Below are 72,089 nucleotides of genomic sequence, written 5' to 3'. Positions count from 1 at the left end.
TTGTGTGTTGATCTTGTATTGTGCAAATGTGCTGGACTCTTGTTAGTTTAAGAGGTTTGTTGAGGAAAATTCTTTGAGATTCTATGTGTAGATGATCATGTCATCTGTCAATAGGAACAGTTTTATTTCTTTTTTTCCATCTCTATGCCTTTTAATTCTTTTTCTTGCCATGTTGTACTTGCTAGAACTTCCAGTATTATGTTGGCTATGAGTAGTGAGTTTGGACATCTTTGCCTTGCTCCTTCTTAGGGAAGGGCATTTGGTTCTTCACTATTAACTACGGTGTTAGCTGTAATTCTTTGGGAAAATGCTTTTTGTCAAGTTCAGAAAGTTCCTTTCTAGTATTAGTGTCTTGCAAATTTTCATCATGAGTGGATCGTGGATTTTGTCAAAGACTTTCTTGGTGTCAGTTGATATGCTCATAAAACCTTCTTGTTTTTTAGCCTAGTGATATGTTGATTGATTTTTGCATATCGAATTGGCTTTGCATAGCTGAAATAAATCCTAATTGATCATAACATGTAATTCTTTTCATTGTTGGATTAAATTTGCTAGTATTTTGATGATTTTTATGTCTAAGTTCATAAGAGATACGGATCCATCTTTCCTTCCTTCCTTCCTTCCTTCCTTCCTCCCTCCCTGCCTTCCTCCCTCCTTTTCTCCCTCTCTGACTTCCTTCCCTTCCTCCCTTCCCTTGCTCTCTTTCTGTCTTTCCTCTCTTCTTTCTTCTGTCTTTGTCTAATTTTGGTATCAGGGTGATACTTGCCTTACACAAAGAGTGGGGAAGGGTTTTCTCTTCTATTTTTCTGGAAGACATTGTGTAAAATTGGTTTTAATTCTTCTTTAAATGTTTGGTAGAATTCGCCAGTGAAACTGTCTGGGCCTGGAAACTTTCTCACAGGTGTTTTAGCTATAAATTAAATTTCTTTAATGGTTATATGATTATTCAGGTGATCTATTTTATCTCGGTTGCATTTTGGTAGTTTGTGCTTTTCAAGGAATTAGTCTGATTTTCTATATTCTTGAATGTATGCGCATAAACTTGTTCATAGTAGTCCCTTACTTTCTCTTAAATGACTACAACAGATATAGTGATATTCCATCTTGTTCTGACACTGGAGAGTTGCATATTCTCTCCACTGTTATCAGCCTTCTTACAGGTTTTTCAATTACTTATTATATTTTTTTAATGATCCAGCTTTTGTTTCACTGATTTTCTCTATTGTTTTCCTGTATTAACTTCTTTGATTTTTGCTCTTATTATTTCCTCTCTTTCTGCTTGTTTGGATTTAATTTAGATTTTCTTTTTCTACCTTCTTCTTAAGTAAGAACTTAAGATCACTTAAGATCATTAATTTGAGATCTTTTCTCTTTTAAACATAAGCAGTTCATGCTTAAATTTCCTTCTCAGTACTGCTTTTGCTGTATTCCACAAAATTTAATGCATGATATTTTCATTTTTCTTCTTCTTCTCTGTATTTTAAATTTTTACTTGAAAGTTTTTATTGCCCCATGGATTATTTAGAATTGTGATGTTTAATATACAAGTTTGGGAATATTTTTATTGACTTTCTATTACCGATTTCTTAGTTGATATTTTGTGATCAGAGAACATACTCTGTGTGTGTCTTTTTCTCTTTTCAGCTCCATCAATTTTGCTTCAGTGTTTTGACACTCTGTTGTTTGGTGCATGCACAGTTAGGTCTTCTTCGTGTATTAATCCTTTTATCATTAAGTGATATTCCTTTGTCCCTGTGTTTTTCTGTGCTTGGACGTCTACTTTATCTGATATTAATATAGCCATGGCTACTTTTTTAAAATGAATGTTTGCATAATCATTTTACATAATTTTTTTAACCTACCTATGTCATTGCTTTTCAGTTGAGTTTCCTGTAGGCAATATACAGTTAAGTTGTGGTTTTTTTAACCCACTATTCCAATCTCTGTTTAGTGGATTTAGACCATTTCATTTGAAATAATTATTAAAATATTAGGGCTAAAGTCTTTCATTTTACTGTCTTTTTTTTCTGTTTGTTCTCTCTGTTTCTTATTCCTGTTTCTCTTTAACTTTTTTTTTTTCTCAGACAGTCTCACTCTGTCACCTAGGCTGGAGTGCAGTGGCACTGTCTCAGCTCACTGCAACCTCTCCCCAACCAGGTTCAAGTGATTCTCGTGTCTCAGCCTCCCGAGTAGCTGGGATTATAGGTGCCTACCACCACGCCTGGCTAATTATTGTATTTTAAAAAATTAGAGATGGGATTTCACCATTTTGGCCAGGCTGGTCTGGAACTCTTGAACTCAGGTGATCTGCCCCCCTTACCTCCCAGAGTGCTGGGATTACAGGTGTGAGCCACCACACCCAGCCACACCCAGCCAACATTTTCTTTATTTTAATGAGATATATAAATATATATGTGATTTTTTAGCATATTGCTCTGGATAGTTTTCTTAGTGGTTTCTCTAGGCATTACAGTATTTATACATAAATTGTGACAGTCTACTGTCACACAAAGTGTTACCATTTCAGGTGAACTGTAGACAACTTGCTTCTTAGTTTCTTTTATCTTGCCCAGTTTTTAAGTTTAACTGTCTAAGTATTTCCTCTACATACATTAACCACCACATCAGATAGTGTTATATATTTTGTTTCACCCATGAAATATGATTTAGAAACTCACAAGGAAGATCGTCTATTTACTCCTGGTTTTGTCCATTCTGTTATTCTTTCCTTACTGATTTCCAATTCTTCTGTTGTCATTTCCTTTCTGTTTAGAGAATTTCCTTTAGCCATTCCTTAAGGGTCAGTCTGCTAGCCACAAATTCTCTTATTTTACCTTCATCTGAACGTGTCTTTATTTCCTCGTCATTCCTGAAGGATACTTTCACCAAACATACAACTCACAATGAACAGTTTTTTTCTTCCAGTACTTGAAAAATTGTTTCTACTTCCTTCTGGTATCATGGTTCCAGATGACTATTTGCAAGATATTGTTTCTTTGCCTTTCATTTAATTATGATATGCTTTGGCATGGGTTTTCTTGGGTTTATCTTATTTAGGGTTCACTTAGGTAATTTAGTCTATAAGCTTAGTTCTTTTGCCATGTTTAGATAGTCTTCACCAATTATTTCTTTTTTTTTTTGTCTCTCTTTTTTTTTTTTTTTTTTGAGATGGAGTCTCTCTGTCACCAGGCTGGAGTGCAGTGGCGCAATCGGTTCACTGCAACCTCTGCCTCCCAAGTTCAAGTGATCCTGCTGCCTCAGCCTCCCAAGTAGCTAGGTCTACAGGCACATACCACCATGCCCGGCTAATTTCTGTATTTTTTGTAGAGACAGGGTTATCACCATGTTGGCCAGGTTGGTCTTGAACTCTTGACCTCAGGTAATCTGCCTGCCTTGGCCTCCCAAAGTGCTGGGATTACAGGCATGAGCCATTGTGCCTGGCCCATTATTTCTTTGCAAATTTATTCAGCCCTATTCTCTTTGTCTGCTTACAAATGTTAGATCTTTTGTTATAGTCTCACAGGTCCTGAAAACTCTGTTTTTGTTTTGTTTTGTTTTGTTTTGTTTTTTTAAGTCTTTTTCTCTCTGTTGTTCAGATTGAGTAATTTTTGTTGCTTTATCTCCAGGTTCATTGATTTTTTTCTTCTGTCATATTCATTCTGCCATTGCACCCATCCAATAAGTCTCTTCTTTTCAACTGTTGTACTTTTCAATTCTATAGTTTTCATTTGGTTCCTTTTTATATCTTTTATTTCTTTAGTGAGACTTCATTTATTTTTTCATTTGCAAAGTATATTTGTCATTTCTCTTTTGAATGATTTTTGTATGAGGGCTACTTTAAAATTTTTGTGAGATAGTTCCAACTTTGATTCACCCTGGTATTGGCATCTGTTGATTGTCTTTTCTCATTCCATTTGAAATTTCCTGGTTCTTGGTATGACAAGTGAGTTTTGATTGTATCCTAAACATTTTGATATTATATGAGGAGACTTTAGATTCTACTTAAATCTCCTCTTCTAGCAGTCACCCTGTTTAAGTTTAGCGCATAGGTCCTGTTCCTGCTTCTGTGGGCTGTGGTTCTTTTGTGTCTTCTTTGTTTATTTGTTTGTTTTTGTTTTGAGACTGAGTTTTGCTCTTGTTGCCCAGGCTGGAGTGCAATGGCATGATCTTGGTTCACTGCAACCTCTACCTCCCAGGTGCAAGCGATTCTCCTGCCTCAGCCTCCCAAGTAGCTGGGACTACAGGCACCCACCACCACGCCCAGCTAAGTTTTTGTATTTTTAGTAAAGAAGGGGTTTCACCGTCTTTGCCAGGATGGTCTCGATTTCCTGACCTCAGGTAATCCGCTCACCTGAGCCTCCCAAAGTGCTGGGATTACAGGCGTGAAGCACTATGCCCAGCATGTGGGCTGTGGTTCTAATGACGATAGAGTTTTCAAAGCTCCTGCAGTGCTGTTCTTGTCCGTGTCCTTCCCTTCGTCCAAGCTGGTGTAGTGCACTTCCCCGGGACTCTGGGTGTCAGCAGGAGATACCAGCACATGGTCCGAGAGTGCTTTGCTCATTTGCTCTCGGCCATCTGGTGCCAGCTTTCATTGTCCAAACTAGTGTAAGTGCACTTCCCCGGGACTCTGGGTGTCAGCAAGAGATACCAGCACATGGGACAAGAGCACCTTCCTCACTTGCTCTCAGCCATCTGGTGCCAGCTTTTGTCATCCGTGCAGGTGAAAGGGAACCTGAGGCATCAGATTCCGCAGGGCAGCGTGCCCCTTGCCCACTGTTCTTTGGGCTGCCAAAAAGATCTCTGCCTGTCCCACTGTGGGAGGAAAGCCCCTGTCTGGGCTGCCTGTGCTCTGGGGTGAGGGGACTGTGATCACATGGGCCTGTGTCACCTTCTACCACTGGGTGAAAGAGGTATGAACAGGCAAATTAAAAATGCAAAGTCAAGATGTGTTCAGAAAATGAAATTTTCTTGTCTCTCTCTCTGCTAAGAGGAATCAATTTTATATTTTAGCTTCGTTTTCGTTCTTTAGTCACTTTCAGTTTTAAAATGCTGTCTTGTTCAGAGAGCTTTTCTGCCAGATCTAATCACTGTCCCCTTATTCTTGATGCTCCTGAGGGAGTCTTCTCCCGCTCTTGGTTCTTCCCCTCCTTCCTCCTGGTGTATGAAAGGCCCATTGCTCATTAGCAGAGGGCAGGGAAGGCCGGTGGGCTCCTGCAATCAGGCATGTGTCTGTGGTCTCCTTCCTCAGCCTGAGATCCCCAGATTCAGCAGCATCCAAGGCTGGCTCCTCTGTGTGGGTCACTGGGTGGCCCTGGGACTCCCTCGTTTCTCCTACAGGTTCCATCCTGCACAGAATTTCCCCAGCCCCAGCTCCCTCCAGCCCCTACCCCTCTTTGCTTCTGTGTGTGACCTATTGTGGGCTGGCACATGGACCATGTTCCCAGGCCTTTTCTACCTCAGCCTTTGGCGCATATGATTACGGAAGTCTTTGCCCTGTCATGGGGACCTGCACAGATACTTTCCTTGGCAACTGGTATCCTCAGCTCCGCTGCTGCTCATCTCTCTCCTGACTTTCTCCCGTGCCCTGGCAGAACTTTTTGCCAAATAATTCACATCCAAGAAGCAAACCCTAGCCACTCTTCCCATAATCTTGTGTCTCCCTAAACATCATTCTGCCTCCTTCGCAAATACCTCAGGTTCACTTTATTTCCTTTCTGCTCTTCCTGATTGTTCTTATATCTTCTCCCTCCCGTCTCTCTCCCTCCCTCCCTCAATGATTAGACATTGTCAGGTAAAGGTCAAGACTGGTAGATCAGTTGGAGTCACTGCCACATTGCCTCAAAAGCTGCACCTGAGGCCTCCACCAGTACTGAGTGACCATCCTGCTCCCACAGCCTCTTCAGTTTTACATTTAAAAGTGCATTTCTTGCCATCTCAACTTCCTCCCTGTTGAGGAAAGATAGCCCTCCTGGGTCTCTCAGGCCACTGCCCGTCACTCTGATTTCCACAAATGCCAAGCCGTGATCATGCTTTATCTGAGCCTTTTCTCAGGGCTGTTCGCAGCAGGCAACCTTGAGGGATGGGGTAATGCCTCTCTCTGGACAAAGAGGAGGTCTGTTCGCTGCTTGCTATTAAAGTGATGGATTTCTCATGTTCATATTCTTCTCATACAACTTACTTCATGTGCCAGTGTCATCTGGATGCTCCGGACCAGCTCCATAGGAACCTGGGGGACAAGAAAAACGAACACAAACACGCAAATGCTAAAATGAAGCAGAAACTCATAGTCATTTGGGTGAGGTCAGAGGAATACTTTCCTGCCCCTGAACGATCCATATTAACATTTTCCTATACAGTACCAGATGCTTAGGTAATTGCTTGCCCTCTCCCCTGCTCTTTTTTGCTTTGACTTTGTATTTTTAGCTCAGAAGCCTCCCGCTGACGAGAACAATATGGCACTAAGGAGATTAAAACTTTGACGTGATAAATACTTGGGACTTGAGACCTGTTCTCAGAAGGTACATTATCTCCATTCAAATTGTCCAGGAAGTCTTGTGCAATGATACACATTTTAGCATCTCTTTCAATGCCTGCCCTTATGTCTGATAATATGAAGAAAGCTATATCTAACATAACAAGCTGCTTCCTCTTCTATCCCTGGCTCCTCCCAAGGGACATGAAGAGATGCTAGAAAAATACAAGGGGGGAAAGAACCTTGGCTCTGAGTCAGAACAGGAAAAAAAACAAACAAACATGGAGAGGAAGAAACCCTGAAAATAAGCCTAAGGACCTCAGCACCCACTATAAAAAAAAAAAAAAGAGTCTGGAGAGGGGACTGGACTGCAGCTTTCTTAACACTAGGCTCCAAATGGCACATTCACTTCTGCTGCTAAGTCACTACTGGTCACCTATCTGCACTGGCAGCGGGTGGGGGAGGGTGGTGGTGGGGGTGGGAATGTTGAGCTGTGTGCCCAGGAAGCAGAGAAAATGGGGTTTTGTTGGACAGCTGGCAGGCTCTGCCATGGTGGAGGAGGAGGAGATATCTGAATCAAGTCTTATTATTTTTCTCTTTCTGAGTCACTTGATCTTTTTTAGAAGATGCCCAAATTATCTTCTCTTTATTTTTGAAGTCTAATTGCTTTACCAGGGTATGGCTGAGTGATGACTTTTCTATATCATTTTCCTCCCTAACATGGTGCACTTTTTAAATCTGCAGATTTGATTCTTCTCTCATTTCAAGAAAAATTTTTGAATCATCATCCTAAATACTTATATGTTACATTTGTTTAGTCCTCTTCTATAGGCACAGAAATCCATTTTTTAAAACAAATACACTTACAAGATTTACTGTTATCACAAGGTCACATTCCTGTAGAATATAGAAATATGTGTAGCTTTCAGTTTACTAAGTCTGCATTTTTTGTTTTTAAAGAGAAGAGGTCTTGCTCTGTCACCCAGCCTGGAGAGCAGTAATGTGATCATAGCTCACTACAGTCTCTAACTCCTGAGCTCAAGCAATCCTCCCATCCCAGCTTCCTGAGTGGCTGGAACTATAGGGGTATAACACCATTGCCCAGGCTGGTCTCAAGCTCCTGGCTTCAAGCATTCCTTCTGCCTTGACCTCCCAAAGTGCTGGGATTGCAGGTATGACCAATACACCCAGCCAAGTCTGTGTTTTCCAAATTGCAGCCTGTGACTCATGATGGGGTCATGAAATCTATTTAGCGGATTGTAATCTGCTGGATTGGTTTCCTATTGTTGCATAACAAATTATGACAAAATGAGCAGCTTATAACAACACATATTTATTATCTCACAGTTTCTGTAGGTCAGGAATCTGCAAACAGCTTTGCTGGGTCCTTTGTTCAGGGTTTCATAGGGCTGCAATCAAGATGCCATCTAGGCTCCATTCTTATCTGGAGGCTCAACTGGGGAAGAATCCACTTCCAAGCTCATTCAGGCCTTTGACAGAATTTATTTCCTTGTGGCTGTATAACTGAGGGCTCCTGCCTTTTTTTGACTGTTGGTGGGAACCCACCCTTGGTCCTAGAGGCTGCCCACAGTTGCTGGAGGCCATCCACAGTTCTTTACCACATGGGCTTCCTCAATGTGGCACTCCATTCACTGAGCCAGCAAGGAGGCTCTCTCACTCCAGTCTGATGACATAATATAGTCCTGGGAGTGGCATATGATCACCTTTGCTGGTCCTATTAACCCACAGGAGCATAAGTCACTGGTCCTGCCCAGAGTTGAGGGGAGGGGAGTATCCAAAGGTGTCAACACCAGTAGGTACAGTTCATTGAGGATCATCTTAGGGTCTTGTCACCCCATCTGTATTTAGAAAATAGAATAGGATTATGTAGAAGATACCAGAACGTATCCCTTGTAATAAGAGTATGTATTTCTAAACAAAAATTGTATTTAGTAATGTAAATTGTGTGTGTGTGTGTGTGTGTGTGTGTGTGTGATGAAAAATGTATTTCTTACCAAATGGTCTAGAGCAAAATAGTCTGAGAGCCCCTGACCTGGGAGGTTTTCTTGCAAACACTGAAGATAAGACTGCTTTTGAATTGTACACCGCCCTGGTGCTACCTGGCTTGCTGCCTCTGTTCAGTGTGCTTTCATGGCAACCAAGACGCAAATGTTCTCCAGCCTGCTCTACTGTATTTCCGCCGGTAGTTGTAGTAGCCATCACAGTTCTTGAATTATCAAAAAACTTAAATCAATGTCATAACTTCCTCTAAAGTTTTTTTACCAGCTCCTCCCATGAGCTCCCACGCCATGCTGGGTCTGCACACCGTAGGGACCGCCTTCTTGCTTGTGCCTTTTCCCTGCTCCCCAGCTGTGTACAAGGTCTGGTCCTGTTGTGTGCTCAGGTTTACGAGTTTCCCCTGCCCTTGGCGGCCCTGCTTCAAGCATATTGAAGTTTGGCATTAGAGATGTTCTCTTATTAACACCAAGATTGCCATTTCTGTTCTTAGTCTCCATGTTATTTTCTTATGGTTTAAGAGAAAAGAGGGGTCTGAGAAGTCCTTACTTTGCCATCTTTAAGTCCTGCTCACCCGAGGCAGCTCTGAGGCTTTGAAATAAGTCCCATTATCCTCCCACTACCTCTGAAGCCTCCCTGCGGCCACTCTCACAGGCAGTGAGGCCTGGATATGGCACGTCCTCAATGTCTTCCCTGCCTTCTTGGGTGGTGGCCACTTCAGGATGGGGAGCTCAGCTGGGAATGGGCACAACCTTGACTGCCCTACGAAGACTCCTATTTCTTCTGCAGTTTGGTTACAGTTTGTGTCAGAGATGTTTATTGCTGTGGTTTTGGAGTCGGTTTCCTGTGGCCTGCCATGGGGGGCCTTCGTTTCCACCTGAGTTGGCCCTTATGGCTCAATCCCTCCAGAGCTGTAGCTGACATCTCACCTCCTTCCTGAGATCTAGCCTCCTCCCCCGACCCCCACCATCTCTCCTACTTTTGGGGATTTTTGTTTGTTTTGTTTTTGAGACAGGGTTTGCTCTGTCACCCAGGTGAGAGTGCAGTGGTGTGATCATAGCTCACTGCAGCCTCGACCTCCTGGCCTTAAGCAGTCCTCCTGCCTCAGCCTCCCAAGTAGCTGGGACTACAAGCATGTGTCACCACGCCTGGCTAATTTTTAAATTTTTTATAGAGATGGGGGTCTCACTGTGTTGCCCAGGCTGATCTCAAACTCCTAGGCTCCAATGATGTTCTAGCCCCAGCCTTCCAAATGTTGAGATTACAGATGTGAGCCACTGCGCCTGGCCAAAGGGATTGTGTGGTTTTTGTTTCTCATTTTTCTTCCCTTCTGTTAGGTTTCTGTCTATTCGTGAGAATTATTAGATCTTTGTGATTTTAATAATTTTGCCTTTATTTTCCCCCCACCTTGAAGAAATGAAAGTGGTGAGCTCAGAAGATCCCAATTACCTCTCCCTATACCTGTCCCTGCAGTCAGAATGAAGGGCGTCTCCTTCCTAAGGTTTTCTTTGTGTCTTCCCTCATCTTCCTCTCTGTCTCAACAACGTGTGTTGGCAACAATCAATGTCATTACTTCCTCTAAAGTTTTAAATATCAGTGAAAATTCTCAAGATTTTGTTCACCCACTTCTTTCCCCTTATTTGGGGGCGTGTTCTGAGGCTAGGTACTTCTGCAAACCAAGTCAGGCTGTTCCGCTTCTTTCTTTCTGTGAGCACCGCTCTGCAGCGATCATGGCCATAAAGTCTCCTCTCTCATCATTGGCCGAGGGATGAGAGCTCATGTGTGTGCACATGCGTATGTGTGCTTCTCGTTTCTTTTCTCTGTTGTTCATTTTGTCAGACGTTGTAGAGATAACCCTACAACCATCTCTCAGCTTTCTTTTCCTGGAAGTTGTAGATGTGATTTTCTAGATTTTATATATATTTAATATATGTTATATATTATATATGTTATATATTTAATATATACTTTATATATATGTTATATGTATTAAATATATATCTTTATATATATATATATATTTTTTTTTTTTTTTTGAGACAGAGTTTTGCTCCTGTCACCCACGCTGGAGTGCAATAGCACGATGTGGGCTCACTGTAACCTCCAGCTCCTGGGTTCAAGTGATTCTCCTGCCTCAACCTCCCAAGTAGCTGGGATTACAGGCACGTGCCACCATGGTCGGCTAATTTTTGTATTTTTAATAGAGATGAGGTTTCACCATGTTGGTCAGGCTGGGCTCAAACTCCTGACCTCAGGTGATCCACCTGCCTCAGCCTTCCAAAGTGCTGGGATTACAGGCATAAGCCACCGCACCCAGCCGATGGTATAATATTTTTAAGGAGTTTTCTTTTCTAAAAGTGCCACAGACCCATCCTTGCCTGTGGAAGTGTTTCAGCACACCACCACATGCATGACCTAAAATTAGCTATGCCCCAGAAGACCCTCTTTCATGCCCAAGTTGGAAACTGTGCAACACTAGGTGTGATGCGGTCTTTCCTGATTTCTTCTCCTTTCTCTCTCTCTCTCCCATCATCCGTGCTTCAGCCTTTACCCTTTTCCTAAAAGGGAAATGGAAAAGCTCAATTATGCAAATAAATGCAGCACAGACTGATGCTACAGCCAAATTCAATTAGCATTACTTCAGGGGAACAAAATCAGTTTTAGGTGAAAAACAAACAAACGAAAGTTCCAGGAAGAGAAAGAGCTACTTAACAAACGAGCAAAGAAATTGTTTGTGGCACAATCATTTTAATCTTGTGAGCACCTGTCTCCGCAGCGTGCTGTCCAAATAAGGTCAGATTTGATTTGCTTCTTGAGGTGACCCACACTGTTCATTTTAAACATCTCAATGCAGTGGCCATCAGGAACAGCTGCAGCTTTGCTGGTGGGGTCTTAGCAAGAAAGGGCCTTCATGCTCACAAACCCACCATTTCAAGAAAGAAAAAGATAAAACACAAACAAAATCACAGCTGTAAGAGAGCTACATTTGTGGAATGATAAGAAAACCGCTTTTCTGGCACTTAGCCACTGCAGGGCTCTGAGGGATGAGGTGAACAAACTGAACAGGAATCCAATGTTTTCCCAGGTGACAAGAGTGTAAGGCTGCTATAGGCAAGGAGATTGCATGAGTTCCAATGATTAAGCTAAGCTTTCATTTTGATTTGTGCAAAATCAGTAAAAATTAATAAGCACAGGATGTTCTCATGAAGCTGATATTGAAACATAAAAGTAGGTGTGCTGCATACTTCACACCACAGCAAACCCTCCCTTTTTGAGTTATTAGGTTTTGGGGACATGGGGTGGGTGGTGCTCTGAGACACTCAGTGATCGCTTTCAGAAACCAGATTCTAATGAGTATTTTTAACTAGTATCTAGTATTCCCTCTGCAAATATTTTTGCCGTATAATAAATAAGTCACCGTTCAAGTGACAGATAACTAGCTATACAGATGACAGGACGCCATATGGTGGTTACAAGACAGAATTTAAAATCTTAAAGGACAAAACACTCATATTCATTTGCAGCAATTAACTAGGGGACCGAGACCATCTGCTGTGACTCATTAGTTCCCCAAGGACACTTACACAATGGTAAGTTTCACATTGGTTTATCTTGGTTCCCATAGTTCAAGCAAGAAAATAATACTTTCCATAGTTTCTGATTCCGTAGTAATGTTACAGCAATGTTTTTACCACTCTTCTGTGTGGTCATTCAGTAACTTAGCCTTCTTTTGTAATGTATAGATCCACCCATCCCCAGGGTTTAGTTTTCTCTGGTATCCAAATGGCAGAGGGGAAACAGAGTCTGGAGAAGGAGGCCAGGCACAGTGGCTCATGCCTGTAATCCCAGCACTTTGGGAGGCCAAGGTGGGCGGATCACCTGAGGCCAGGAGGCCAGTTACCAGCCTGGCCAACATGATGAAACCCCACCTCTACTAAAAATACAAAAGTAGCCGGGCATGGTGGTGCACACCTGCAATCCCAGCTACTCAGGAGACTGAGGTAGGAGAATCACTTGAACCCGGGAGGCGGAGGTTGTGGTGAGACAAGATTGTGCCGTTGTACTCCAGCCTGGGCAACAAGAGCAAAACTCTGTCAAAATTTAAAAAAAAAAAAAAAAAAAGGAAATTCTGACACATGCTACAACAACATGGATGAAACCCGAGGACATTATGTTCAATGAAATAAGCTAGTTACAAAAAGATAAATACTGTATGAATCCACTTATATGCGGTACCAAGAGTAGCCAAATTCAGAGAGATAGAAAGTAGAATGGTGATTGCCAAGGGCTGGGAGAAGAGGGAATGAGGAGTTATTGTTTAATGGGTACAGAGTTTCAGATTTGCAAGACAAAAAGAGTTCTGATGACTGATGAATGTACTTATTGAACTGTATGCTTAAAAATGGTTAAGGGGGGGCTGGGCGAGGTGGCTCATGCCTGTAATCCCACCACTTTGGGAGACCAAGTTGGGCGGATCACCTGAGGTCAGGAGTTCGAGATCAGCCTGGCCAACATATCAAAAAATAAAAAAAATTAGCCAGGCGTGGTCGTGGGCACCTGTAATCCCAGTTACTTGGGAGGCTGAGGCAGGAGAATCACTTGAACCCAGGAGGTGGAGGTTGCAGTGAGCCGAGATTGTGCCACTGCACTCCAGCCTGGGCAACAGAGTAAGACTCTGTCTCCAAAAAAAAAAAAAAGTTAAAGTGGTAAAATTTATGTTATGTGTATTTTACCATAATTAAAAAAAATTTTAAATGGCAGATGTAATCACAAAGCAAAACCTAATGTATATGTAATATGTGAAAAACAGATCTAAAATAAACTAACTGAAACACTAAAATAATAGATGGGGCTGGGTGTGGTGGCTATGCTTGTAATCCCAGCACTTTGGGAAGCTGAGGCAGGCCCTTCACTTGAGGTCAGGAGTTCGGGGCAAGCCTGGGTAACATGGCTCATCTCTACTGAAAATACAAAAATTAGCCGGGCATGGTGGCATGCCTGTAATCCCAGCTACTCCAGAGACTGAGGCAGGAGAATCACTTGAACCCGGGAGGTGGAGCTTTCAGTGAGCAGGAATCACACCACTGCACTCCAGCCTGGGCAACAGAATGAGACTCCATCTCAAAACAAAAAACAAAAAAACTAAGAAACCTAAAATCAGCTAAAATATATAAAAGAATATTAGAATACCTAGTAAATAAAATAGATAATTTTCTAGGAAAAATAAATGGAAATTATTTAGAAAATATTAACAATTCGAGTATCAAAAAATAATGAGAGAATGGTTTCAAAAGACTACCCCCATGGGGAGAAAAGAGCACAGATGGTTTTACAAATAAAGTCTACCGATCTTTAAGGTTGAGGTAAACCAAAGATATTTAAGTGGTTTCCAAAGCACAGGGGGAAATGGGAAACATAAAATTTTTATGTAGTCAGCATAATGCTAACACCAAATTCTGAAGTGGATAGTCCTAAGAAATAATCTCATAAGCAATCTGAAGTAAAATTACTAATGCAGAAATTCAAAGTAAAATATTAGGAAATGGAATCCAGCAGCATTTTATATCATGATCAATTGTCTTCCTAAGTAGAATACAAGGATGGCTCAATACTAAAAATCTATCAATAAAATTGATCATATTTATAGATAAAATTAGAAAAACATGATCATCTCCATAGATATTGAAATAAGATTTGATCAAATTTTGAAATCTATTCCTTAAAACTTCTTAATAAAATGGAAAAATATTTTCTTAATTGATGTAAAATCCAATATTATATTTAATGGAGAAATATTGAAAGGTTACCCATAAGGTAGAAATATGACAAGGATATACACTATTGTTTAGCATTGTTCTGGAGACACTAGCTGATAAAATCAGAGGAAGGAAGGGAGAGAGGAAGGTAAAAGAAGAAAACAGAGAAGGAAGAATGGAAGGAAATTGAGAAGGTGGTGCAAATATTCTTTTAGTGCTGGAGACACAGTGTATATCAAGGAATCTGAAGGGAATGAACTAGAAAAACACTGCTGAAGAAATTAAGACATTTCAGTAAGGTGGTGGAAATACAATTCATATACAAATATCAAAAGCCTTCCTGTAAAAATATAAATATACCCCAGACAACTTAAAAATTTAGGTGTAAAAAATTAAAATACAGAAAATTCAGGGAAAATGATTGCATTTTAATTTTATAATATCAGTGAGAAAGACTTTCCGATTACAATACAAAGCCTAGAAGTCTAAAAATAAGACATTCTTTTTCATAAAATTCAAAAAAAGGCTGAGCATACAGTTTAAAAGATAAATATAATGAGGGGAAATACTCAATGCATGTGACAAAGTATTACTTCCTTAATGTAAGGATAACCTCCAAAAGAGAAATGAAAAGGAAAACCACAGTGAGATCCATCACCTCATCCATTTTATTTTGAAATGTTTAAAAAACTGTTCACCCTATTGGTGAAAGTATGGAGAAACAAGTCATTTCAAATATTTGTTATAGTTTCTGTGGAGAGCAATTTGGTAATGTCTGTCAAATATTAACATGGATGTGCTTTAAGACCCAGAAATTTTGTAATATCTATGCTTTCAGGAGCACAGAGACGAATATACAGGGGCTCTTAAGGCAGCATTATTCATGAAGCAAAAATGGGTCACAAAATAATGCTCATCAGTAGAGGAACTTTGAGTAACTTATTGTTGATCTACCAGTGAAAAACTATCCATCTTCATCTATTTATTATTGCTATTATTGTTACTCTATTATTATATAATCTTTTCAATCATCTATCTGTCTATCCAATAATAACAATAATAGTAACAGGCAGCACTTACCATTTCCTTTCTGCAGAGGTAGAAGCTTTCTTGGGAGGTCATTTAGGCTGTGTTCTAGGAGTTGCTCTTAGAAGCCTAACAATTTTTAAATCCCTACATTAAATCATTTTCTGTTTAAAATACCTGGAGCAGTTTCTCTTTGCTGCCCTGAACCTTGAATGATACAACTTTTAAGGGAAAACAAAAGGTCATTTCTATTGAGTGCTACAATTTATGAAAGAAAGACGCTCATATACTGGAATCCACTCACTATCTCTGGAAGGATGCAGCAGAAAAGAGGTTGCTACTTGAGGGGACGGAAGGGCCTGGACCTCCACTGCAGGTAGTAATATTTTCCTTTCACATGGACCCTTTTTTATTTTTAATTTTATAGCAGGTACATTACCTATTTAAACAGCTAAATTTGGTAAGGTGACATATGTAACCGAGCAAACATTTTACAGAAAGTAAAAAGCAAAGAAAATGAACATAATATGAAACAGGTAAACAAATAATCTATTATGAAAAAAAGCGTAACCTAAGAAAGCAAACTGTGATCATCATCAGCATCATCCCTGGGAATGTGCTGCTCTACAGGAGAAAACTATTTTTTTTTTGAGATGGAGTCTCGCTCTGTTGCCCAGGGTGGAGTGCGGTGGCACGATCTTGGCTCACTGCAACCTCTGCCTCCTGGGTTCAAGAGATTCTCCTGCCTCAGCTTCCCAAGCAGCTGGGATTATAGGTGACCACCACCATGCCCTGCTAATTTTTGTATTTTTAGTAGAGACGGGATTTCTGCCATGTTGGCCAGGCTGGTCTTGAACTTCTGACCTCAGGTGATCTGCCTGTCTCAGCCTCCCAAAGTGCTGGGATTACAGGCATGAGCCACTGTGCCCAGCTACAGGAGAACTGCTGAACTTGAATTGGAAATAGAAGTATTAATTTATGATGTATTTTTTTCCCTAAGAAACAAAAATAACTCAGCTTAGGTCCTGTTTCTGTCTGCTGATAAATCGAGAACCACTGACCAGCCCTGAAGCTAGGAGCGGCGCCTGCCCCAGACTGTGGTTTCTGTGGCCACTGCTCACTTGAATGAACAAGGGCTCCTTGGAAAGATGGCTGATTCCTGGTCAGCGGCAGAAATGACCTGAAACATCTGGTCACCCACATAGCAAAGAAGTAAGGTTGCGTCCGAAGGCCTCAGGAGCCAACCTAAAAACTTCCCACTGATCAACAGTGGAACAGTTTGATGCTCAATAACCACAGTTCATTGAAGCACATCAAGTATGTTTAAACATATTGGTTCATAATAATACTAAATACATAATCATATTAAATACACACAACTCCTTTCCCTCCCAAGGAAAAAAAAATAAAGAATGTACATTGGCTCCTTGGTCACATTTGGAGGATGCTAATGAGGGGAAAATAAAATTTTCCAGCTCTCTTCTCATCTTTCCTTTACAAATTGAAGTAGATAAGGAAAAGTTAGTATTCCGGGAAATAAATGAAGATAAAGGCTGATACAATTATAATACCACTATTTTGCAATTTCTACTGAATTAACAGATATAAGCTCTGTGCATCACTGGCTGCTGACATCACAAAAAGAGACAGCCTGGCTGGGCGTGGGTGGCTCATGCCTGTAATCCCAGCACTTTGGGAGGCTGAAGTGACAGGATTCCTTGAGCCTAGGACTTTGAGACCAGCCTGAGCAATGTAGTGAGATCTCGTCTCTACTAGAAATAAAAAAATTAGCTGGCTGTGATGCACGCCTGTAGTTCCAGCTACTCGAGAGGCTGAGGTGGGAGGATCACTTGAGCCTCAGAGTTTGAGGCCGCAGTGAGCTACAATTGCACCAGTGCACTCCAGCCTGGGCAACAGAGCCAGATCCTGTCTCAATTAAAAAAAAAAAACAAAAAAAAAAAAAAAACAGAGAGACTGCCAGACAATAAAAGTCTTCTGAAAGAGAACAGCGTCTGTGAGGTAGACTTCCCAAATAACCACACTTGAATCCAATCAAGTTCTTAGTAACAATACTAATCCAGCAGAAATATGAGGAAAGGGAGATGTTAAAAATGATTAAGAGACAAATCTCCCTTGTTAATACTAAAGTAAATATTAATGCAAATCCTTAATAAGATATTAATAAATAGTGCATTATAAAATCATAAACTTCAGACAAGTTAAAGGTCATCTCAGTCACCACGAAGATGGTGCAATATCAGGAAATCAACCAGTATAATTAATCATATTAAAAATCAACAAGAAAAACTGTATGATCACTTAAAAATTCATGCTTAGGCCATGTGTGGTGGCTCATGCCTGTAATCCCGGCACTTTGGGAGGCCGAGGAGGGCAGATCACCTGAGGTCAGGGGTTCAGGACCAGTCTGGCCAACATGATGAAACACTGTCTCTACTAGAAATACAAAAATTAGCCAGACGTGGTGTCACATGCCTGTAATCCAAGTTACTCGGGAGGCTGAAGCAGGAGAATCTCTTGAACCCAGGAGGTGGTGGTTGCAGTGAACCGAGATCATGCCACTGCACTCCAGCCTGGGCAACAGAGTGAGACTCTGTCTCAAAACAAAACAAAACAAAAACACCCTCATGCTTGATTAAAGCCATAAGTATAATAAAAATAAAAATATTTCAATTATTCAATAAGACGTGTGTGTGTGTGTGTGTGCATCACTTAATGATAAAATATGCCATTAAAATCAGGTACATGTGGTTGTGTGTTATCTCCATTACTTAGTTGTATTCTCATTATTAAATTGTTTTGCCTGTTGTTAGACAAAAGAAAGAAGGTATAAATATAGGACAGAAGGAGGCAAAAGTATTATTTTTAGATGACATATGCCTGGAAAATCTAAAAGAATAAAAATTTTATCATAAGGAAAAAAGAATTCAGTGAGATGGCTGGAGAATCATCATCATCATCATCACAACAGCTCACTCTCTCCAGGCTTTGTGCTGAGCGTGTCTCACACATGAGCTAGTTTCATTCTCATAACCATCCTGAGAGGCACACAGTACCGTTATCCCCATTGTAAAGATGAGGGAACCAAGGCACAAAGAAGCTAGTAATTTGTACAAGTCAAAAGCTGGTAAGTGGTAGAGCCAATATCCAGAAGCAATGGTGCTCAGAATTTCATATAATAACCACTTTTTTAAATTTCCCATGGATAATAACGACCTAATTAAAAATACGTAGAAATACGTGTAGCAAGAAGTGAAGACCTGTATGATTAAAACTTTAAAAGACAAAAATATAAAAGGAAAAAATAAAAAAGATGAACAGCAGAATTGCTGAATTCCTGGTGAACTCTCACCTTCTTGGTTGTCTAGACCAGCCGTTTCCAAATCCATGGGGGCAGCCATCAGATCTGCCATTTGGATTCAGGGTTTATGCCCCCTTGTCACAAGGGGGTGGCGGGGGCATCTGAGAAATAAGCAGAAGTTCCATAATGAGAGCGGCCCCCACACTCAATTATTACTCATGGACTTCTGCCCACATCCAGTTAAGTGAATTTATAGGTGTTATTATTAAGTTGAAAATCTCTTAATTGAGAAGTATCGTAATTATACAGGGAACAACCGAGAAAGTCTTTGGCATTCATGGTAATTTGTAGGTCATCTCATAATAAAATATTTAAACCAGAGTTTTTATCTTAAACATTACAACCAAAATGTGCTAATGCTGCTAAACATTTCTATAAATAGAAATGTCTTAGTAATTTGTTGCCTGGAAGATATTTTCAAAAAATGAACAGACGGCCAGAGGCAGTGGCTCACGCCTGTAATCCCAGCACTTTGGGAGGCTGAGGCGGGGGAATCACGAGGTCAGGATATCGAGACGAGCCTGGCTAACACAGCGAAACCCCATCTCTACTAAAAATACAAAAAATTAGCCGGGTGTGGTGGTGGGCATCTGTAGTCCCAGCTACTCTGGAGGCTGAGGCAGGAGAATAGCGTGAACCCGGGAGGCGGAGCTTGCAGTGAGTCGAGATCGCGACACTGCACTCCAGCCTGGGCGACAGAGGGAGACCTCGTCTCAACAACAACAACAAAAAATAATAATAAAAAAAGAACAGACAAAAATCTACTCTTTCAAGGCAAATTTTAGATTCTAACAAGGAGAAAAAAAAAACCTTTTTTGAAAGAGAGATGAGAAAATTCTGTGTCATTGTGAAATTTCTTATAACACACTTAAAAATTGAGGAACAGAGTTTTTTTTTTTTTTATGTTTTGTAATCTTCCAAATGAAGAACCCACTTCATAAAACATAAAAAGTAAGACCCCTTCGAATCGATTTGCAAGGCCTCCTGAACTGTATCAGGAAAGATGAGCCTGACTCCCTTCAGATCTCTGCAAAGCCGGCAGGTGGACCTGGACTCTGGGATGCACAGCTGGCAAGGGCAGCACAGCCACAGGCTTCTGTCTGGATTCTCGTGTTTCAAAGAACCTTTTGCAACAATGAAGGAGATAGAAACCAGGCATCAAAATAAATGGAATCTAGAGTCAGAACTTCACAAAAGAAGTTGTATCAAAAGATTCAAGCTCAATTTTTCAAAAATAACAATATACGTCCAATCACATTGCTGTATTAGAATATTTTCTAGTGAAAGTAAAATAGGTTTTTATGTCTTAGATACAATGCAAGTATTTTTAAATAATGCTTATTGCATCTCCAATTTATCCCTTTTAGTTTCTATTTTTGCATATGTTATAATGAACACAGGGTTATAATGTAAAGGTATACTTAAAATATTTTAAGGATAAATATATATAAACCCATGATAAATATAAACAAACATACTGGGTGCATACTAGCCTATTTAAAAACTGTTTAGGGCACATGTTAGAATCTGGAGACATCTGTATTGACTTTCCTTACAAATAATCTCCGTTGGCTGCACAGCAGCCAGAAGATTGACTGTTCGTAAGTCTTCCCCTGCTGAGACTTTTAAGTGTTACTTGTTGGTTCCGTTCATAAAAACAAAGCAGGCGTTTTGCTCACACACACACGCATACACACAAACACCCACGCAGTCAACATAATCTTTGCTGAGACATTTGCATTTGATAATACAAAAAAACAAACTAATTGAATCTCAGTTTTCCCAGATAAGACTCTTCTTTTCAATTCTGCATTTATGGGTTATAAAATCAATTTCTTGATAGTTTATTTTTCTGAAAATAATTGGATTCCTATACATGGCCATCTGACATTAAATATTATTATTGTTGTTGCTGACGTTTTGCCTCTTTGCCTTTGCAGTAGGCCACTAAAGAAGTAGTTCCTTGAAAAACTGAATTTCTGTTGTCTCTGTCAGAAGAAATCATTCACTAGCAGAAGAACAGCAAGAGATCAATCACATAATCTGTAAGTACTTTCCGGAAAGAAACAGTTTAATTTATGGTTCTCAACCTCAGTGACACATTGCAATCACCAGGGATCTTTAGAAAGTCCTGATCCCCTGCTTTCCCCCCAATCCCAGGGGTCTGAGGTCATTGGTTTGGACATCGGGGGTTTTCAAAGCTCCCCCAGTTAAATAAATGGGAACAATAGCCTGAGAACCTGTTGACACAACTGTAATCATAGTCGCAAAGGTATTGATGGCTGAAGGGGAAACTCCATCTGTCTGTGTGGGAACAGTCACTGTGGGAACAGAGGGTCCCACCCACTGCCAAAGGCCCCATCTGCCTGGCACTTCTCAACACAAGCATCAGTTGAACTTTGTTCCTACCATGTTTTTCAGTTGCATTTTTAAAATCTTGATTCTAAGTTCTTCCCAGGGTTTAAAACCATTGTTCAGGGTTTGTTTTTTAATGAAATATCATGAAATGCTTTCATGATGTTCCAAAGTCATAAAAAAAGGAACTGTGTGTTACATACGTACAGATCCTTGTTAATAGAAAAAGAACAAAAGATCTATTGCCTTCATCTTCCTAAAAATAGTAAGCAGTTAAGGCTTTGGAAATGCAGATGGAAATGAGAAAGAAAACATGTGGCTAATGAACACAGGTGCTTTGAATCACTTTAATTTTGGAACAGAATTGAACAGAGGAAGGGGATGCAAAAAAGAATCAGGATCTTGACAAGCTGTGTGATTTATCCACTTTCATGTTTTCAGATAATAAAGCAAACAATTTAGAAAACTGTCACATTCTTGGAGTCTTATAACTTGGACATTCTTTTAAATTGGATGTCTAGTGAGAAGCTCTAGCATAGGGGATGCTGAGGCTACTGGTCCAGGAAGCACATTTTGAGAACCACTGAGCTAGAAGATTACTGCATTAATCCAGGTGAGAAAAGATGAATCTGAAATAAGGCAATGGTGAAAGAGGCAAGACAAATCTGAGAAATATTTAGGAGTATTATTACAATTCTCCAAAGAAACAGAACAAATAGAATGTGTGTGTGTGTGTGTATGTGTGTGTAGAGATTTATTATGAGGAACTGGCTCACAGGATTATGGAGGCTGAGAAGACTCATGATCTACTACCTGCAAGCTGGAGACTCAGGAAAGTTGATGGTGTAGTTCAAAGGCCTGAGGGCGTGAGAGCCAGTGGTGTAGAGCTGTAGATTCCAGTCTAAAGTTTGAAGGCCTGAGAACCTGGAGCACTGAAGGCAGGAAAAATTCAATGGCCCAACTCAGTCAGGCAGAGTGAATTCAACCCTCTTCCACCTTTTTTGTTCTATTTAGGCCTTCAACGGATTGGACACTGTCCACCCACATTGGGGAGGGCCACCTGCTTTCCTCAGTCCACCAATTCAAATGCTGCTGTTTTCCAGAAACACCACAGACACACCCATTATATGTTAAATACCAATTGTTGCTAAATATCTGCACATACTGTGGCCCAATCAAGTTGACACACAGAATTCACCACTACAGGAGTCAGGGTTAAAATGATTGGATGATTATCTTGAGATCAGTGGGTCAGCTCCCAGGTTTTGAAATTGAGTGACAAGGTAGGAAATACCCAAACCAGGAATCTCAGGAAACACAGGATAAGTTTGATGAAGCGAAGACAGAGCTTCCGCTTTGGGCACGTGAAGTTGAGGTGCTAATCATGATTTGGGTTTTTAGTGTAGAAACCCAGGCAGCCGTTTGGAAGATTGGTCTGGAGTGCTGAAGAGAGAATTATCTAGAGAGAAACTTGACAGTCATTGGCATTTGGGCTGGGTGAATCCACAGATCCTTTGAGAACGACGTGAGAGACTGGGAGAAGGAGGGACATGTGAACACTCAGGTCACTGAGAATGAAGTGGCAGTGGAGAGAAGAGCAGGAATCACAGAAATGGAGCAATGAGGAAGGAAGGAGGGGATGGCATCTGTGCCAAAAGTCAGCAGCAGGGCACACGGCAGAGGATGGGAAGTGTCTACAACGCTCATGATTCTGGGTAAAACTGGAGTCCTGTGTTCTAGTAGTCTCGATAGAGGAAAGAAGGTGGAAGCTAGATTTTGAATGGGGTTGAGCCAGAAGGGAAGTTAGGAGGGAAATGAAACTATTTTTAGAAATTTGACTATGAAGAAGACTTGAGGTGGATAGCTCTCTCTTTATCTTTTAAGGTGAAAATCATACAATTGTGTTTGTATCTCGAAAGAAAAAAGCTATGCTGGAGGGCTCACGTAGGTCTCCGGATGCCAGGGAGACCCCGGCCCCAGCCGGTTTTCCAGGTTCTTGACAGCATCACAAGAACAATTCAGGCGCGGGTCGAGTCAGATGAAGCTCAAGGCGAGAAGCTTCCATTGTAAAGCAAAAGTCTGCGCTTGAGAGAAGCACTGGCATGCCCGTGAGAGCAAGTCAGGCACAACGGAGTCTGGGTTTCTTGTTTTAGGGATGTTTCTTTTTTATTATTTATTTTATTTTTATTTTTTAGATGGAGTCTTGCTCTGTCCCCCAGGCTGCAGTCCAGTGGCACGATCTCTCCTCACTGCAAGCTCCGCCTCCTGGATTGACGCCATTCTCCTGCCTTAACCTCCTGAGTAGCTGGGACTACAGGTGCCCACCGCCACGCCCGGCTAATTTTTTGTATTGTTAGTAGAGATGAGGTTTCACCGTGTTAGCCAGGATGGTCTCGATCTCCTGACCTCATGATCCACCCGCCTCGGCCTCCCAAAGTACTGGGATTACAGGTGGGAGCCACCGCGCCCAGCTGGGATGTTTCTTTAATAAGGAGGTGGAATGCTCATTAGGTATTCTGGAAAAGGAGGGGATTTCAGGGACTCCTCCCCCCTCCTGTTATTGCCCCCTTTCTCCCTTATTTGGGTTTGCCTGGAAGAGTCACGGACATGTCACCCTGACCAGGGTTTTGGTCACTTTCTCTGCCTTATTTTGGGCTTTCTCTACCCTGTGGTTTCTTTGCCTAGCCCCTGCTTCAGGGGCACTTTGGGTTTGTCCATACTCCTGCAACTACCCGTGCTATTCCTATCTCCTTAGAGGAGGAGAGACTGACAATATCGAAGAGAAATTACTCTGCTCTGTGGATCTCGTTGGCACAGGTTCCTGCTGAAGTCTGGGGGAAAGGGGGGATTCTGGAAGGCGGGGAAATGAATGGGTCCTGTGGAGAGGCCAGACAGCTTCCGAGCAGCTGGTAAAGAAGGAAGTCAGCCAAGGTCTGAAAGAAGAGAGATGGATGCTGGAGAGCATTTAAATGAAAAGAATTCAACCAGAAGTATCGGCAGAAGTAAAAGAAATAAAAGCGATGTTAAAGGAACCTAAAGATTAGCCATAAGGGTTAAGGGAAAGGAGGGAGGAGAGGAGATGTTACTGCAGCCTGTGAAGGCCAAAGCAAGAGTCGTGTCCGTGGAAGGTGCAGGAAGTATGGCTATGAAGAGTGCTGTGGTGTGGCTGTGGTGGGTGCAGGAGGCGTGGCTGGCTGTGGAGGGGGTGCAGTTGTGGAGGGTGCTGGGTGTGGCTGTGGTGGGTGCTGGGTGTGGCTGTGGTAGGGGAGGTTAGGCTATCGGATAGTCATAGCTGTGGAGGGTGCAGGAGGCGTGGCTGTGGAGGAGTGCCACGTCAGTACGTGGTGTGGAGGGATGTGTGGCTGTGTAGAGTGCTGGGGTGTGGCTGTGGTGGGGAGGTGTGGCTAGTGGATGGAAAAGATCAGCACAATGTGGAGTGCAGGAGGCGTGGCTGTGGAGCAGGTGCCATTGTGGGGGTGTGGCTGTGGAGGGGTGTGGCTGTGGAGGGTGCTGGGTGTGGCTGTGGTGGGGGGGGTGTGGCTGGTGGATGAGGTCATAGCTGTGGTGGAGTGGGAGGGCATGGCTGTGGAGGGGTGCAGTTGTGGGGGTGTGGCTGTGAAGGGGGTGTGGCTGTGGAGGGGGCCGGGTGTGGCTGTGGTGGGTGCTGGGGGTGTGGCTGAGGTAGGGAGGTGTGGCTATTGGATAGTCATAGCAGTGGTGGGTGCAGGAGGCATGGCTGTGGAGGGGGTGCGGTTGTGGGGGGTGTGGCTGTGGAGGGGGTGTGGCTGTGGAGGGTGCTGGGGGTGTGGCTGTGGTAGGGGAGGTGTGGCTATTGGATAGTCATAGCTGTGGTGGGTGCAGGGGGCAAGGCTGTGGTGTAGGAAGTGTAGTGTGGCTATTGAATGGGGGCATAGCAGTGATGAATACAGGAGACACGGCCTTGTTGGGTACAGGAGGGTGGGCCATGACACAGGAGGCGTGGCCTTGGTAGGTACAGGAGGCATGGCTATAACACAGGAGGCAAGGCCTTGGTGGATGCAGGAAGCTTAGCTGTGATGCAAGAAGCATGGCCTTGGTGAGTGCTGGAGTATGTTCTCTAAAGACACTGTGAACACTGCTAGCCCATACTGAACCATCGCTCCTGGAGAAATGCACGGTTAGCTTCCATGCCTCTGGTCACTACATTTTTGTCATCCAACCAATACATATTTTTGTTTTATGTGTTTTTATCTACACACACCTTGTTTAATATATATTTCTTACCAATAGCTAACTATATGTATTATTCTTTATAATAAAACACAAGCTGGGAAGAGTTTTGCATTTTCCTGACCTTGGGTAATGTGACTACAAATTTCTTTGGCTGTCAGCCTCACAACAATGCTGTCTACTAACCTTTTTTTTTTTTTTTTTTTTGAGATGGAGTCTCACTCTGTCTCTCAGGCTGCGGTGCAGTGGTGCAATCTTGACTCACTACAACCTCCACCTCCCGGGTTCAAGAGATCCTCCTGCCTCAGCCTCCTGAGTAGCTGGGATTACAAGCATGCACCACCACACCCAGCTAATTTTTGTATTTTTAGTAGAGACAAGGTTTCACCATGTTGATCAGGCTGGTCTCAAACTCCTGACCTCGTGATCTGCCTGCCTCGGCCTCCCAAAGTGCTGGGATTACAGGCAAACCACTGTGCCCAGCCAGTCCACTAAATTTTTAATGTCATCTCATGAATCCACAAATTTCACCTTCTTCTTTCTTCTTCTTCTTCTTCTCCTTCTCCTTCTTCTTCTTTTTCCCATAACTTTACCAGGTACTATAGGTGTTACTTGGGCACTTTTCAGAGTGGTCTCACATCTGCGTCAATGACTTTCCTCTTCCTCCTTCTGGATGTAAAGTATTGTTGACTCAATGCTGTTGAACTTACTGTCAACAGCACTATAACTCATGCCTGGGCCAAGCTTGTCTAACACGTCTATTTTCTCTGTAAAGCACATCACAGCCTTTCTGCACTTAGGAACACTAGACACCACTTCAGCAGTACACTTGGGGGCCTTTCTTTTTTAAATTTATTTTTGAGACAGAGTCTCACTCTATTGGCAGGCTGGAGTGCAGTGGCGCGATCTCGACTCACTGCAACTCGGATTCAAGCAATTCTCCTGCCTCAGCCTCCCGAGTAGCTGGGACTACAGGTGAGCGCCACCACGCCTGGCTAATTTTTGTATTTTTAGTACAGACGGGGTTTCACCATGCTGGCCAGGATGGTCTTTATCCCCTGACCTCGTGATCCGCCCGCCTCAGCCTCCCAAAGTGCTGGGATTAGAGGAGTAAGCCACCGCACCCGGCCAACTTGGGGGCCCATATTAAACAATTAAATCACTGACAGGCTCCACCCCGGGCGGCCCCAGACATGGGTTTCCCGCGGCAACACCCGCGGCACACCCGGCGCAGGCGCTGCCCTGATCCCCCGGCTCCAGGGGGCAATGAGGGGGCAGTGGAAGGGGCACTACTCCTCGGGCATTACTTAGAGAAGCCAGACCGGGAGTCCCGGCCTCCCGCCGGCCGTCTCTCTCTCTCCCGCCCAGGCCCGCGCGGTTATCCGCCAGAGGGACAGTCGGCCCAATATGTCAAGACCTCTGATCACTAGATCCCCTGCATCTCCGCTGAACAACCAAGGCATCCCTACACCGGCACAACTCACAAAATCCAGTGCACCTGTCCACATTGATGTGGGCGGCCACATGTACACCAGCAGCCTGGCCACCCTCACCAAATACCCTGTAACCAGAATCGGAAGACTTTTTGATGGTACAGAGCCCATTGTTTTGGACAGTCTCAAACAGCACTGTTTGTTGAAGTAGGACAGAGAAACTGGTCGTTTTTAAAGGCCCTGTGAGTGCCTTGTTGCGCGTGTGGACCCAGACCTCAGGGAAAGGATTACACTAAGCAGTGACAAATCCCTGATAGAAGAAGTATTTCCAGAGATCGGCGACGTGATGTGTAACTCTGTCAATGCAGACTAGAATCACGACTCAACACACGTCGTCAGGTATTTCCAGAGATCGGCGACGTGATGTGTAACTCTGTCAATGCCGACTAGAATCACGACCTAACACACGTCGTCAGGTTTCCACTAAGTGGCTACTGTCACCTCATCTCAGTCCAGGTCCTCGAGAGGTTGCAGCAAAGAGGATTTGAAATCGTGGGCTCCTGTGGGGAAGGAGTGGGCTCGTCCTAGTTCTGCGAATGCGTCCTTCATAGGGAACTGAGGCGGACGTCCCCCCGTACCCTCCATCACCCAGATAAAGCAAGAGCCTCTGGACTAAACGGACATATTTCTTATGCAAAAAGGAAAACACATACAACTAATAGCTCAAACAACAACAACAAAAAGGACATTTATGTGCAGTTCAGAGAGCAAACCAAGTCCTGGACCTAAACTTGAATAAAAGACACATTTATATCCAATAGAGACCACACCTGTATTCATATGGGAACAATTGGAATAATGATATCCTCAAGGTGTTAAAAAAATTATATATATATATGTCAAAAGATAGGAAATGAAAAAAAGAAGAAAAAAAAAGGGTGCTAGCCGCAGTTGGTGGTGTGATGGCCATGAAGTGTCCTGGGCCTCCCGAGCCTCTGACTAATAAACAAGCCATGAGCGGTGAGGACACAGTCTCCTTACAGTTTCCATTGCCAACAGCCATCCATTATTTCTTTTTCCTTTGTCTTTCCTTTTCCTTTTTTTTTTTTTTTAAAACAACAGCAACAACAAAAACACCTTGAATCAAGTTTCTTTGTATACGGAGGTTCCACATCTCTCTTTTGGCAGGGACCGGGCAAGACTTCAGAAAAACCCTCATGAGCACACTGCATTTGAAAGATGTTAGACACGAAATGCTAAATGTAGTTTGTACAGAAGTCACACTTTTTTGTCCACCTCACAGATGTGAACTTTACTTTGTTTTAAAACTAATCAGTTTTGCCAAGGGGCCAGAATTATTCCTTGTTTGAATTGCTCCCGTTCAAGTCTGCTGCTTTCCTACAATTTTTCAAATTTTATAATGTATTAAATACGATAAACTGTTTAAAAAATAAGGTCTGTGTGAAACACACGTGTAGGGATCAGGCTGGATTAAAATGAAATTTTTCTTTTAAAAAAAATTACTGAAAAAAGCACAAAAATGTACAACATGTGACACTAAATAGATGGTGATCAGGACACCGTTACAGTACGACAGTTGAAACAAGAGGCAGCACACTGCCTTGTTTGACCTCAGCTAAGAACTGCGCCTGCGGAAACACATTTTTCACCGCTCGGGGCACGCTTGTGAATGACTGAGGAGGCCTGACAATGATTGATTCGGGGGTTACAAATAAATTTCAGCGAGCAGGCAAATTTGGAAGTTTGGAACCTGCAAATAATGAGAGTATCTCATGAAGCCACTAGAGGATGTCCTTTTGCCCAAAAAGAGAATTCAGTCAAAAAGAAGAAATGTTGTGATATAGAAAACAGAAGATTCAACCCAGGAAGGATTGGAGTGGGTGGGAAAGGAGTCTTCAGAAATAGGAAAGTGATAAAACACTCGATGCACCTGATTATACTGAGAAGAGACTTAAATAACTGGTGGAAAATTGTGCTTGGATTAATGACGATTATATATGTATTTAAAACCAAGTTAATAAACAATAGGCCAGGCATGGTGGCTCACGCCTGTAATCCCAGCACTTTGGGAGGCCAAGGTGGGTGGATCACCTGAGGTCTGGAGTTGAGACCAGCCTGACCAACATGGTGAAACCCCGTCTCTACTAAATATACAAAAAATTAGCCAGGTGCGGTGCCGGGCGCCTGTAGTCCCAGCTACTCGGGAGGCTGAGGCAGGAGAATGGCGTGGACCCAGGAGGCGGAGCTTGCAGTGAGCCGAGATGTGCCACTGCACTCCAGCCTGGGCAACACAGCAAGACTCTGTCTCAAAAAAAAAAAGAAAAAAAATTAGCTGGGTGTGGTGGCGCATGCTTGTAATCCCGGTTACTCGGGAGGCTGAGGCAGGAGAATTGCTTGAACCCGGGAGGCAGAGGTTGCAGTGAGCCAAGATGGCACCATTGCACTCCAGCCTGGGCAATAAGAGTGAAACTCCGTCTCAACAACAAAAAAAAAGGGGGGGGGGGGGGAATAAACAATAAAATGAACGCTATCTCTAGGGAAAACAAAAAGTTGGGGTAGAAAAGGAAATACCAACATAGATAGGCTTTTGCAAAAATCTCAGTGACAGCAGACATGTCTATTACTGTCATAACGTGAGTAGTGAGCACTGTTCTACCAGCACCAGGATGCCACCGTCTTGACAGCACGGGGAGGGGAGTGGGAAGGATGGAAGTCTGTGGTGGGGCTGGGAAGGCAACAGGGGATCTGCAAGTCCAAAATTTCAAGATGCGACAACATAAGCATGTTGTTTGCAGATGCAGCAGGTAAATTCCCCCCAAGAAAAAGCATTCTGGGTTGGGGAAAAGCTGGAGTGGTGTGTAGGACACAGGGTGTAAGAGAATGCTGTATTTTGCTATAAGCATTCTTAGAATATCTCCTGATACATGTATATAATAACTTTCATAATAATAAAAATTGGGGGAAGAAGATGGGTTTTGAGTGATGGAAGAAAAATTGAAGTATCCAGATGATGTAGTAGTCAGGGTTGTTAACAATGTCCTTGGAAAATTCCAGGCTTAGAGCCAATAAACACAAAGCCCAGAATGGGGCTCAGGCAGATTGCCCAGGAGGCTGCAGAGCCGCATTTGGGGTCGGTAGGCCACCATGCCTCTCTGTCACCCTCCATGGAGCTGCTGGAGCGACAGCTTTGGACCCAAGTGATGGACACTGTGAAGAGAAAACAAAACCTTCCTGGATGGGGAAGGAGAATCAAAACACAAGCCCAGAACTCCCCACTTTTAGAGCAGACCCCAAGCCAGGGTCCAAGCCCCCTGGATAAGGAGAGGAGTGGGAAATCAAACTCAGAAGGCAACCCCCTGCTCCCATGCCAGAGGACCACACAGTCTTTTCCACTCCCAGGTTGACCAGTGTAGGGTTTCTTCCATGACAATTACCATCGGACCACCAGGAGTTTCCCCATGGGCTGAGGAAACCCAATGTTTAATACAGACCCTCAACTACACACAGGAACAGAAAACCTGGAATCAATCATTTGAGGAAACAGAAGTAGCCCCAAAGAAAACAAAGCTAGTAGGGCAAAGAGGAAAGGATTTTCATCATAAGTATAATGAATATCCTGAGAATATCCTGAGAATATCATTCTGAATAACTCAGAATGAATATCCTGAGTTTAAGTAGATACTGCATTTTTTAAGTGTTATGAAAAAAAAAATTAACTTATTGAAAATGTTACTGGATGGAAAGTCATTTTTTTCTTAATGTTTTAGATGGAGTCTCACTTTGTAGCTCAGACTGGAGTGCAGTGGCACGATCTTGGCTTACTGCAACCTCCGCCTCCCAGGTTCAAGCAATTCTCCTGCCTCAGCCTCCTGAGTAGCTGGGATTACAGGCACACACCATCATGCCCAGCTAATTTTTGTTTTTTCAGTAGATACAGGGTTTCACCATGTTGGCCAGGCTGGTCTCGAACTCCTGACCTCATGATCCACTCACCTCGGCCTCTCAAAGTGCTGGGATTACAGGCGTGAGCCACCATGCCTGGCCACAGATGGAAAGTGTTGACTGTGAGTTGTCCAGCTTCTTGGTATGTTGAACAAAGAATTTGACAAAACAGAAAAAGAAGAAAGAAGCAATGAAAGTGTAGATTTACTGAAGCGAAAGTATGCTCCAGAGAGTGGTAGCAGGCTGGAGCAAGTGGCTCAAGAGCCCACGTTACAATGTTCTTTAAGGTTTTTATTAAGCTAAAAGAATTTGGTAACACCCCCTAGGTGCCCTTTAGAGGCCTCTAATTGATTACACCCTTTGAAGGACTGGCCTACAGCCAATCAAAGGCTGAAGTGGAGACTTCGCCTGTGACCAATCAGAGGCTGAAGTGAAGAGTTGGCCTGCAGCCAATCAGAGGCTGAAGTGGAGACTTCTGTCTGGTTATCACAGGAGTGAGGGTGTGGCCTGTAGGCTGCTTAACCTTGCCTAGAACTAGCTGCATCTGCTGTCCTTTTGCTTACGCCTTAACCCTTGGTTGCTCCAACTCCCTATTCTTCCACCTCAAAAATTAACAATGATTGCCAAAATAAAAATAGGGCAGTAGACGAGGCCAGTAAATGAGGCCAGTAGATGTGCGATAACAAAATGGACAAAGCTGAAGATAAAATTTGTAAACTAAAAGATTAAGAAATTACCCCAGAATGCAATACAAACAAATATGAGAGACAGGGGAGATAGATTCAGAAATTCCAGTGGCCATCTAACAGGAATTCTAGAAGGAAAACATAACCTTCATAATTTGGGCAGGGAGGGAGTACTTTCTAAGAATGTTACAAAATCCAAAATAAAAGATTGTCAAATGTGACATTATGAAAGTCAAAATGTTGGTACTGCAAAAAAGAAATGAGCAAAACTAAAACATAAGTGACAGTCTTGGAGAAAATATTTGCATCATTCATAACATGTGAAAACTTAACGTCAAAAATACAGAGAGAATTTCTGCAAATTTGCTAGAGAGAGGGAAGGAGTAGAAAAATGCACAAAGAAAATGATGTGAGAGAACAAGGAAAGGTTACTGGCTGGATTTCAGTGGAGGTCAGTGGCTGGGCCCGAGGTGTAGGTTCCTCCATGAGGGCAGGGTCTGGTGTGGTGTGAATTTCCCACCGGTGCTGATGGAGGGAGCACCAGCCTGTCAAGTAGTGGACAGAGAGGAAAAAAGAGGGGCCAGGCTTGAAAGCAATGAGCAGTCAGACCCCCAAAATGGCTTTATTACAGTTCTAATGCCAGAAATTTAATTTTTTCTCAAACCTCAAAATAATCTCTCCTCAGCAAAGTAAATAAATGACATCATTGGGATGTTTTGAAAATCATATTCAAAAGCCACCATAATGCAGTAGTAAATACTTTCCAGAACAAAAGGCAGCCAATGCGGATAATTATTAGGAGCTCAACCATCATTATCTCACACCCCAAAACAGCCAACCTTCCAGCCTTTAGTGCACTTACTAATTGGAGTCGGACAGAGGCCCCATAGTCAAAGACATAGCCTTTAGTAAAAAATAAGAAAGCTCTTTGAATTTATGAGTCCATGTGCCATAAGAACATCCACAATGTTCTGACAGAGCCTTCAAACTCCTGTTGCCATCGTCACAGTCTATTCTTGTGGGTTACGCTCTAATTTAGTAACTGGGGAAACATCTCCCCGCATGGCTGCCACTCAGAGAGCTGGGTTTCGACTCATCACTCCTTTCTTTGACATTAAACAAGGGTCGTCATTTATTTAAGAAGCTACATTTCAGACTTTTGTGTATGGTAGAGTAAAGGTGTGTGTGCACCCATATCCCCTTGATAATTAATGATGAGCTAGGAGAATGGGAGAGAAAAGAAGAAGAAGGAGACAGAAACACAGACTTTTTAAATGAAGCCAAGAGATACCTGTTCATTGCACACGAACATTTGAGGACTGGGAACTGCCTTAGCAGAATGTGTAGAATGAAAACTAGATGCCTACCAAGGACTGATTCATCCTGCAGAACTTGGAAATGCTCAGGGATTGAAGACATGGGTACCTTGAAGGCAGACATAAGGTGTGGACCAGAACATGGTGGGAAACATAAAAGTCTGCATAAAAACAACCAGGAAGCCTGGACCAGCAGCTGGCTACGCACACATGAATGAGCCGAGGCTGGCTGACACCAGCCAAAGTGCAGAGCAGAGCCTATAAGCTAACTAAGTGTGTTTTATTTTTATTTATTGTTATTATTATTATTATTATTGAGATGAAGTTTTGCTCTTGTCACCCAGACTGAAGTGCAATGGCATGATCTCAGTTCACTGCAACCTCCACTTCCTAAGTTCAAGCAATTCTCCTGCCTCAGCCTCCTGAGTAGCTGGTATTACAGTAACCCGCCACCATGCCCAGCTAATTTTTTGTGTTTTTGGTAGAGACAGGGTTTCACCACGTTGGCCAGGCTGGTATCAAACTCCTGACCTCAGGTGATCCACCCATCTCGACCTCCCAAAGTGCTGGGATTACAGGCGTGAGCCACTATGTCCGGCCTCCCTCTCCAGACTCTATTTCCCCTCTGCCACCTGGATACCAGGAGAATTGCTTGAACCTGGGAGGTGGAGGTTCAAGTGAGCTGAGATCGCACCACTGCACTCCAGCCTGGGTGACAGAGTGAGACGCCATCTCAAAATAAAATAAAATAAAATAAAATAAACTGTTGGAAGCTATTAAGTGCAATAGTTATGAAAGTAGAAATGTCGAGTAGAACACACTATTAAAGCTATGAATATGAAAAAAAGAGCTTTCAATTGTTTTGTATGTTCTCTAACTGATCTATTTCTTTGGATAATCTAGTAATTTCTTCTTCCAGATATCCTTGAGTAACAACAACTTGTTGCCACTGGCAAGCAAAAGTGATAGCCATTTCTTGTTGTACTTTGTGGCTGCAGTTTGCACTCCTGAAGCTAGCAAACATCTGAAGCTTCTCAGATGCGTAGTTCACAAACCGCTGTTTAAAGCCTCTTTCCTTGGCACAGGTGCTCCAGGATAGCCTTTCATAAAGATACCAAACTCCATACATACATAATGAAACATATATGAATTGCCAGCCTACAGTTTTCCAAATTACTCCTCCAACAGTGATGCCCATAGAAGTCCTAGATGTAAGAGAAGCTAATCCTGTTATGAAGGTAACCATGAGTTCTGTGTGTGATGCATTATCTGGTGTTGCTGGGTTGATAGAAGCAGTGGGAGTACAGGCTAAAGAGCTGGGGAAAGTGAGGCTCTGACAATCCCAGGAGCGCCCTCTGAGCATCTGTAGGAATCAATGCACAAGTGAAGACCAGCCCAGGGAAAAATGGAATACACTGTCCTCTTGAAAATCCAGTCATAACTTGTGGCAATAGAGCTCATAACTGAGGTCAAATTTCTTGCAAGGGATCAGTGTATGCAGTTTATTCTATATGTCAGCTGAAAATAATGGTTTCAAATTTTTAATAATTTCTTGCTAGGATTAAACACTGAGGCATTGTCTTCACTGGTGCATCAATCAACCATATTTCTTCTGATACCATCTTCTAAGTGCTAATTTAAGTCACCTTTATATACTTTCAATCCACTTAGAGTAGGATGAAACTCTGAACAAAATTCATCAACCAAAACAGACAGTCAACAAATCTCATCTGTCCTTGCACATGAAACCTTGTTTGCCATTTCCTTGGTAACCTCCCTGATTTTTTTCTTTTTTTCTTTTTTTTTTTTTTGAGATGGAGTCTCGCTCTGTCACCCAGGCTGGAGTGCAGTGGCGCGATCTCGGCTCACTGCAACCTCCGCTTTGCCACCATGCCGGACAAATTGTTGTATTTTTAGTAGAGACGGGGTTTCATCATGTTGGCCAGGCTGGTCTTGAACTCCTGACCTCGTGATCCACCTGCCTCAGCCTCCCAAAGGCATGAGCCACCACACTCGGCCTTTCTGATTTTTTTCTTAACATCTAGTGTTAAAAGGTTCATCTGGTTTGGGATAAAGTTCAGTCTACCAATTTGTTCTTCCCACTCCTCCTTTGAATAAGCTCTTCTCTGTCACTGCCACGTTTATTGAATCTATTGTGTTTTTCACAATATCTAGTCTTGGCTTAGCTCCGATAGTGTGCTGTTTGAACCTTGTTTTCACTGCTGATTGTGAGATACACTCCTCAAAGATTTGTTAAAATTCTGAAACTCCTGTAATCTTGCCTGAAATCCTTTCCCAAGTACTTCACTGCCTTCTGGCATCCCCTGTGGTTTGTGCTGTCTAGCACTAAGAACTTCCTTTGCTGAAATGAAGAATATATGATTCTGTGCTTCTAAAGGATCCACAACTTTAACCTCCTCCACAAATAAATGCAAGCACCTTTCCATGTGCTGTCTGCATACATCTTCCTTATATTCTGGCTCTGATGAAGAGACAACCCAGTGATTATTCAGAGTTAAATTATTAGGCTTGGAAAGCTGCTTTTACCTTGTGAAAAAAATGTTTTTCTGTGTTCATTAGTGTTGATTCAGAGTTTACAAACAAAATGATGACATGAGCATCTAACCAACACTCATCAATCCAGGTATCCAGCTCTGTAGTGACATCTGTGCCTGGACTGTCTACTAAAACCATCTCACCTTTCAAGAGGACACACTTTGTCTTTGGCCAAAACACATGTGTATGACAGCCAGCATCCAAGTCTTTGTCCATCTGAAGGGCTGATGAACTGTCTTTACGCTCTTTTTTCATCTTATCCCTTTGTCATAAGATAGGTTTTATCTCCATTGGTCCCTTAAACACTTAGGAAGCAACTGGTTGCATAGTCAGTCCCACTAGGGAGAGCTTTATCCCACAACATTGCATTGATAACAGAGCTTGTCCTGCCAAAAAATGCCACCTTCATTTGTCTCTGACATAGCACGTTACCAATGATAGAAAGCTTGTTTTTATATTCTTGTATTTCTACTTGATTATCCTCAGTAGCTCAGTCAAGTTCTAGATTCTTATATGTTGCTATTTTTATTCCACCTGGATTGGATCTTCAGATCTTGAGCTGAGAAGGGAGATTCACATACTTCAGCAATATGTGATCCTCAGTGACAAACTCCAGTAACTGGTCAAAGATTGCAGTAATTGCCTTCTTATCCAGCACAAAGTGCTTCAGTGGAAAAGTCCCCAAGCTGCCCCATCTTTCCAAGAGATCACTCTGTTAATTTTTTTAAAATCTTTTTTTCTCTTGGTGTTTCATTTTAGATAGCATCCAATTAGTACTGTCTTTTAGGTCACTGATATTTTCTTCTAAACTTTCTGATCTGCTGCAATTCTCATCTAATATATTTTTCAACTCAGTTTTTGAAGTTTTCATCTCTAGAAGTTTGATTTGGATCTTCCATGTCCCTACTTAGCATTTTTAATCTTTTCTCTAGCTTCTTGAACTTATGAAATTTGATCAGAATGACTGTTTTAAAGTCCTTGCCTATTCTATCATTTGTGTCATTTTGAAGCTGGTTTTGATTCAATGATTTTTCTTCTCATTATGGACTGTATTTTCCTGCTTCTATGAATGTCTGGCAATTTTTCTTTGAATAGTAGATATTGATGATTTATTTCATGGGTTGTTGACTATTTTTGTACTCCTATAAATATTTCTGAGCTCTGTTCTGAGATATAGTTAAGGTACTTTGAAAGAGTTTGATCATTTCTGGGCTTGCTTTTAAGATTTGTTCATTAGAAGCAGATGTGAATTTATTCTAGGATTAATTTTTCTCCACTACAGTGGCAAGGCGGTTCTTCATACATTAACTGATGCTCTCTGAATTACAAGGTTTTCCATTCTGGTTTTTGGGAACAGGTGCTATTTTTGGCCTTGTGTGTTCTTTGAAGCACTGTTCTCTTCAATCTTTTGGATCATTCTTCCCCCATCCTCAAAGCATTTCCTCACACATATGTACTGATCAGTGCTCTGCTCAAGATCCCATGGAACTCTCTGCAGGTCTCCAGGGTTCTTCCTCTGTGCAGCTCTCTTCTCTTCAGAACTCTTGCTCTCTTGACTTCCCCAATTCCCAGCTCTGTCTCAACTCAGGAAGACCACCATGCTCCACCTGGGTGCCCCTCCCTGCGCCATGGCCTGAAAGCTTTCTCAGAGCCATAAGATGGGCAATCTTAGGGCTCACTTTGACGCAGGGCAGCTGAGCCCCCAAATTGGAGTCTTACCCCAGGAAGGTTCTTGGCTTTACCTACGAAGGAATTCAAGGGTGAGCCAGGGGTATTAGACAGCAATCTTTTATTGAACCAGAACTGTCCTCACAGAGCAGGGCTAACTCATAGGCAGTACCCCAAAGCATCTCTTGTGGGCTGTTGGCTACCTGTATTTTTACCTACTGTTACCCACCTTTAATTATATGCAAAATTAAGGGATGAATTAATGCAAATTAAGGGCAGGTCATTCAGAACTTTCTAGAAAAGAGGGGGCAACTTCCTGGTCATTGCCACAAAAAGAGGTGATAAGTTCTGGTCATTGCCATGACATTTGTAAATTGTCTTGGTGCTGATGAGAGTATCTTATACTAACGAGCACTGGGAGCAACTAGAAGGTGCCTTTGAGCCACCTGCTGGTTTTTGCCAGTTTCTTCACTGCATCCTGTTTTGACCAGATCCTGGCTTGGTCAGCAGGGTTGTGACTGGAAAGCAAGTCCTCCCAGCCTCCTTCTCAACTGCACGTTTCTCATGCTTCTTAGAGATCACTGTCCTTTGTTGCCTGATGTCCATGCCATGTTGTTCTTTCATGATTTATTTTGGTTGTTTCAAGCAGGAAATTGTTACTCCATTTCAACCAAATGTAAAGCCCTTTAAAATCTCTTTCATTTTACACTGTGTTCTCCAGATAAAATTCCTTTGACTTTCTGCAGTCTTTTTTTGAATAGTAAACCTAAAAATATACTTATTTTTGGATGTTTAAAAGATTTCTCTAGTTATTATAGTGCAAGTTCATTTTTATATTTCAATATCAGGCTTTCATTTTAATAGCAATATTATTGTCTACCTTATACTTACTCATATTACAACTTCTCTCAAAATGCTCTTTGAAGCCATTTCTGAAGTTGAATCAGGAAATTATCTAGCAAAGGCCAAGAATTAGGATTATGGCTCTATTACAATAATAGAGTGTCACTACCATACTTCTTTATAAGGCAAAAATGTTATCCATATTGTGACTGAAATTCCCATAGTAATGTCTTCAAAAAGTAAAGTAATGAGTACTTTAGTATTTTTTAAATTTACACAAGAAATTTTTTAAAAGTATCATCATTGTTTTCCAGGTTTCCTTGAAGTCCTAACAAACATAGGAACATTTCCCATTATTCTACCTGTGTATACTCATATTCCCACTATTTTCCTCCCTTATAGAAATGGCATATTGTCTTTAAGTGTTCTCTTTTTTCTTTCATTATTAAAGTACTAGTAATGATATTCAAAGATTTCCATGACTGAGCCTCTACTGGCTGTTTCACACTTTCTGCTCCACCCAAATGGAGGATTCTAAGGCCCCCTCACAGGACACTTAACTGTGTCCACCTCCATCTTCTCTGTTATCCTCCTGAGATGAACCTCCTGCCACCTTCCAATGTGCGCCATCCAATCCTACCCTTCCATAAGGAGCCAGCCCCAGGACCAAATCCAGGAAGCCTTTTCAAGATTTCCCTCCACCTCAACTCAACTTTCCCTCTTGGAAATTCCACTGTATTTTGTCTAAACTTGATTTTAACTTTGTTTTAGAGTCTTTTGTTTATATTTCTTACACTGCTAGATCAGTGATTCTCAAAGTTTAGTGTGCATCAAAATCACCCAAGGAGCTTGTTAAGACTTTGCTGAGCCCTACTCCCAGAGTCTCTGGGGCCCAATAATTTCTAGCATGCTCTCAGCTGATGCAGATCCTGCTGGTCCAAGGAAAACACTTTTCACAACCCCATGGTCTAGACCCCTTGAAAGTAGTGTCCATATCTCATGCATCTTAATTCCACAAAGTATCCAACAAAGTGACTTGCAAAGTGCTATTCAATAGGATAGCTTTATTAGTATTGAATTTCTGGACTTCGAAGATGTATTTTAGAAAATGTCATATGTATTGGCTGGGCGCCATGGTTCATGCCTGTAATCCCAACACTTTGGGAGGCCGAGGCGAGTGGATCACGAGGTCAGGAGATCGAGACCATCCTGGCTAACACGGTGAAACCATGTCTCTACTAAAAATACAAAAAAATTAACCAGGCGTTGTGGCAGGCACCTGTAGTTCCAGCTACTCGGGAGGCTGAGGCAGGAGAATGGCGTGAACCCAGGAGGCGGAGTTTGCAGTGAGCCGAGATCGCGCCACTGCACTCCAGCCTGGGAGACAGAGCGAGACTCCATCTCAAAAAAAGAAAGAAAATAAGAAAATGTCATATGTACGAATGTAATAAAAAAAAGTCACAGTTACAATGAAAAACCCAAAAGAATTTTTAAAAGAGCATAGGATCTGTTTATAAGTTTGCATGCTTCGTCAGTGAATAAAGCAATGGGGATTGGGGTGAGGCAGGCGCAGTGGCTCACTCCCGTAATCCCAGCACTTTTGGATGCCAAGGCGGGTGGATCACCTGAGGTCAGGAGTTGGAGACCAGCCTGACCAACATGGTGAAACCCTGTCTCTACTCACAATACAAAAATTAGCTGGGTGTGATGGCACATGCCTATAATCCCAGCTACTCAGGAGGCTGAGGTACCAGAATCGGTTGAATGCGGGAGGCCGAGGTTGCAGTGACTCGAGATTGGGCCACTGCCTAGGCAACAGAGTGAGACTCTGTCTCAAAAAAAAAAAAAAAAAGCCAAGAGGGGGAAGTATGAAGCTGGGTGATTTCCAATATCATATGTACCAAAGTGTCTGGTTAATTATTCCAGTTTTGCACAAAGAAAAGGTTTTTTTGTTCTTACCATTGCATAGTTCTAGTGATTAGTAGGTTCAGTATGCCTGCTTTGTTAATTATTACTTGGGAAAAATCAATAGAAAATCTGATGTTAAAAAACATCAGATACAAAAGTTAAAGCTAAACAAAAGACAGCCATGCGTAGGGCAGTGGGGATGTGCAGAACTCTGAGGATGAGGTTGTCTGGGTGTGAGTCCTGGTTGCATCTTGATGCCTGTGTGCACTTGGGTGCTCTCCTCTGCAGAGGAGCTCTAGAAATCATCATGCATGCTTCCAAGGGTAAAGTCCTCACAACAGTGCCTGGCATATAGCGTTAGTTAAAAATAAACTAGCAGAGAGTCTGCTTAGGTTAGTCTATGCTTTCAGTGACCATATTTTTCCAACTAAAATTTAGAACAAGAGTGATATTTGGGCCACTTATGGGAATAAAAGGTTATCAAAATAATCCTCTGATTCCTCAGATATTTCTAGAGTTTATAGAATCCAAAGGCAGTATATTATATAGAAAAAAATGTTTAGACACTCCAGATTGTCCAGTATCCATATTTGTATATTCTCAGCCTCCATCTTCCATTTTTCCAAAATATCGTATATCTCCAGGGAAAGGAAACCAGAGCATTCTCCTCCCAAATTGAGAGTAGGCAGGAATAACTCACATCTTCATCAGTTTTTCCAGTCTTTATGTGGGTAGATTAATCTAGAATGGAAAGGATTTCATGGTAACGATTGTAGGGAAGTTTAGATGCTATTTTTCCAGAAGGTTTGATCATTTTAGTTTATAAAACAAATAGATTAACAGAAAAGAAAAATAGCTTACTGGCCGGGTGTGGTGGCTCACACCTGTAATCCCAATACTTTGGGAGACCAAGGCGGGTGGATCACTTGAGGTCAGGAGTTCAAGACCACCCCGGCCAACATGGTGAAACTCTGTCTCTACTAAAAATACAAAAATTAGCTGGGCCTGGCAGTGCACACCTGTAACCCCAGCTACTCTGGAGGCTGAGGTGGGAGAATCGCTTGAACCCAGGAGGCGGAGGTTGCAGTGAGCCGAGATCTCACCACGGCACTCCAGCCTGGGTGACAGAGTGAGACTCTGTCTCAAAAAAAAAAAAAAAAAAAAAAAAAAAAGCTCACAAATTTTAGAAATGTGCATATGAGCTTGGGAGTCATACAAAATATAAAAACTCAGGCCAGGCGTGGTGGCTCACTCCTGTAATCCCAGTACTTTGGGAGGCCAAGGCAGGTGGATCACCTGAGGTCAGGAGTTCCGGACCAGCCTAGCCAACATGGCGAAATGCTGTCTCTACTGAAAACACAAAAATTAGCTGGGTGTGATGGTGGTGCATGCCTATAATCCCAGCTACTCAGGATGCTGAGGCAGGAGAATTGCTTGAACCCGGGAGGCGGAGGTTGCAGTGAGCCAAGATCGCGCCATTGCACTCCAGCCTGGGTGACAAGAGCAAAACTCCATCTCAAAAAAAATAAAAATAAATAAAAATAAAAACTGAAAGAAATCGCCAGATGGTTGACACTTTTCTACCATCTTGTGGTTACAGAAAGAATTGGGGCTCAGAGCATGGCCAACATCAGGTTATGGCAGTAAGACAGGTTATGGAGGGAGAGAAGAAGAGGCCTGGCTCGCAAAGGGGGTCCTATTATGTAGATGATATAACCTCACAGGTTGCAGCTCTCAGAGAGAATACATGGTAAGAGTTTCCTTCAGACCTTTAAAGATGGTGGACTCTCAGTTAATCTTTTCTAGATCTGAATAAGAGAAGGCCTCAGAGGAGGCCTGGCTGTACCGTGCAGATTCTGCACAGATGCAAAGTTCCCCCAGGAAAGACAGCTTTTCGGCGCTACTTCTGTTTGCGGGCCCTCTGAACAGCTATCTCAAAATACGTCAAAGAAGGATATTTTGGAGTGAAATATTTTGATTTCCTTCACGATCCTCACTGGAACCCATGATAATCCACATCCTGGCCCTGAAGTTTTAGGGTGGTAGGTAATGTATATAAACAGAATACACCAAAGGACACCCAGAAAACAAGCAGGTAATTTGTCAGCAACTTTACTACTCTTATAACGGGTTAATCATTCTATGGAGAGCCCTGGAATTTACTATAAGTCTCTGCCTTTGTTTCTTATAGAAGCAAATGGAGTTACCAGTAAGGGACTAATAAATTCCAAAAATCACTTAAAGATCGCGTATATCCATGAGAAACATACCTCAATAACACGTAGGGGCCAAGGGAGGGCTTTCCATTTGACCCTCGCTGAAGTCTCACTGAGAAATTAACCTGCAAAAGGCAGATTAATAGGAGAAAAGCCATACAAATTCATTTAACACGTATACATTGGGAGCCTTCTGAATGAAGACCCAAATTCCCAGTGAGGTACAGAAGCTTATATACCATTCTGAGGTTAGGAGACAGGAATAACAAGAGTGGTCACGGGAGAATAGAAAAGTCCAGGCAGTGGTTTCACATGGCTAGCAAAAGGAAACTGTAGAAATAGCTTCAGAAACTATGGGCTGATAAGACCCTGAAAAACCAGGGTGTGCTCTAAGCTGGGTGACACTAACTGGACTCACTGTGGCACTGGATTTGACCTAGGTTTCACCTAGAACCTCATTATACGCTCATTAACATACACATCACACACCCACCAGCACCATGACAGTTCCAGGAACATCCATATTTGGTGTGAAAATGAGTAGCACTACAGTTCCAGAACATCTCCACCTTTTTCCAGGAATCTTCATGAATATTCCACCCCTTAAAGAAACCCATAAAAAGGCAGCCGCTCCAAACCCTTTTGCATGTGACTCTCTCTTGAGTACACCCGCACTCCCCTTTCTTGAGTGTGTACTTTTCACTTTGCAATACATTTCCGTACTTGGACTATTTTCTGACTCAGCCTTGAATTTATTCTCATTGGGATAGAAGTCCCACAAGCAACTGGGGACCTCCCGCAGTCCACTGATGTCAGTTACAGAAAGAATGGGAGCTTGGATCCTGTTAAAACAGGTTATGGGAGTGGAGAGAAGAATTCCATTGAGGGGCAATAAATGATTACTAGAAAGAATGACTGGATGGGAAACAGAAATTAACTTGTAAATAGTTCTCTTCGGAATTTAAATGATCCTTGGAGCTAGTTATTATCTTGAAAAGGGTCTGTTCGGATGTAGTTACATTTTTTGGTCTTCTTTTGTGTAATGGATACGGAGATAACAGGGGAGACAGCAAGAATAATTGTTCTCCTTGGTAGGTTAGCTCAACCTGTATATATAGATACGAGAAAACCAGTACTTAAAGGTCTCTAAGGGTTTTTAATTTAAAATACTCATTATACCAGGGACCTGTATTTTGGAGTGAAATACTTTGATTTCCTTCAAACACAACCAAAGGCAGAGAAATAGTCCCAAATTATTGACGAGAAGATTAAGTAAAATGGGCAGAAGAGAAAAAGATTCTATGTCTATAATACAGCTACCCTTCCATTACTTCTCACATCTGGCAGAATTAAGATATTTCCCAAGACTGAGACACTCATGGAAGGCAGCCAGCCCTCCCTACGAATCTTCATAAGCTCACTGCAGCTTTCCTGTTGCTGCACACAGGTACATTCTCTCCCCTGCTTCCTTTTTTTCCTTCCTTCTTTATTTCCTTCCTTCTTTCTTTCCTTCCTTCCTTCCTTCCTCCCTCCTTCCATCCCTTCTTCTTTCCTTCCTTTGCTGAGTCAAACTCAGTTCTGTGTTATTTCTACAAACATTTTGTTATAAATATTTTCAAACATACACAAAAATAAAGGAACTATATAATGAATCTTCACGTATTTATTACCCAGCTTCAAGTATTATAAACATTTTGCCAATCTTGTTTTATCCACTCTCCACCCCTTCCTCTCCTCACCACTCAGTGTTTCTCTGGATCATTTTAAGGCAAATTCCAGGTTTTCAGTCTTAAATGTATGACGTCTGTCTAAAAATAAGCACTTAAAAAAAACTTAATCACAACACATCATCATACTTCCCCAAATTAATATTTCTTGATTTCATCTAATATCCAGTTTGTTTTAAAATTTTCTCAAAAATAACTTTATGCAGTTGGTGTGTTCAAATAGGCTCTATGCAAAGTCTACATCGTGCATTTGGTAAATCTCTTAAGCTCTTTCAATATGTGATACTTCCCCTTCTTCTTTCTGGCTTTCAGGCCATATGTTTGGTCTGCTCAGTTTTCCACAGTCTGGATCTTGATGAATTGCATTCTTATGGTGTAACTAATACATTCTTTTGCTTCCTGTATTTCCTGTAAGCTGATGTTTACACTTAGATGTTTACACTACGCTTGTTTAGACTCAGGTTTGAATTTTTTTAGCATGAAAGTTCCAGTTGCACTGTAGAATGTCTGGTGATCCCAAGTGTAGTATTTTTGAGGTTGATCAGTTAAAAAGTAGCTGTTTGGGAGGCAAAGGGCACATGTTAGTCGCTTCTGCATGCCCATTGCCAAGCACAGCATTGTGCCTAGAGCAAGCCCTGGCAATGTTTACTGAGTTGAAGCAGTTGATGAAACCCAGATTTGTGGGACTTCAGATATAAATCTACTATTCTCAGCTGATGCCTAAACTTTATTAATTCACATCTGTATGTTGTAAAAATTCTATTTTACGACCTTAGCCAGTTTTGACCAGTTCACCTTGGCTGCAGTTCTTTCTGTTTCATCTTTTTCTCATAATAGTGTCAACCTTAAATAATGAGATTCAGAAAATATGACTAAGGATAGAGTTTATTCGAGTGCAAAGTTTGAGAATAGTCACTCAAGAAGCGTCAGCTCCAAATGAATATGGTCAGCATTCCCAAGTAGAGAAGTTAAGGTTTCACTTTTACAGAGACAAAGACATTTTCAGAGGATTACAACATTTTCCATAGGAGACCAGTGCATACATTAAAGCAATTTGATTGGTCACAGATTGCTACGTGCCAAGGAAGATTACTTTATTACTCAATGAGGAGGGGTGGTGATCTGAGGGAGTCTTCTCTCTGGTGTTGTTTGGTCTTCTTAATTATTCACAGGGGGAAAAAAAGGCGGAAGTTGCAGCTGCATGCCACGTGACTCAGGCTGCATAGCCACATTTGTCACAAGGCTCAGAATAACTGAAAGTTCCAATGACTTGAAGTTTGAATTATTTAATTTCACAATAGAAATTAAAACAAAGATTTTAACGTTTCTTAATAAGAAGCCATCTTCATGCAAATTGTGAAATTTTTAAATTAAATCTATTTTTAAAGTTAGTAATTTACTCAAACGTTGTTTAGACATTGTTTTAGAAACTGGAATCTTGAGTGTCTATGCCTGTCATCTTTCATGATGAATGGTCCCTATTTATTTGCAAAACTTGCCAATCTGCCAAAGCGTTATTTGCTGGGAAGTTAGCATGTCTGGGCAAGTAACACTTTCTTTTTGCTTTAGTAACGTATAAATATTTTAAAAATAGGATATCCATATTTTTAGGAAAATATTCTTAGCAAACCCAAGATTGGAATCTATGAGTTCATTTTTCACCTATTTTTCTACACCTTTAAAACAAATTCCCCTTTGGAGATTGAAACAGGAGAAAGGGCAGGGCCCAATATCACACAGGGACAGGAGTTGAACCTGGGAGAGTCTCATATTCAGGACCCACACTGGGTGCAGGGCTGGCTCCTTAGGAGTTGGAATGCCTCTGCATCAGTCACAGGTGGAAATAGGTGCATTCACATGAACACGGCTGCATCAGCTTCATCCACAGGATATCCTGAGCCCGTCATTAACCTGCGATCTGGTTAGGATCTATGTACCCTGTGGGTCAATGTGAAATTACTTCCTAGAGAGACAGCCACAGCTGAGGGAGCCCACAAGGTAAAATTCCCACAGAAGATAAACTCACATGTAAGAATTGCAAAAAACATAAGAGAATGTCTAGTGTCGTGACAATAGTAAAACCGGGTCTGCTGCATACAGACGGTATAATTGTAGGCGTGTAATTCACATTGATCACAGTTGCACACTCAAACACACACCCCATGCAAAATCTTACCGTAGGAATTCTAAAGCGACCTGATAAAAATATTGAATCCTCAAACTGATAAAGTAGAGAATGACATTTGTGGAACAAGAACATTCGAAATTTTAAAATGCCATTATGGCAAGGGAACGGATGAGTATTTTTTAAAAATCAGATCTGTGGCCGGGAGTGGTGGCTCACGTCTGTAATCCCAGCACTTTGGAAGGTTGAGGCAGGCAGATTACTTGGGGTCAGGAGTTTGAGACCAGCCTGGCTAACATGGTGAAACCTCGTCTCTATTAAAAATACAAACATTAGCTGGGCATGGTGGCACGTGCCTGTAATCCCAGCTACTCAGGAGACTGAGGCAGGAGAATCACTTGAACCCAGGAGGCGGAGGTTGGAGTGAGCCAAGATCACGCCATTGCACTCCAGCCTGGGCAACAAGAGTGACATTCCATCTCAGAGAAGAAAAAAAAAAAAACCAAAAACAGATCTCTTGATAATTTAAAATCTAGAGGACAAATCCAGGAGCAAAATAATTAGCAAATTTAAAAAGAAAACTGAGAAAGTCTCCTAGTACAGAGCAGAGATGGAAATTAGAAAAAAAAATAGTGAAGAGACATGATATAAATTTAAAGAGATGTCAACATGGTGAAACCCCGTCTCTACTAAAAATACAAAATTTTAGTATTTTAGCTGGGATAAAATTTAGCTGGACGTGGTGGCACGTGCCTGTAGTCCCAGCTACTTGGGAGGCTGAGGCAGGAGAATTGCTTGAACCCGGGAGGTGGAGGTTGTAGTGAGCCGAGATGGTGCCACTGCACTCCAGCCTGGCGACACAGCAGCAGTCTCAAAAGAAAAAAAGAAATGTCTGAAAGAGTAAAAAAAATGAATATTAAAAATGTAATAATTAGGCCAGATGCAGTGGCTCACGCCTGTAATCCCAGCACTTTGAGAGGCTGAGGCAGCTGGATCACGAGATCAGGAGATGGAAACCATCCTGGCCAACATGGTGAAACCCCGTCTCTACTAAAAATACAAAAAATTAGCCAGGAGTGGCGGCACGTGCCTGTAGTCCCAGCTACTCGGGAGGCTGAGGCAGGAGAATTGCTTGAACCCAGGAGGCAGAGGTTGCAGTGAGCCGAGACCGTGCCACTGCACTCCAGCCTGGGTGACAGAGGAGATTTTCCTAAATTGAAAGACATGAGTTTTTTCATTTAAAAATTGTACCTAATGTTAAATAAATAATAATTGTTGTAGCAAATTCCTAACTAGCCCCATCATAGTAAAACTTCAGAACTTTAAAGAAAAATCTGGAAAGCTATCACAGGAAAAAAAAAAAAAGTGGTGCATAAATAAAGGATTAACTATGAACTATGAACGATAAACAGATTTCTCACCAGATACAATCAATGTAAGAGCACATAGGAGTAGTAAGTTCACAATATTGAGATAGAGTAACTGACTCAAGAATTCTGGCTGGGCATGGTGGCTCATACCTGTAATCCTAGCACTTTTGGAGCCTGAAGTGAGAGGATTGCTTGAGTCCAGGAGTTCAAGCCAGGCTGGGCAACATAGTGAGACCTCATCTCTACAAAAAAAAAAAAAAAAAGAATTAGGCGTGGTGGTGTGAGCCTGTCATCCCAGCTACTCAGGAGGCTGAGGTGGGAGGATTGTGCCACTGCACTGCAGCCCAGGCAACAGAGTGAGACCATGTCTCTCTAAAAAAAAAAAAAAAAAATTTGATTCCCAGCCAAATTATTATTCAGGAGGGGTGTACAAAATGATTACCATATTGGGAGGCCGAGACGGGCGGATCACGAGGTCAGCAGATCGAGACCATCCTGGCTAACCCGGTGAAACCCCGTCTCTACTAAAAAATACAAAAAACTAGCCGGGCGAGGTGGCGGGCACCTGTAGTCCCAGCTACTCGGGAGGCTGAGGCAGGAGAATGGCGTAAACCCGGGTGGCGGAGCTTGCAGTGAACTAAGATCCGGCCACTGCACTCCAGCCTGGGCGACATAGCGAGACTCCGTCTCAAAAAAAAAAAAAAAAAAAAAAAGATTACCATATTTATTTCCTCTGCCACCAAAATCTCACTAAATAACTGTAAATAATTATAGAGCTATAAATCAACAATGGGACATAATGTTTTTGTAAGTTTTGCAAAAATAAAGATATTTGAACTGCAACTTGTAAAGAATATTGTTTCTACTCTGACTCCCCCTCTTATCTGACACCTCTGGTAATCCTTTTCTGTATTTTACACTTAAATATGTAGGGAGGACCAAGGAGAACTAGAGAAAAGCCTTCATCATGAAATACAGAGACCAAAACAAACATCATGAAAGAGAACTAGAGACAGTGCAGGAAGCAGAAGATTTTGTGGAAAAAAAATCTGTGATTAAACATTTTTCAATACAGAAAATATCGTATCCCTGAAAACAAGGACTATGTACTATTTCTAAAAGAACTAGCAGAAAAAATATATATAATAGAAGAAATTTTTAAAAATCAGTAGAAATAGTTGAAGATAAAGTAAATCAAGACATATCCCAAAAACAAGATTTAAAAATTTTTTTAAAAAATTAAAGATCAATCTTGGTGGTCCAATATACAAGTAATAGGAATTATAGAAAAAATAGAGTATAAAAAAGAAATTCAAGAAATAGTCCTGTAACTTAAGGATACATATTGGATTGAAAGACCCCCACTGAAGCTCTAGCACAACGAATGAGGCATTCCCCTACCAAAGAGTATCCTTGTGACATTTCCACGTCATATACAAATCACCTAAAATCAAAACGTTATCACATTCTCAATAGGAATATTGCATACTAAAAAACAAGAGAGAAATAAATTTGGATTTCTGAGGGAAAATTATTGTTAACTCAGAATTCTATATCTAGCCAAATTATCAATTACACATAAGGCTAGAATAAAGACATTTTTAGGTATAAAGGGCCATGGGTAATTTCATTTCTTCCTCAAGAAGCTAATAAGGGACATACCAAAACAAATAACTAAACTAAGAAAGTGGAGAAAGGCACTTAAGTGGCCAGAAACAGGGGTTTCAACATAGAACAGTGAAAAAAATCTCAAGTGACAGATACAGCAAGAAAATGAAGCAATTCAAGATGTGAAGCAAACCAAAAATTGAAATGTTTACTATACATGTTTAACTATAGTTAAATTGTTAACTGTAGGTATCATCATAAAATGTTTACCTATGGGAAAATAGTATTAAGAGGTTTATATGGGATTATCTCAATATATGGGATTATTTGAGAAAAAATATATCTATACATTCATAAAAAATTCTGTAAATAATAGAAACACAAATACTAGCTCTGCGCCCAACAATTTAACAAATAATGGTTAATAATCACAGTCATGACTGGGCGTGGCAGCTCACGCCTGTAATCCAAACACTTTGGGAGGCCGAGGTGGGTGGATCATTTGAGGTCAGGAGTTCGAGACCAGCTTAGCTAACACGGTGAAACCCCTTCTCTACTAAAAATACAAAAATTAGCCTGGTATGGTGGTGCATGCCTGTGGTGCTAGCTACTCAGGAGGCTGAGGCAGGAGAACTGCTTGAACCCGGGAGATGGAGGTTGCAGTGAGCTGAGATTGCACCACTGCACTCCAGTCTGGGCTACAGAGCAAGACTCTGTCTCAAAATAATAATAATAATAATGATGATAATAATAATAATCACAGTCATAATTTGGCTCTGCATTGAATGACAGCTACACAAACATAAAGAAATGTAAATAGGGGTCGGGCACGGTGGCCCAGGCCTGTAATCCCAGCACTTTGGGAGGCCAAGGCGGGCAGATCACGAGGTCAGGAGATCAAGACCATCCTGGCTAACACGGTGAAACCCCGTCTCTACTAAAAATACAAAAAATTAGCCGGGCGCGGTGGCGGGCACCTGTAGTCCCAGCTACTCGGGAGGCTGAGGCAGGAGAATGGCGTGAACCCAGGAGGCAGAGCTTGCAGTGAGCCGAGATCACCCCACTGCACTCCAGCCTGGGTGACAGAGTGAGACTCCGTCTCAAAAAAAAAAAAAAAAAAAGAAAGGTAAATAGGAAGTATCAATTTAACCAAACATGTGGTATGACCATATTAGGCAAGGACATCTTTGAGACAACTATATTACACAAAAGAGTATATATCATATAATTTCATTTATAAAAGTCTAGATAATACAAACTAATCTACAGTGACAGAAAGCAGATCATTTGTTGCCTGAGGAAGGTGATATCATGGTGGCACGAAGGATTCCAAATGGGCACAGGCAACCTTTACAGCATGATAAATATGCTCATTTTTCTTTACGTTCATGATGGCTTCACAGGTGTTTATGCATACCAAAACTTTTCACTCTACACTTTAAATATGCTCACTTTATTGTATGTCAATTTTATCTCAATAAAATTAAAAACAAAATTTTTTAGATAGGGTCTCACCCTGTTGGCCAGGCTAGAGTGCAGTGGTGTGATCATAGCTCACTGCAGCCTCAAACTCCTGGGCTCAAGCAATCCTCCCACCTCAGCCTCTGAAGTAGGTAGGATCACAAGTGCTTGTCACCACACCCAGCTAATTTAAATGAAACATTTTTTAACACAATAAAAAACATATTGTTAAAATGACTAACTTTAAAAAAAACTAACAATACCAAATGCCAGTGAGGATACAGAACAACTAGAATTCTCATGCACTGCTGGTTAGACTGCAAAATAATACAGCCACTCTGAAAAACCGCTTGGCCGTTTTTATAAAGTTAAACCTGGAGTTCTCATCAATCCTAGTCCTTGGTCATTACCCAAAAGAAATGAAAATGTCTGATCACGCACAAAAACTGTTACATAAATGGTCATAGGAGCTTTAGTTATAACCATCAAGAACTGGAAACAACCCAATTATCCTTCAACAGGTGAATAAACTATGATACATCCATCAGATGAAATACTACTCAGAAATAAATGAGAACAAAGTATTCATACACATAACAACACAGACAAATTCCTACTCTTGCAGAGAGAAAGAAGCAGACCTCAAGAGGTTACATTCTGTATGATTTGTGTGTGTTTGTGATGGTCTAAAAAAGGCAAAACCACAAGGACTGGGGAAGAGATTAGTGCTTGCCAGGGGTTTGATTTTAAAGGGGTAACATACAAGAGTTTACTTTTTATACAATGGAGCTCTCTTGCAGCCTAATTGTAGTGGTGGTTATAAACACCTATACAGGTGTTAAAACTTACAGAACTATAGACCCCAAGAAAGGTCAATAGATACATTTTAAAATTAATTAATTTTTAAAAATTGATGCATCTTGAGTATGTGTAGCAATAAAAGGACAATATTGGATGATGCAACTTAACATCAGTAATTGATGGTCTCTTCCCTAATGACCTGGAAGTCACAGACCAACCTGATGGCCAATCAATTTTCTATGTATAGGCCTTGACTAGAGAGTGAGGGAGTTTTCTGAACACTGTCTTTCCTTAAAAATGTACCATCAAGTACATGCTACAGATAGAACTATTTCTTACGTATTCTAAAGCTCTCAGGTAGTAGAAGTGGAAATGTGAGGTGAAATTTTTTATTAAAAGTTACTATTAAATAATAACAAGGAATTATATTTCCAGCAACTTCCTTACAGTGATTTTATCACAGGTTTCAGTGGTCTAAAATGGCAATACATTTAAGCATATTAAAAGCCATGTAAACATCCTTAAACCTGAAAGCTGAGGATCTGAAGAATTTGAAAGGCATAATTTTGTGCTTTAAATTTCATATAAGCAAAGAACTAATTTGCATATTCTAGGATAAGCTGTAACAGTGCGTATTAGCGCAGTTCATGGCATTATGGCTACAGCTTAAACGTGGAAAGAGTAAATAAAATTTTGTTAAACTGACACAGACTTTTCCAAGACGATGTGTTTTGTCTGTTTTTTGCCAGCAAAGGCCATCTCAAGGACACTTCTCACCCAGCACTCGTGACCCAGACAAGGATAGAGTCAAGGGCCTCTGCAAGTAGGTGTCTGCGCTAGCTTTTCTTCCTGTCTTCACACGCTGGGATGGGGCTGGTGAGGAGTCAAAGCACCCAGTGCTGTAACCGAATATTTAATCACCGGCTCCTTCCTGGTTGGTGATTAGCATTTATTATGCAAAAACACTGCAACTGCTGTGTCTGTCCAGTTTAGAAAATGAAGTCTGTTCCTTTTCCAGAGACAGTTTGCTCCCACCACTGTGAGGCGTCCAACACGGCACAGCTCCTGACTCAACTCCAGGGACTCCCCCCGCTTTTCTGAGAAAATAGCTCGGGATGAAGAAAAGACATTTAAGTCGGGATGATAAGCATTTTACCCGCTTGAGAAGCACAAAGCCTGCGACTAAAGACACTCACAGAGTCTGGGAGGAGAAAGGTACTTAGAAGAAATCATCTAGGCCAGGTGCGGTGGCTCACGCCTGTATTCCCAGCACTTTGGGAGGCCGAGGCGGGTGGATCACCTGAGGTCAGGAGTTCAAGACCAGCCTGGCCAACGGGGCAAATTCCCATCTCTACTAAAAATACAAAAATTAGCTGGGCATGGTGGCGGGCACCTGTAATCCCAGCTACTCGGGAGGCTGAGGCAGGAGAATCGCTTGAACCCAGGAGGCAGAGGTTGCAGTGAGCCGAGATTGTGCCATTTCACTCCAGCCTGGGCAACAGAGCAAGACTCCGTCTGAAAAAAAAGAGGAAGAAGAAGGAGGAGGAGAAGGAAGAGGAAAAGGAGGAGGAGGAGGAGGAGGAGGAGAAGTCATCTAAATTAAACCAATGGACTCATTCAACTAATAGTACCGTCAGGACGGGGCAGCGGTTAAGGCGTGCATATAAACTGGGGCATAGTTGGCAGCTTGGTCGATGGCAGCTCTACCCTTGCAAACGTACTTAGCAGAGGAAATGGAAGTCAGTTTCCTTGTTTTTCAGGTAAGAAGCTAAGAGAGAAAGTTCAGGGAGGTGAAACAATTTACCACTTTCAAGGAGTTGGCAGGTGGCAGAGCTGAACCCAGCAGTGGCGCTCCTGATTCTGAGTCAGGAGGCAGCAGCCCAGGGAGTCAGGTGCCTGGGCAGGCGTCTCAGGCGACAGGCTCTAGGTCAGCTGCATGGGGCTGGCCCGGGGGTCGCCTCCACTGTGTGAGACCTTTCCAGGCTCCTCGTGGCTCACACCGGGTCCTTCCCAGAACTGAAATAAAAGTGGGCCCAATCCCATTAACACACGAGTTGCAGGTGCTCACCCGTGCGCAGGGATATCAAATCTGTGAAGGGAAGGAGGCAAATGGCCTCAACTGGGAATGGCAGGCCATGAAGGGGGAGGCACTGAAGCGAGCCAGGGGCTTCTCTACCCCACACACAACCTGAGTAACCCAAACGTTCTACCAGCTGCAAAGCTGATCCTCTGACAGCAACCAGCGGCAAGACATTGAACCACTTTTTCAAAGTAGCTCTTAGGGAGGACCAAAGTGAGGAAAAATCCGTTTTTCTCAAAGTCATTCGCTTCCGGGGCACAGTGTTTTTGCAGTCCGTCTCCTCTCTCCCCAGCGCCTTGGCCTGGTGTTAAAGTTCAGTCCATATCCATCAAATTGAAGGCAGCAGCTTCCTGGGGCCTCCTGCCTTAGACTCAGGTGTTTAGACGAAAAGTATTTCAGGTAGTTAGTACTAAGTGGGACTCAAAGCAGAGAGCAAATAGACACCTCCAGGGTGTACTGACCCTCCTCAAGCTCTCAAGTTGGTGGAGACTTCAAAGGTCCTTCAGGTGCGGTAGCATGGCCTGCCTCCTCGACTGCACGGTGACACCCGCATATCCTGTTCATGAAGATACGGCACAGGAAAGGTGCTTCTAGAGACATGTTCCCGGCAGAGACCGCCAAGCCCACATATCCGGGTTTGCAGTTCACACAATCATAGGGTGTGTCTTTAGCAAGGTGTTTGCTATTTGTAACGATGGTCTCTGGGAAAGTGTATCAGATTTCATTCAACAGACCCATTAAAACTTCAAGTTTGATTCCTTGCTTGCCTTTCCTTTATTTGTACTCAGTTGAAACAAGGTGGAGCCCTGGAGCCCACTGTGCTGAATGGGCTTCCTGCTTCAGTAAGGGAGGGGATGTCCACACAGTAATGTCTGGAGCCCCTCAGGCACATCAGGTGCCACTCCCACCTGCTACTGCCCCTACTTCCTTTACAAGCAGAGAAACTGATGCCAGCCAAGGGAGGACTAAAGGAAGAATGAGGGGCAGCCAGACACTCCCCAGAAGACTGAAGAATGGAGATCAGAAACCATGGGAACCAGGGCGGCAAGAACAGCTTGGCCACCTCTTCACACTCCGTTTTGAAATGAATGAACCCCCAACTCACTCCTCATATTTGCATTAGTCCACTGGAGGCAAAATCCCAGCGGAGGGCCTGGTTGGCCCCCTTTACAGCAAATGCCCACCATTTGAATGTGGCCAAGGCTATGAAAAAAAGGCTCTGCTAGGAAGGGCCCACTGGTTTCTGAACAGGGAGCACAGGGAACTTTGATTTACATCCCCACCAAGCCTTTACCCAGTGAACAACAGGAATTCCCCGAATGGAACCCAGGTTGCCTACAGAGAAGGAGATACGGTAAGGGGGCAGGCAAAACAAGACGCTGTCCACGAAACCACTCTGTCAGGGCAGTGGATGGAGCTGTCAACTCCTCAGAGGATGTCTACACCATCGTCAATCCTGGGCTCTTCAAGCTGGCAATGGCGGCGACCTTGTCTTGTACTCAGCAGGACTCTCTCGCCTCTTCTTCCTCAAGCCCATTCCCTCTGTTTGCTGTGGGAAAGGCGAATGGGCACTCAGATTCATCCAGGTTTCAGAGCTGGAGAGGGCTGGAGAGATTTCTAGCTGGAGCCCTGACAGGGAGGAAACTGGATAGAAGAGGACGTGGACACCATGAGAAGGGTCAATGAGGAATGAAATGCTTTGCCTCAGCACTGGAAGATCACTCAGGGGACAGGCACCGTGGCTCTTGACTATCATCCCAGCACTTTGGGAGCCCGAAGCTGGGGGATCATTTGAGGCCAGGAGTTCAAGACCATCCTGGACAACATAGTGACACCCTGTCTCTACAAAAAATAAAAAATTATCTGGGCATGGTAGCGCACACCTGTAGTCCCAGCTACTCGGGAGGCTGAGGCAGGATGAGCACTTGAGCCCAGGAGTTCGAGGCTGCTGTGAGTTGTGATCACACCATGGCACTCCAGCCTGGGTGAAACAGTGAGTCTCTGTCTCTGGAAGAAAAAAAAAAATCACTCAGACTGTAGCCTACAGACCAGACCCTGGGGCCCAACGTGAGAAAAGCAGGGACCCCAGTGGGGAAGTTCCTGGCATCAGCGAGAGATGAGGCGGCTGGGGTGCGGTGGGAGCTGCACACTGGGCAGGCGCTCAGTGGCTCGCAGATCTTGAAGGAGAGGCCATGGGGCTTAGGACAGACTGGATGTGGTGTGCTGGTCACACAGGAGTCAGGGACTACCCTGGAGGGAACCTACGTTAAAAGAACAGCCACTCTGAGAACCTGGGCACCACATTGCCTTGAGAGTTGTTTACACAACCTGGGGTCTCTTCAGCAGTTTTCAACAGAAAGTTTTTGAACAGAAAATTTTATCCCATAGGACTAACAACTTGGATAATTCATTTGCTTATTCTTTATCGTATTTACATCTGATGTTCCTCCTTTCTTTTGCAGATTTTGTTAAGACTTGAATTAAATACGTAGTCAAGTTAAACTGTGCTCAGTTAGAATGCAGCCAGTAATTTTTTAAGTTAAGCAAACAAACAAATGTTAGAAGGGAAAAACCAAACCTGAGGAAGAATGAGAGAAAGATCAGGGGGAGAAATTTTTTTTAAAAGAAAGAGGAAACGTACAGGGATTGTGATTCAAAAATATTAGCAATAATTGGAGTAAAGAACTCAGTAGTTTACCTTCAGGTTCACTCTTGCGTTTGTACATTCTGTGAGTCTGGACGAGTATAAAATGGCATGTAGCCACTATTACTGTATCATACAGAGAAGTTCCACTGTCCTAAAAATCTGTTTATTTATCCCTCCCTTCTCTGAACTCCTGGCAATCATTGATCTATCTTCACTGTTTTGCCTTTTCCAGAACGTCATTTAGTTGGAATCATACAGTCTGGGTCTTTTCCGATGGGCTTCTTTTACTTAGTATAATGCATTTAAGCTTCCTCCACGTCTGTTCGTGGCTTGGCGGATCATTTTTTTTTAGCACTGAATAATATTCCATTGCCTGGATATTGCACTGTTTAACCATCTGCCTTTGAAGAACACCTTGGTTGCTTACAGTTTGGGGCAATTGTGAATAAAGTTGCAACAAACATTCATGTGTTGTTTCTTGTGTGGATACAAGTTTTCAACTCCTTTGGGTAAATGCCAAAAAGTACAATTGCTAGATCATATGGTAAAAGAATGTTTAGTTTTGTAAGAAACTGCTAAACTGTCTTCCAAAGTAGCTGTACCATTCTGCATTCCTACACGCAATGAATGGGAGTTTTTGTTGCTCCATATCCTTGTCAGCATGTGGTGTTGACAGTGTTCTGGTTTTAGCCATCCTGATAGGTATGAAAGGCTAGACTATTTTTAGTAATAGGACACAGCATTCTAATTGTAGGGTTAATACTAGTTGTTTTCATCTCTAGTATAGTTTGTATAATTAAATATCCTGCAATCACTTCTAGTTTAGTGAACCACCTGTCATCATGAAATCATAATTCACTCATGCAAATTTGAGAGATAAAAATCATCCTTTCACTAAAACAATCAGTACTCTTATTATACAAATATAGCATTACCACAAAAAATGCTATTATTTCCAGTCAAAGTAAACGCAATTTAAACAACTTCTTAGCCCCATCTTTCCTTTAATGCACGTATTGTTAAACCTCATAAAGCAAAAGAAAAAAACCAGTGCACACAATATAGAGTAATAATTTTTAGTGATGTTGTAGGGAGTTTAAAAGGTAAGAAAAGGAGGATGCTGTGATAATTCCTCAAGAGGTGATTGGGGCCGGATGAGGCGGCTCATGCCCGTAATCCCAGCACCTTGAAAGGCCAAGGTGGGTGGATTGCCTGAGGTCAGGAGTTCAAGACTAGCCTGGCCAATATGGTGAAACTGTGTCTCCAGTAAAAATACAAAAATTAGCTGGACATGGTGGTGGGCACCTGTAATCCCCGCTACTCGGGAGGCTGAGGCAGGAGAATCACTTGAACCGGGGAGGTGGAGGTTACAGTAAGCAGAGACTGAGCCACTGCACTCCAGCCTGGGCAACAGAGTGAGGCCCTGTCTCAAAAAAAAAAAAAAAAAAAAAAAAAAATTAATTTAATTTAATTTAATTTAAAAAAAGAAAGAAAAAAGAGGTGATTGGGAGCTCTAAGAAGAAACTCCTTTGACTCCGATTTTGGCGAAGGAAAAAGTATTAGTTGAGATGAATAGCTGAGGTCATTATTGATCCATTTGATGGGGCTAAGTGGCCTCTTGGAAAAGACCCTCGAGCAGAAAACAGAAAACCTCTGTAACTCCACGGGGTTCCGTTTCCTTAACAGAAAAAAACAAAAAAAAGCAAACAAAAAACAGAATTGAAATTGATCATACACATTATTTTTGCTTCTCTGTTATATAAAAACTCAATAATTTCTTATCCAAAACTAGGCATGGCACTATTATGGTACTCAAGGAAATTAACAATGGGCAGTTCTGCTTCCAGCACTGGTGGAAAATAAGCTAACACGGGTGTCAGGAAGGCAGATGCAGGAGCCTTGAGCTCACCTACACGCTAGGGACCAGTGGGTAGAAACTGGAGGCTCCTGGACAAGCCCCATACGGCCCCTGTGAGCTTGCTGTGGGGCTTCAGCCATCCAGGGGCTCCTAAAAAGTAAAAGTCCCAGTATTTTTACATGGTTATTTCCAAGAGAATGTGGATGCTGACAATTTTTTGAGGAACATTTACTTTCACAGAATTACAACTCCATCTTGCTATTGCCAATCATGTTGAGGAAAATACAGTGTTTTTCTTAGAAAATCAGGCAATCTGTGTGGAAACCCCTCATCCCATGGTGATCTGCTTATACAGTCTTTGTGAGATCACTTCAATACAAGGAATGTAAAATAAAAAATTAAAATAAAGAAATTTAATGAATTGGCCGGGCGTGGTAGCTCACGCCTGTAATCCCAGCACTTTGGGAGGCCGAGGCAGGTAGATCACGAGGTCAGGAGATCCAGACCATCCCGGCTAACACGGTGAAACCCCGTCTCTACTAAAAATACAAAATATTAGCCGGGAGTGGTGGCGGGCACCTGTAGTCCCTGCTACTTGGGAGGCTGAGGCAGGAGAATGGCGTGAACCTGGGAAGCGGAGCTTGCAGTGAGCTGCAATTGTGCCACTGCGCTCCAGCCTGGGTGACAGAGCAAGACTCCATCTCCAAAAAAAAAAAATCTGATGTAACAATATGTAACCAGGTCTCATCTATTTCACTACATTTTTTTTTTCTCATGGGAAAAACCAGGAGATTTATGGAATCTACCTAAGAGACTAACCAGATATCCAATGTTCAGCCTCGGATGTATATCACAAAGTTCTGTAACTCCCATCTGGTTATAATAAGAATAAAAGTTTAAAACCTGGGGTTTTATTGTTACTTTAAATAATAAAATATTTTATTTGAAATAAGAAAACTGAAAGCCAATTTAGGGAGGCAGTCTGATGTCCCTGGAGCAAATGTGAATTTCTTTCAGTTTGGAAATAATAATAAAGTGTGATATATGAAAGAAGAAAGTGCTTTCTTCCTTTACAGAAACTAAGATCAAACATCTCCAGGCTCAGGCCGGCTATCTTGCCTCTCTCTAGCCTCATAGCCTGGAATTTACCCCCATATGTCCACCCTTGGTTTTCTTTAAACTTTAACTTCCAATTGACTTGGAAGTCCTCTTCATCCTGCCCAAGATATGAGGACACACATTTAACTTGCTTTCTTAAGAGGAATTTTCCATGTTTCCCAGTGAACAATGACCTAACCATCCTTTAAGTTTTACTGAACACATCTGAGGTTGATGTTTTGAAGGAGTTTGACTACTTGGCCAAGTTTTCATTTTGTAGTTTACCATATGCTGAAATGCTTAGTCTATTCTCACTAATTTATTCATTCTAGAGTACAAATTACCAAATTATTTTAAATTATTACCTCTCTGAAAGACATTATACATTGATGGACAGAGAGAACCACTTTTTAAAAAGTATTTGAGGCTGGGCACGGTGACTATGCCTGTAATCCCAGCACTTTGAGAGGCAAATCACTTGAAGCCAGGAGTTCGAGATAAGTCTGGGCCAAAATGGCAAGACCCCATCTCTGCTGAAAATACAAAAATTAGCCTGGTGTGGTGGTGCGTTCCTGTGGTCCCAACTACTCGTGAGGCTGAGGCAGGAGAATTGTTTGAACCTGGGAGGTGGAGGTTGCTGTGAGCCAACCTCCACCAGCAGTTGGAGTGCTGCATCATTGCACTCCAGCCTGGGTGACAGAGCAAGACCCTGTCTCAAAATGAATAAGTTAATTAATCAAATAAAAAGCATTTGAGAATCTGTAAGTGTTATGCTGTGCCAGTTCTTAGAAGCTGCATATAGGATGGCCGGGCGCAGTGGCTCATGCCTGTAATCCCAGCACTTTGGGAGGCCAAGGTGGGGGGATCACGAGGTCAGGAGATCGAGACCATCCTGGCTAAGACGGTGAAACCCCTTCTTTACTAAAAATACAAAAACTTAGCTGGGCATGGTGGCAGGTGCCTGTAGTCCCAGCTACTTGGAAGGCTGAGGCAGGAGAATAGTCACACTCCATCTCAAAAAAAAAAAAAAAAAGCAGCTGCATATAGGATACTAGTTCTGTGAAATGATGTGCAAAATATTAGAAGACATCTAAAACTTTTCCCTATGATCAAGTTGAGAGAGGTTGGGTTAAAACAAGATTCGAAAAACATCCTTATCAAGGACTTATTTATCAAGTCCTCCTTTATTGAGGACTTCTCAGGCTTCTGCACCCACCCCCACTCAACCTGCTGAATCTGTCATCACGTGTGGAAAGTGGGAATCTGAGCACTCAACTAAAGACCAAATGTTGAGAATATAATGATAAAAAATCACAGATGACAGTTCCAGACCTTCCTACTGGTGTAGAAGAAATTATAAGAATTGTGAGAACGATAGGCACAAAATAATCAATGAATTAAGACAAGAACAATGCTGCAAACCTTCAGACTGAAACAGATTTGCCCTTAGCTATTTTATGGTAAGACTTCCAAAATGCCAAGACTAGAGAGAAAAAAATCCTCAACGCTTTCTGAGAGAAAATAACAAATTACTTACAAAAACATAAGAAGTGAATAGAAAACTCATATAGCAATACCTTTGAAGTTCTGAAAGTAAAGGATTTTTAAACTAGGTTTCTATTCCTCGCCAAAATTCATTCAAGCATATAGCACATTTTTAGACATGTGAGGACTCAAAAAATTTGACCCCTACAAACCTCCATGAAAAATTAAAGAGGCTGTACTTCAGTAAAATAATAATAAGTTCCAAGAGAAACTATATAAGAAACAGCAGTAAGTAGAAAAAACATTAACATATATAGTTAAGGATAAGTAATTGCTGATTGCTCTAATTAATGAATAAATAATAATCTGGAGCTAAAATCACATTTATGATTTTTGGGCAACATGGTGAGACTCTGTCTCCAAAAATAAATAAATAGAAAGAGGCCCAGTGCGGTGGCTCATGCTTGTAATCCCAGCACTTTGGGAGTCCAAGGCTAGCAGATCACAAGGTCAGCAGTTCAAGACCAGCCTGGCCCATATGGTGTAACCCCACTTCTACTAAAAATACAAAAAATTAGCCAGGCATAGTGGTGCACACCTGTAGGCCCAGCTACTCAGGAGGCTGAGGCAGGAGAATCACTTGAACCTGGAAGGCAGAGATTGTGGTGAACTGAGATTGCACCACTGCACTCCAGCCTGGGCAAGAGAGCAAGACTCTTTCTCAAAAAAAAAAAAAAAAAAAAAGAAAGAAAGAAAGAGAAAAAAGAAAAAAGGCCCAATAATAGGCAAGAATATTTTGAAAAAGAGGTACAGTGGCCAGGTGTGGTGGTTCACTCCTACAATCCAGAACTTTGGGAGGCTGAGGCAGGTCAATCACCTGAGGTCAGGAGTTCGAGACCAGCCTAGCCAACACGGTGAAACCCGATCTCTACTCAAAATACAAAACTTAGCCAGGTGTGGTGGCAGGTGCCTGTAATCTCACCTACTCAAGAGGCTGAAGCAGGAGAATCACTTGAACCTGGGAAGTGGAGGTTGCAGTGAGCCGAGATCACGTCACTGCACTCCAGCCTGGGCGACAAGAGTGAAACTCTGTCTAAAAAAAAAAAAAAAGGTACAATGAATGGCAATTTGTTCTGTCAATATTGAGGTGAATTATAAAACTATTGAAAACGGAACAGAGTGGAACTGTTACAGGAATAAACAAATTGATAAGTAGTGCAGAGTAGAAAGTACAAAAACAGCGTTTGTGTTTGTTTGGAAATGTAGCATGTTTATTAACTTATTCTACATGTGTTTAATGAACAACAGGCATTGTGCATAGCATAACAACCAAAACAGTCCATATCCATGGATCAAAGAGGTTATAGTCTAGTGAGGCAGGGCAAGACAATCAGCCAAAACTGATGAGTCAACATCATAGGAAATTCAAGAGGAGAAATATTATGGGGAAAAAACCTTGAGGAAGAAAGAGAATGATAGGGGTAACATGCAATGTTAAGTACGTGATGTGCATGATCCTCTCTGGTCAAAGGCTTGAAGGAGGACAGAGACTATCCTAGGCAGATATTTGGCAGAAGGACACCCAGGCCTGGAACCAGCACTGACCTGTTCCTGGATGGGCTAGTACCTAGCTCGCTAAGGGAACGGCGAGAATGGTGTGTCTGGTTAATGAGGGTAGCATACTGAATGAGGGGAGAGAGAATGAACAACTCAACAAATGGTTTTGGAACAAATGAATATCTCTTCGGAACATGTATATTATGTATCCTACCCTACACCGGACACACACAAAAATAGATTCTACATGGATTAGGGAGCTAAATGCAGTGACTTCCGGTTAAAGATGGTGGATTGAGCGCCTTCATCTATGTCGGCTCCTTCCCCAAAACTTAGTAAGATGATAGTTAAGAGATTTTTCTTTTTAAAGATACAAACTTACAAAGAGACAACAAAAAATTTTTTTGTAGAAAGCAGAAGGATGCGTACAAGCTGGCTCAGCAGAACTTGGAAGGCTGAGTTTTGTGACAGCAGTGGGCAAGTCCAAGAGGCGTCTGACTTACAATCCAGAATCCCAAACGGCTCAGAAATGGTGAGCGCCATGGACCTCCAGGAGAAAAGGAGAAGAGTGGGCTATAAATCAGAAGGCTGGCTTCAGATCTCTTTAAGGAGTTTCACAAACAGATCCTATCCACTGTTCCCCACATGTGAGAAACTTCTCCCTCCCCTCTCTGATAGAAAACTGGAGGTTTGTTCTAGGGAGAGGATAAAACAAGACTTATCTGTATTGGAGGGCTCCAGCTGGTTTGAACTAGGGACACTCATCCTTCTCCAAGAAGGACCTCAAGACTTGGAAGCCAGTGTTTTATCCTTCAGGAAGAAACTGAAAGTGTATTCTTTGGTGAATTGGAAACAATCCAAGAGGACCGACCTAAATATACATTGAAAACAGGGATTCCTCCGACGAGACAATTCATTCAGCCTACCATACTGTGTGAAAGTTGCTGTGCACAAAAAACTCTTAAATATCACCAGAGAGCCAAAAATCACAGGACGTTTGGAGAAACCCACTAAGGTGATTGATGGGAAGAAGTAAACAGAAAAGGATGACTGGGAAGAAACAGAGGCTGTGTAGGAAAAAGAAAGCTTTAGAAAATCATTAATATCAGGCCGGGAGCAGTGGCTCAGGCCCGTAATCCCACCACTTTGGGAGGCCGAGGCGTGCGGATCACGAGGTCAGGAGTTCGAGACCAGCCTGAGCAACATGGTGAAACCCCATCTCTACTAAAAAAAAAAAAAAAAATAGGCCTTTCCTTTCGGCAGAGCGCGGTGGGAAGATGGCTGTGCAAATTTCCAAGAAGAGGAAGTTTGCCGCTGATGGCATCTTCAAAGCTGAACTGAATGAGTTTCTTACTCGGGAGCTGGCTGAAGATGACTACTCTGGAGTTGAGGTGCGAGTTACACCAACCAGGACAGAAATCGTTATCTTAGCCACCAGAACACAGAATGTTCTTGGTGAGAAGGGCCGGTGGATTCAGGAACTGACTGCTGTGGTTTAGAAGAGGTTTGGCTTTCCAGAGGGCAGTGTAGAGCTTTACGCTGAAAAGGTGGCCGCTAGAGGTCTGTGTGCCATTGCCCAGGCAGAGTCTCTGCATTACAAACTCCTAGGAGGGCTTGCTGTGCGGAGGGCCTGCTATGGTGTGCTGCGGTTCATCATGGAGAGCGGGGCCAAAGGCTGTGAGGTCGTGGTGTCTGGGAAACTCCGAGGACAGAGGGCTAAATCCGTGAAGTTTGTGGATGGCCTGATGATCCACAGCGGAGACCCTGTTAACTACTATGTTGACACTGCTGTGCGCCATGTGTTGTTCAGACAGGGTGTGCTGGGCATCAAGGTGAAGATCATGCTGCCCTGGGACCCAACTGGTAAGATTGGCCCTAAGAAGCCCCTACCTGACCACATGAGCATCGTGGGACCCAAAGATGAGATACTGCTTACCACTCCCATCTCAGAACAGAAGGGTGGGAAGCCAGAGCCGCCTGCCATGCCCCAGCCAGTCCCTACAGCATAACAGGGTCTCCTTGGCAGCTGTATTCTGGAGTCTGGATGTTGCTCTGTAAAGATCTTTAATAAAATCTTGTACCAAGAAAAAAAAAAATAGAAAAATTAGCTGGGTGTGGTGGTACATGCCTGTAATCCCAGCTACTCAGGAGGCTGAGGCAGGAGAATCGCTTAAACCTGGGAGGCAGAGGTTGCAGTGAGCCAAGATTGCACCACTGCATGTCAGCCTGGGTGACAGAGCAAGACTCCGTCTCAGAAAAAAAAGAAAAAGAAAAAAGTATTAATATCCTCAGAAACAAAACAAAAAACCGAAACCTTAGAAATAAGCAATAACAAAAGAGCTGACAGAGAACCATGAATTTAAAATATATCAGAAAAGTCACAATACATTTATATATTTGACAACATTAAAACTAAGAACTTGTGTTTATCAAAACACACCATCACAGGAGTGAGAAGCAGATGACAGAGTAACAGAAAATATTTGCAATTTTATGTCCAATGAAGTACTTGTATCCAGAATATATGAAGAACTTCTACAAATAAATTTTAAAAAGATGGAAAGTCAATAAAAAATGGGGCAAAATTTGAACAGGTGCTTTACAAAGGAGAATATTCTGATGGGTATGAAAGGTACTCAACTTTAGGAAAATGTAATTAGAACCACAGCAATACTCCATCAACCAGAACAGCTAAAGTGAAGAACAAACAAAACAATACCAAGGATTAGTGAGAGTGTTAAAGCAATCTGAACTCTCATACACTACTGGAGGGAGTATAAATTGGTAAAACCCCTTTTTGGAAAATCATTTGGCAACATCTGCTAATTCTGAACATATGAGTACTCTATAACCCAATAGTTCCACTACTAGGTATATATCTAACAGAGATGCACATATATGTAAACCAAAAGACATGTGCAAGAAGGATCACAGCAGCACTATCCATAAAAATTGGATTCAATTGTCTATCAGCAGCAGAATGAACAAATGCACTGTGGTATATTCACACAACAGAATACCATGCAGATAAGACAACAAACACAAGTGTCTTAGTCTGCTTTATGCTGCTGTAACAGAATACCACAGACTGAATAATTTATAAGGAAAAGAAATATATTTTACTCACAGTTCTGGAGGCTAGGAAGTCCAAGATAGAGAGACCTCATCTGGTGAGGGCCTTCTTGCTGTGTCATAATATGGTGGAGGGTATTGTCATTCTGTTGCTGATAGACAATTGATTTACTGGCTTTCCATTTTTTATGTGTAGAAGTTCTTTATATATGCTGGATACAAGTATTTCCTTGGATATAAAATTGCAAATATTTTCTGTTACTCTGTCATCTGCCTCTCACTCCTGTGATGGTGTGTTTTGATGAACAGGAGTTCTTGATTTTAATGTCACCAAATATATGGATCTCATGTGACTTTTCTGATATCATATTTTAAATTTATGATTATCAGCCCCTTTGTTACTGCTTATTTCTGAGGTTTTTGTTTTGTTTCTGAGGATATTAATTATTTTTAAAAATTTTAAAGAATTAGTTGACCAACTTCAGAAGGGACAACTTCCAATAAAGAGAGTTTCTGAGAGTGAACTGAAAAAATGGTGGCAGGAGGAATCAAAAAATAATTCAAGAAGATATATCATAACTGAAGAATTTGACTTGCCAAATGAAAAGCATCCACCACGTGGGGAGCACATTAAATGAGAATTGTTCCCCATCGAACACATCATTAGTGACCTTCAGAATCCTGGGAATGGAGAGATGACTTTACAAGTTTCCTTAGAGGAAAAGCAGGTCAAATACAAACAGTAGGAATCAGAATGGCTTTGAAATTCTCAACAGCAACAGTAGAAGCTAAAAAATAATGGAGGAGTATCTTCAACATTCAGATTGTCTACAGATTCTTCAATACCCAGCCAAAGTATGAATTAAATGTGAAGATGGAATAGACATATTTAGACATGAAGGAGTTGCAAACTTTACTTTCCATTCCTTTGTCTCAGGAAGCTGAGAGGATGTTGTTCATCAAAATGAGGAAATAAAACAACAAAGAACATGATTAGCATTCAGAAAACAGTGGGTTCCAAACAAAAGAGAGATGAAGGGAATCCTCAGGACAGGAGAGGAGGGAGAGTCCAGGATGCCAGCCATAAGCAGGCTTGGAGAACAGATAGCCCAGAACTCTAGAATATATTTTCAAGAAGACAATAATAGTGCTAATGTCTTCAAACACATTGAGAGAAGCTTTTCACAACAGAAGTAGAACTTGAAATTCATAAGTGATAAATATATAGAAAAATAAGCAACCAACAAAAGATTATTATTAACTCAAGAACAAACATAAATTTGTTAGAGACTGTAAGGTAGTGGCCACGCCCACAGAATACAGATCCAGAATGCCTGGGATTCAAATTCTGGTTTTGCCACTTAAAGCCCGAATTACCTTGAGCAAATCACTTCACCTCCATGGTCCTCACATATAAAATCAGGATTATTGTAACAGTCTTGTGAGAATTTTGTGAAAATTGAAGTCCTTGGATCTTTTCTTGGCCCAGAGAAAGCCCCATGTAAATGTTAATTATTTATTTATTTTATTTATTTATTTTATTTTATTTTATTTATTTTTTTAGAGACAGGGTCTGGCTGTATTGCCCAGGATGGAGTGTAGTGGTGCGATCTCAGCTTACTGCAGCCCTGACCTCCCGGGCTCAGGCAATCCTCCTGCTTCAGCCTCCTGAGTAGGTAGCACTATAGGTGTGCACTGCCACACTCAGCTGATTTTTTTTTTTTTTTTTTTTTTGGTAGGAACAAGGTTTTGCTATGTTGCCCAGGTTGTGAGTATTAACTATTGTGGTTGTCATGACCACTACCACCATCACCATCATCATTATATAGTCCATGGTTCAGCTGGAAAGGTGCAACTGTAATAGAAATGCTGACTACTAAGCATAAGAAAAAAATGTCTATTTAATTAGATTGGGAGAAAGTGAAGACAGAAATTGCTTGTCAGGTTAGGGAAGGGAAGGAGGAAAGGAGATAAATCATATTCCACACTGGGAAGTCTTAGAGAAATTTTTAAACTGCAAAATCAAAGAAGTAACAATATAGGCATTTTTATTTAAGACATAGAGGAAGATATCAAAAGGTTAGCTAAAAAAATTTAAGAGTTGCTCTGTGGGAGAAGGAAATGGGTGAATAGACACAGGGAACTTACTCTTTGTAACAATCTTCTTCAATTAGATGCATAGATATTTTAATTCTAAAATTAAAACTAAGTTTTTCTTTGAAAAAGAAATCGCCATGTCAAGTTGTTTCACTGGATAATTCTACTGTTTAAGGAAGAATCAATGCTAACAATAATCAATTTTTTCCAGATAATATAAGAAGAGAAAATATTTCCCTTCTCATTCTATAAGACCAGTATTACACTAATACCAAAACCAAAGAAGTACAAAAAAAGAAAACTACAGATTAATATCTTTCATGCATGCAGACATAAAAATCCTTCAATGAGTATTAACAAATAGACATCAGCGATTTTTTTCTTTTTTTTGAGACAGAGTCTCTCTCTGTCACCCAGACTGGAGTGCAGTGGCGTGATCTCGACTCACTGCAAGCTCTGCCTCCCGGGTTCACACCATTCTCCTGCCTCAGCCTCCTGAGTAGCTGGGACTACAGGCACCCGCCACCATGCCCAGCTAATTTTTTTGTATTTTTAGTAGAGACAGGGTTTCAACATGTTAGCCAGGATGGTCTTGATCTCCTGACCTCGTGATCCGCCCACCTCGGCCTCCCAAAGTCCTGGGATTACAGGCGTGAGCCACCACACCTGGCCGACTTCAGCGATTTTTAAGAGGAATTACACACCATAACCAAATGAAGCTTATCCAGAGATGCAAGGTTGGTTCAATATTTAAAAATCTGTCAATGTAGTCCACCACATTAACAGAATAAAATTCACATGATCTTATCAATTGATGCAGTAAAGCATTTGACAAATTTATTTAAATAAATTTTGTGTATAAACATGATGTTATAAGATACATATATAATAAAATGGTTACTATAGTGAAACAAATTAACATCTCCATCATCTCATTTAGTTATTCATAATTCCTCCTGTGGCAAAAACAGCTGTAATCTACCCATTTAGGAAAAATCCTGAATATGATACCCTATTATTCACTGTAGTCCTCATATTGTTCATTGGACCTTTCCATTTGTTCATTCTACATATTTATTTGTTACTTTGTGTCTTTTGACCTAAATCTCCCCATTTCCTCCTCAACTCCAACCTTGGTAGCCACTGTTTTATTCTCTGCCTCTTATATATTTGATCTCTTTTTTTCTAGAGACCCCACATAAGTGAGATCATGCAATATTTTTCTTTCTGTGTCTAGCTTATTTCACTTAGCAAAATATGTTCTAGCTCCATCTATATTGTGGCAAATGGCAGATCTTCCTTTTTATTGTTTTTTGTTTTTGTTTTTAGACAGGGTTTTGTTCTGTCATCCAGGCTAGAGTAGAGTGGTGTGATCTTTGCTTACTGCAGCCTCGAACTCCTGGGCTCAAGCGATCCTCCTGTCTCAGTCTCCCTAGTAGATGGGACTACAAGCATACACCACCATGCCCAGCTAATTTTTATATATTTTTTATAGATATGGGGCTCTCACTATGTTGCCCAACCTGGTCTTGAACTTCTGACTTCAGGCTATTCTCACATCTTGGCCTCTCAGACTGCTGGGATGACAGGCGTGAGCCAATGCACCCGGCCAAGATCTCCTCCTTTTTTAAAGGCTAAATAATATTCCATTGTCTATTTATGCTATAGTTTATCCATTCATCCATTAATAGACACCCAGGTTGTTTCCATACCTTGGCCATTGTGAAAAGTGCTGCAACATGGGTGTGCAGTTATCCTTACCAGGTGGTGATTTCATTTCCTTTGGGTATATGCCTAGAAGAGGGATTACTAGGCTGCATTTGACGAAACTTAACATCTTTCATGATTTTTTTAAAAATTCTCAGAAAACTAGGAATAAAGGTGAACTCCCTCAACCTGACTTAAAAAAAAAATCCTGCAAAACATAATGGTGAAAGACTGAATGCTCTCCTCATGAAATCGGGAACACAGCAAAGGTCCCCACACTCTGTACTACTATTCAACTTAGTCCTGGAAGCTCTAACCCGTGCAAAAAGCAACCGAAGGAAATAAAAGACACGGTTACAGCCTATTCTCATTATTTAGGGGTAGTTATATTCCACAAAGTCACCGCAAACACCAACTTAGCAAAAGCTGAACCACAGGGTTAGGTTCCTTCCGGGCTCCAGACATAACATTTTCACCAACCAAAACACCATTTACGCTATATAACTTTGTTTGCTAATGTCCTTGTAAAACAAGTCTCATTATCATTGAAAATTTGCTGTCCCAAATAACGCTTTTCCTATGTAACACTTAGAAGGTGTTTTTAAAATTCTTCACTAGCCTCCCTATCTACAGAACCTGCCTTTCCTGCGAGTTTAACATTTTTCACACCACATTGCCTTTTGAAACATGCAAGCCAGGCCAGTACTAGCCAAGCAAGGTCTGGCATTTTCCTCACCCCGAGTAATGTGACTGCAAATTTCCTTGGGCTTTCAAGCCTCACAACTCTGTCCACTATGATTTGGGGGCTTGGGGATTTTCTTTAGTCATCAGCTAATGAATCTATAAATTTAGTTGCTTTTCTATCTTTTCTGTGGTTTCATCATGCTCTATAGATATTACTTTAGCATTTTCTGGAGCAGCCTCAAGTGCAGATTGGTGAATTTCCTCTTCCTTTTTATGGATGAACCATATTTTTGATTCATTAACATTGAACTCACAACCAACAGCACTATATATAACTCATGCCGGAACTGAGCTTATCTAACACACGAATTATCTCCATAAGGCACACTGCAGCCTTCTCGCACTCAGGAACACTAGACATTTCAGCACTTTGATGGGGACCATTTTAAACAGTGACATCACCAACAAAAAGCACACAAATGCAAAAACCATCCACCAATGTGTCCCCCTCAACTACAAAGATGACAGCATATCCCAGTGTGTTTAGTGAGTGCTGCAGACACTCCCGTAGCTTAAAAAGACAGTTTGTCCCTGACCCTACTGCAGTTGTTGCCTGTGCTAAAAATATACAGCAATTCAAGAGGAAACAATGTGACTTAGATTTGGTACTGTCTGTTTTTTATTTTTTAAAGTTTTTAGAAATAAAGAAAAAAATTATTACACAAAGTGGCCTTTAGATGAACCATAGGTTCATGATGCATTTACCTTGAGGTGGAAGCCAAATTCATTATCAGAAAGCTGTGAGCGGGAGAAAGTATATGCTATGTGCATATCAATGCATTTCTGAATCAGTGAGTCGGTTCAGTCAACAGGTATCTCTTGAGCACTGGATACTGCCTGACGCGGAGCCGCAAAGACCAGCAGCAGGCCACGCCTCCCTCCAGCCACGCCCAGTCCAGCAGCAGGGACACCCGGAAGGCAGAAACCTTCACAGGGGATAGGCTGACAGTCTGGGAAGAGGCAGAGGATTTCTCGAGAATAGAACTAGTGATTATGTTGATGGAATGAGGCTGGATTCACTCGGAGATGGCGTTCAGCTGGCTTGCAGTGTACCTGAGCCTCAAGTAGGGAAGAAATGCCTGCCAGGTGGAGAAGGGAATTAACCGGCTCAAAGAATTCCAAACTAGACGCAGCGTGGCCCCGAGTCCAAATGGTGAACATCATTGTTCACTTCCCAGTTCATACATGTGATTGTTTCCTCCGGGAGGGATAGGGAGACCTGGGTGGCTGGGCCGGAAAGATCGCCCCCTCTCGTCCTGATGAACCCCTCACACCTCTGCTCCTCGCACCTGGCACGGAGTGACACCCCCCCGCCCGCCACGCGAGGGCCCGCGCGCTGGGCCGCATCATGTCCGGGGCTGGCAGGCTCGCTGGGTCCTTCACCATCTTCCTACAGACATGAGGGTTTCCTGGGCCACTAGGGTGTGGGCCCTCGCAGTTCCCTAAACTGGCACCGTGTTCATTCTCTCATGCTTTATCGGTCGCGGCACTCACAGGCCAGCCCGGATTCAGGAACAGGGAAACAAACCCAGCTCTCCACGGGAGAAGGGTTCCGGCGTCTGCAGGCACCATGAATTTGCCCTAGGGAGGATTCTTTTTTTCCTGTCTTTTTGTTTTTCTTTTTTTTTTTTTTTTGAGATGGAGTCTCGCTCTGCTGCCCAGGCTGGAGTGCAGTGTCACCATCTCGGCTCACTGCAAGTTCGGCTTTCAGGGTTCACGCCTTTCTCCTGCCTCAGCCTCTCGAGTAGCTGGGACTACAGGCGCCCCGCCACCATGCCCGGCTACTTTTTTTTTTTTTTTCTATTTTTTTAGTAGAGACAGGGTTTCACCATGTTAGCCAGGATGGTCTCGATCTGCTGACCTCATGATCCACCGGCCTTGGCCTCCCAAAATGCTGGGATTACAGGCATGAGCTACCGCACCGGGCAGGGAGGATATTTTTAGGTAATCAAAGTTTACTTAAAACTTACTTGGGCGGGCACGCAGGGAAGGAAGACCCTAAATAGCTGAGAATGTTGTATATGGTACTTTGGCTGAGAATGTTGTATAAAGCACTTTTCAAACATTTCTATCAGAATACTGCTACATATCAAGCAGAGTATATGAAAAAAACCAAAAAATGAAAAACCTAGAATACTCCTACTGACTGCAAGCCCACTGTGGACAGAGGCTGGGAATACAACCAGAAGCCCCAGGTGAAAAGTGCCATACAGGCCGGGCACTGCGGCTCACGCCTGTAATTCCAGCACTTTGGGAGGCCGAGGCCGGCGGATCACGAGGTCAGGAGATCGAGACCATCCTGGCTAACACGGTGAAACCCCGTCGCTATTAAAAATACAAAAAATTAGCTGGGCGTGGTGGCGGGCGCCTGTAGTCCCAGCTGTTTGGGAGGCTGAGGCAGGAGCATTGCTTGAACCCGGGAGGCAGAGGTTGTAGTGAGCCGAGATGGTGCCAATGCACTCCAGCCTGGGCAACAGAGCGAGACTCCCTCTCAAAAAAAAAAAAGTGCCATACTATTTGTTTTTGGCAACAGTATACAGTAGACGTTTCTTTTACTAGAACAGCAGTGTTTCCATAGCCTGCTCCTGAGTGGATTCAGAGTCTCAGGGCCCATGCGCACCCAGGATGCCCTGTGGCTTCACCGCTTCTGTCTTGGGCTGGCAGTGTCCCAGTGGGGAGTTCAGCAGTGGAAGCCACTTAGGGTCCTGGGAGGTGCTGGTTGTGGGCTTTTAGGAATGCTACTCAAAGGCATGCAAGGCGGACAGACAGAGCCTGGAGATGACTCACAGACACATTTTGGGGAATTAGTAACAAATCTCCTTTTTATGTTTTCTTTTAAAATATTTTTTT

The 72,089-nt window shown here is 42.1% G+C and overlaps 4 pseudogenes across 1 annotated transcript; 2 read left to right on the top strand and 2 right to left on the bottom strand.

Moving 5' to 3' along the window:
* The first annotated feature begins 26,547 nt into the window (after positions 1–26,547).
* Positions 26,548–27,753, top strand: LOC110741461 (annotated as a pseudogene).
* A 5,687-nt stretch (positions 27,754–33,440) lies between these two features.
* Positions 33,441–34,443, bottom strand: LOC110740458 (annotated as a pseudogene).
* A 114-nt stretch (positions 34,444–34,557) lies between these two features.
* LOC108582244 lies at positions 34,558–38,875 on the bottom strand (annotated as a pseudogene).
* Positions 38,876–62,869: 23,994 nt separating this feature from the next.
* On the top strand, positions 62,870–63,715 carry LOC101019587 (annotated as a pseudogene). Its single transcript, XR_162691.4, has one exon. The product of XR_162691.4 is annotated as a 40S ribosomal protein S3 pseudogene (transcript).
* The last annotated feature ends 8,374 nt before the right edge of the window (positions 63,716–72,089 follow it).

Source organism: Papio anubis, chromosome 13 (assembly GCF_008728515.1).
Source record: "Papio anubis isolate 15944 chromosome 13, Panubis1.0, whole genome shotgun sequence".
NCBI classification, from domain to species: Eukaryota; Metazoa; Chordata; class Mammalia; order Primates; family Cercopithecidae; genus Papio; species Papio anubis.
The sequence above is the reverse complement of the archived record's forward strand: the minus strand, read 5'-3'. Positions and strand labels throughout refer to the sequence as shown.